At 42.4% G+C, this 72,089-nt stretch overlaps 3 protein-coding genes across 3 annotated transcripts; 2 read left to right on the plus strand and 1 right to left on the minus strand.

Annotated features, from left to right (window-relative positions):
• The first annotated feature begins 9,473 nt into the window (after window positions 1-9,473).
• Window positions 9,474-16,448, plus strand: LOC115202560 (ectonucleotide pyrophosphatase/phosphodiesterase family member 7). The gene is made up of 6 exons (XM_029766683.1): window positions 9,474-9,812; window positions 10,264-10,409; window positions 10,671-11,303; window positions 14,476-14,704; window positions 14,914-15,037; window positions 15,842-16,448. The coding sequence occupies exons 1-6, from the start codon at window positions 9,566-9,568 to the stop codon at window positions 15,894-15,896; spliced, it is 1,434 nt and encodes a 477-aa protein (XP_029622543.1). The 5' UTR covers window positions 9,474-9,565; the 3' UTR covers window positions 15,897-16,448.
• A 2,847-nt stretch (window positions 16,449-19,295) lies between these two features.
• On the plus strand, window positions 19,296-25,836 carry cbx2 (chromobox homolog 2 (Drosophila Pc class)). Its single transcript, XM_029766689.1, has 5 exons — window positions 19,296-19,584; window positions 19,672-19,715; window positions 21,015-21,080; window positions 21,855-21,924; window positions 22,022-25,836. Exons 1-5 carry the CDS (start codon window positions 19,513-19,515, stop codon window positions 23,444-23,446), a joined length of 1,677 nt encoding a protein of 558 aa, XP_029622549.1. The 5' UTR covers window positions 19,296-19,512; the 3' UTR covers window positions 23,447-25,836.
• A 24,004-nt stretch (window positions 25,837-49,840) lies between these two features.
• LOC115202581 (noggin-3-like) lies at window positions 49,841-51,538 on the minus strand. The gene has a single exon (XM_029766694.1). It carries the CDS (start codon window positions 50,905-50,907, stop codon window positions 50,239-50,241), a length of 669 nt encoding a protein of 222 aa, XP_029622554.1. The 5' UTR covers window positions 50,908-51,538; the 3' UTR covers window positions 49,841-50,238.
• Window positions 51,539-72,089: the final 20,551 nt, after the last annotated feature.

Consider the following 72,089-nt stretch of genomic DNA (forward strand, 5'->3'; position numbering starts at 1 on the left):
GCTACTGCTGGAGAGTTTATCACGTCAACCTGTTACAGGCTGGAGGGCCTGAAAGGCCCCACACGCTGGAATGGAGCTGCAAATCAGCCCTGGTTGCTGCCTCCAAATGCCTCGCCTCCCCTCTGCTGCTAGCTCATATACACCTCACTCACTCTTACATCAGGCCTGTTACTTAAGCATCCGAGGCAGAAGGTATGCATGTAGAACACATACTGATATGACACATACACTACCGGTCAAAAGTTTTAGAACAACTCGTTCAAGGGTTTTTCTTTATTTTTACTATTTTCTACATTGTAGAATAATAGTGAAGACATCACAACTATGAAATAACACATATGGAATTATTCCGGCACCGACAGAGATGGCCGCCTCGCTTCGCGTTCCTAGGAAACTATGCAGTATTTTGTTTTTTTATGTGTTATTTCTTACATTGTTACCCCAGGAAATATGAGGTTTTATTACATACAGCCGGGAGGAACTATTGGATATAAGAGCAACGTCAACTTACCAACATTACGACCAGGAATACGACTTTCCCGAAGCGGATCCTCTGTTTTGCCCACCACCCAGGACAATGGATCGGATCCCAGCCGGCGACCCAAAACAACGGCGCACAGAAGGGGCAGACGGAGCGGTCTTCTGGTCAGGCACCGTAGACGGGCACATCGCGCACCGCTCCCGAGCATACTACTCGCCAATGACCAGTCTCTTGACAACAAGGTAGACAAAATCCGAGCAAGGGTTGCCTTCCAGAGAGACATCAGAGATTGTAACGTTCTTTGTTTCACGGAAAAATGGCTCACTCGGGATACGTCATCAGAGTCGGTACAGCCACCCGGCTTCTTCACGCATCTCGCCGACAGAAACAAACATCTCTCTGGTAAGAAGAAGGGCGGGGGTGTATGCCTTATGATTAACGAGACGTGGTGTGATCATAAAAACATACAGGAACTGAAGTCCTTTTGTTCACCTGACCTAGAATTCCTTACAATCAAATGTCGACCGCATTATCTACCAAGAGAATTCTCTTTGATCTTAATCACAGTCGTGTATATCCCGCCCCAATCAGACACATCGACGGCCCTGAAATAACTTAATTTGACTCTATGTAAACTGGAAACCATATATCCTGAGGCTGCATTTATTGTAGCTCGGGATTTTAACAAGGCTAATCTGAAAACAAGGCTCCCTAAATGTTATCAGCATATCGAATACGCAATCCGGGCTGGCAAAACCCTGGATCATTGTTATTCTAACTTCCGCGACGCATATAAAGCCCTCCCCCGCCCTCCTTTCGGAAAATCTGACCACGACTCCATTTTGTTGCTCCCAGCCTATAGACAGAAACTAAAACAGGAAGGGCCCGTGCTCAGGTCTGTTCAACGCTGGTCCGAACAATCGGATTCCACGCTTCAAGATTGCTTCGATCACGTGGACTGGGATATGTTCTGCATAGCGTCGGACAATAGCATTGATGAATACGCTGATATGGTGAGCGAGTTTATTAGCAAGTGCATCGGTGATGTTGTACCCACAGCGTCTATTAAAACATTCCCCAACCAGAAAGCGTGGATTGATGGCAGCATTCGGCAAAACTGAAGGCGCGAACCACTACTTTTAATCAGGGCAAGGTGACCGGAAACATGACTGAATACAAACAATGTAGCTATTCCCTCCGCAAGGCAATCAAACAAGCTAAGCGTCAGCATAGAGACAAAGTAGAGTCGCAATTCAACGGCTCAGACACGAGAGGTATGTGGCAGTGTCTACAGTCAATCACGGACTACAAAAGGAAAACCAGTCCCGTCGCGGACCACGATGTCTTGCTCCCAGACAAACTAAACAACTTCTTTGCACGCTTTGAGGACAACACAGTGCCACTGACACGGCCCGCTACCAAAACCTGCGGGCTCTCCTTCACTGCAGCCAACGTGAGTAAAACATTTAAACGTGTTAACCCTCGCAAGGCTGCCGGCCCAGACGGCATCCCCAGCCGTGTCCTCAGAGCATGTGCAGACCAGCTGGCTGGTGTGTTTACAGACATATTTAATCAATCCATATCCCAGTCTACTGTTCCCACATGCTTCAAGAGGGACACCATTGTTCCTGTTCCCAAGAAAGCAAAGATAACTGATCTAAATGACTATCACCCTGTAGCACTCACTTCCGTCATCATGAAGTGCTTTGAGAGACTAGTCAAGGACCATATCACCTCCACCCTACCTGACACCCTAGACCCACTCCAATTTGCTTACTGCCCCAATAGGTCCACAGACGACACAATCGCACACTGCCCAAACCCATCTGGACAAGAGGAATACCTATGTAAGAATGCTGTTCATCGACCACAGCTCAGCATTTAACACCATAGTACCCTCCAAACTCGTCATTAAGCTCGAGACCCTGGGTCTCGACCCCGCCCTGTGCAACTAGGTCCTGGACTTCCTGACGGGCCGCCCCCAGGTGGTGAGGGTAGGTAACAACATCTCCGCCCCGCTGATCCTCAACACTGGGGCTCCACAAGGGTGCATTCTCAGCCCTCTCCTGTACTCCCTGTACACGCATGACTGCGTGGCCATGCACGCCTCCAACTCAATCATCAAGTTTGCAGACGACACTACAGTGGTAGGCTTGATTACCAACAACGATGAGACGGCCTACAGGGAGGAGGTGAGGGCCCTCGGAGTGTGGTGTCAGGAAAATAACCTCACACTCAATGTCAACAAAACAAAGGAGATGATCGTGGACTTCAGGAAACAGAAGAGGGAGCAGCCCTCTATCCATATCGACGGGACAGTAGTGGAGAAGGTGGACAGTTTTAAGTTCCTCGGTGTACATATCACGGACAAACTGAAATGGTCCACCCACACAGACAGCGTGGTGAAGAAGGCGCAGCAGCGCCTCTTCAACCTCAGGAGGCTGAAGAAATTTGGCTTGTCACCAAAAACACTCACAAACTTTTACAGATGCACAATCGAGAGAATCCTGTCGGGCTGTATCACCGCCTGGTACGGCAACTGCTCCGCCCACAACCGTAAGGCTCTCCAGAGGGTAGTGAGGTCTGCACAACGCATCACCGGGGTCAAACTACCTGCCCTCCAGGACACCTACACCACCCGATGTCACAGGAAGGCCAAAAAGATCATCAAGGACAACAACCACCCGAGCCACTGCCTGTTCACCCCGTTATCATCCAGAAGCCATCAAAGCGGGACCGAGAGACTGAAAAACAGCTTCTAGCTCAAGGCCATCAGACTGTTAAACAGCCATCACTAACATTGAGTGGCTGCTGCCAACATACTGACTCATCTCTAGCCACTTTAATAATGAAAAATGTATGTAATAAATGTACCACTAGCCACTTTAAACAATGCCACTTTATATAATGTTTACATACTCTACATACCCTACATTACTCATCTCATATGTATATACTGTACTCTATACCATCTACTGCATCTTGCCTATGCCGTTCGGCCATCGCTCATTCATATATTTTTATGTGCATATTCTTATTCATTCCTTTACACTTGTGTGTATAAGGTAGTTGTTGTGAAATTGTTAGGTTACATTACTTGTTAGATATTACTGCATGGTCGGAACTAGAAGCACAAGCATTTCGCTACACTCGCATTAACATCTGCTAACCATGTGTATGTGACAAATAAAATTTGATTTGATGTAGTAACCAAAAAAGTGTTAGTGTATTCTTCTCCAAAGCTAATACACTACGGACAAATAACCAGCTAATTATATGCCATATAGCAACACAAAGTACAGACAATGGCAGATATACAGTTCAAAGAATGACGTTTAGAGAATAATGAAGAAATCTAATGTGAAACACTACCAGCACAATGAGTAGAAATGCATCCACAGTACATCTTTATCCAAGAAATGGTCATCAGTCCTTAGATGATTCGTTCCATCCTAACTCAATATACTGCTGGTCTGCACAACGCTACTCAGGGCAAACAGAATGTGGCCTTCCTTAAATGTTCATCTCATTGTTATCAAATCAGTGTCATGAAGCATTGACAACAAGCAAACAGCTAATGCAATGCAATGGCATAACCATACAGTGAAGGTCATGGCCTTGTAGTTTGGGCATATATTCAGATTGATGAAGTGCTGACATGTACTTTCAACCCTTATAATGGTAACATTACAGTAAAACAGTAATAGCAGCCGAGAGCCCAGGCAGAGTGGGACGTGTAACGTGCATGAAACATTAAATCAAAGCCAAGCGACTAGTCCTCGAGTGCGAGCATCCTCCTGAATTTTAGCCTTGTGCACTGCCCTGAGCAACGTGCTGTCATTGGCAGTTAACTGGCCATGGTGAGTCTGTACTGTTACTGTAGGTGCCCGAGTGTAAGGCCTCCCAACAGCTGAGCAACAACAGCGTCCCTCTGTTATGGCCAGGGTGTTTGACAGGTGTGAAAGAGTCCTCTCTCTTTACCACCTCTGCCATTTGCTTGTTTCAGTGGGGGCTCCTCTGGAGAATTTTTTTTCCATTTCAACAAAGCCTCCCCTTGACATGACAACACCATGAGAGAGGCTGTCAGCTGCTGCGGGCCTGGTCCACTGTGGATCACACCCCATCAGATAGTGCCAAACATCGACAAGGGAGAGGGAGGAGAGGCAGGGAGGGGGTCTGCTATGCTGGCTCTGTTGCTGAGCAATACGCATGAGAACTAATTGAGCCATGTTAGTGGGCAAAAAGCCTACATTCGACATCACTACCTCCCCTGCTCCAAACCATAATAATATCCAAGATGCAAAAACATACAAGTGATGAATCTATTGTTTAGAATACAGAGACCACATTTGATGCTGTATCAGCATGAGCTATATGAATTTGACATGTAATCTCAACAGAATTAACCATAAACACAATTATAGTAGTGGCCGCCGGTCTGGCACAGTGGATACTGAGCTAAATGCTTATTTGTGTGTAACCTGATAGAGGGCTATTCATGCATCAAATGTCTGTTTACGTACAATTCAAAACACAGCGAGTGGGCTCTCTGAACATTGGCCTGTACTTGACCCCATGATTATCAGCCACCAAACAGTGCATGCTCAAACAAACAGCATGCTAGTCATTTAAACCTTATCGATGAGTTCTTGGAAATGAAACCTAGGGGAAATTGTTCAGTTAAAGACTGAACAAAGTCGGTTCATGACAAGGAATACCACATTTCATCTAATGGAATGTTTCAATCAATAACATGTAATGTGTACTGTATCTCTCATAGAAGACAGAAAATAAATTCCATACAATTTGAGAGAGTTTCACTGTATTGTTTAGTGTGATTGTATCCTTAGTTGTAATCTCCATGTGGTGCAATAGTATTATATGGGCAGCAGGGAGTGCCAAAGACAAATAATTAACTTTTCCACAAGATGCAAAAATAGAGATTCTCTTTGGAAATTATGAACAGAATTGTGAGGGTCATATAAAGTTTCCCTGCCCCTGAAGTTCAGTGTGTGTGTTTTTTGATAAAGTTCTCATGGCAGAGATCTGAGAGTCTCCCTTGGTCTCAACAGTCCTAAATGCTCCACCAAATCTTGCTGACGTTGGACTAGGGATGGAGTTAATATGAAACAGCTACTGAATATGAATGAGGTAAATGAGAGCTGATGAATGTTATCCCTTATCTCCGTGAAGATTAGATATTTCCCTTGAACTCCCGCCAAGGACAAAAGAAAGAACCCATTTGAAGTGCTAGCTTGTCAGGGAATTTGATCGACATTGATAAAGTAGCATCATAAACCAGTAAGTGATATACAGTACAGTGCCTGGAAGGGTACATGATTTGAAGTAAAGCGCTAGAAAGACAGAGGCCACAGAAAATTGTTTTGTTTTGTTGGTTGTTTGTCCATGGTCATGGTGGCAAATTCCAAATCGAAAAGGATATTTAGCACTAGCCCGAAGCTAAAAACACATTGAGGAGTGAGTTATTAAAAGGAATATGTCTATGTTAGGGGAACGTAGTGGGAGAAATACTTCAGTGCTACTCCATACGATATGATATGTGGCTCTGTTCACGTCAGGTGAACTGAGCAGGAGTTAACGACTTTGGTGAAACTCCACATGATTATTGCATTTCCATTTCCATGCGTTTCCCTTGTATTCAGTAGCATCTATGAATCACATGTCCAGCCTACGCAAACGGAAGAACCAAGAACACGGATGGTTCCTGATGTTGTGGGATTCTCTCTGGTGTTTACAGAACAATTGAGGGGTATACTACGTACATAGCTAGATGTACCCAGGCTTTTCTGAAATGAACTAGCTTCAGATCGCTTCACATTGCAGCTCAGGCTTCATCCGTACTACGACAGTGGATATTGCTCATCTGCCTGCCGCTGACTAGCAGGCTTGTAACTGCGCATGCATGTCTCGTTGCAGCCTGCAGCAGCCACACATGGCTAGTCGAACTCTTCATTGAGACAATACTGAAAAATCCGTCAGTGGCACATTTTTTTTTCTGAAATCATTATGAAATAAACGTGATCTTGCAAATTCAGCAGGTTATGTGTGAAATAGGCTGTTAGAAGTGCCGTCTTTCTTTTATTACCTATCGTTAATGCCGTCTTCTGACATATTCAATCTCTCCCTATCCCAGTCTGCTGTCCTCACTTGCTTCAAGATGTCCACCATTGCTCCTGTACCCAAAAAAGCAAAGGTATCTGAACTAAATGACTACAGCCCCGTAGCACTCACTTTTGTCATCATGAAGTGCTTACCTGACCCCTTCAATTTGCATACCACCCCAACAGATCCACAGATGATGCAATCGCCATCGCACTGCACACTGCCCTATCCCATCTGGACCTACGTAAGAATGCTGTTCATTGACTATAGCTCAGCCTTCAATACCATAGTACCCTCCAAGCTCATCATTAAGCTTGGGGCCCTGGGTCTAAACCCCACCCTGTGCAACTGGGTCCTAGACATCCTGACGGGCAGCCGCCAGGAGGTGAAGGTAGGACACAACACCTCCACTTTGCTGATCCTCAACACAGGGGCCCCACAAGGGTGTGTGCTCAGCCCTGTCCTGTACTCCCTGTTCACCCATAACTGCGTGGCCACGCACGCCTCCAACTCAATCATCAAGTTTGCAGATTACACAATAGTAGTAGGCTTGATTACCAACAATGATGAGACAGCATACAGGGAGGAGGTGAGGGCCCTGGCGGAGTGGTGCCAGGAAAATAACCTCTCCCTCAACGTGGGAGGCTGAAGAAATTTGTCTTGTCCCCTAAGACCCTCACAAACTTTTACAGATACACAACTGAGAGCATACTGTCGGGCAGTATCACCGCCTAGTACGGCAACAGCACCGCCCGCAATCGCAGGGTTCTCCAGAGGGTGGTGCGGTCTGCCTAACGCATCACCAGGGGCACACTGCCCTCCAGGACACCTTCAGCACCCGATGTCACAGGAAGGCCAAAAAGATCATCAAGGACATCAACAACCTGAGCCACGGCCTGTTTACCCCACTACCATCCAGAAGGCGAGGTCAGTACAGGTGAATCAAAGCTGGGACCGAGAGACTGAAAAACAGCTTCTATCGCAAGGCCATCAGACTGTTAAATAGCAATCACAAGTTATTCAACCCTGCACTTAAGAGGCTGCTGCACTATATACATAGACATGGAATCACTAGTCACGTTAATAATGTTTACATACTGTTTTACTCATTTCATATGTATATACTATATTCTATTATTTTGTATTTTAGTCAATGCCACTCCGACATTGCTCGTCCTAATATTTAGATATTTCTTAATTCTATTTTTTGACTTTTAGATTAGTCTGTATTGTTGTGAACTGTTAGATACTACTGCACTGTTGGAGCTAGAAACACAAGCATTTCGCTACACCCATAATAACATCTGCTAAATATGTGTATGTGACCAATAACATTTGATTTGATGTGCTTTGGTGTGCATATGAATGCACACAGCATATTTTTCCCCACTTCTATTGATAAAATAATTGTACAACGTCATACAAAAGTTTTACTGTGTGTGAACTTTCAAATGCATCCTGTCCTTAATAAATATGTAATGTCATAGGTATTTTAATATAACTATTTTTGAACACAAAAAAACATTTGATAAATAAAATATTGAATCGGTCATCATCCTCAAATGAAGGGAATGATTACGCAATGTTTGCAAGAGGGTGGCAATCTGATTTCATTGGTCCTCAACTAGCGACAGACACTTCATTCAGGATAAACTGAGTTATGCCGAGCTTTACATGGAAGACGGCAAACCAAATGTCCTAGTTTTCAATGAGAGCATGACGGTAAATACCGCTGAGCCTGGCGGTAAATGCCGTCAGCCGCCACGGTAGACGGGACTTGGCGCCAAAGTTCAGACTTTTGCAGTCTGCCGTAGCGTTGTTTTCTAACTGTCTGTTTAGTGAAATCATCATAGCAACGCATACCGTCGTGATGGCTTGCTTTTGCCGTCACCATGTTTCTTGCTTTCTTGTCCCGCTATGCTGACGGGTATGACGGTTTTTGCGTACCCCATCTAAACGCAGCATTAGCCCAGATGTATGCTGTGTTTAGACCAGGGACGGCATTTAACGTCGTGCTCTCATTGAAAACAGTGACATCTGGTTTTCTGTCTACCTCGTACCATCTAAACGCAGCATTAGCCTCCCCAGAGCAGGTTAGTTCTAAAGCATTCATTGCCATAGAAAGTTACCTGGCTAACTCCTCAAACCAGCTACTTAGTATACACCCTGGATCTGTGAGATCAGGATATCATGATTCAAGGTTGCTATTAGATTAGGATAGTTCTGTCCTTGTGCTGTTCTTGTCTATTAAGGTTATGTATTATGTCATGTTTTATGTTTTGTTTGGACCCCAGGAAGAGTAGCCACTGCTTTCTAATAAAATACTAAACTAAATAGTAAATACTATCAGGTTACGGTTTCCCTAGAGACTGGAGTTCACTGATGAAGAGGTACATCCTCTCATTTTCTTCTCAATTTTCTAGGCGTCAGATCGATCATGTACCATCCACACTCAAGGTGAAATCCATACGTGTCATTCCCCTTTGTCAATTATTCACTAGAAACTCAGAAAGACGGATGGACAAACGGACAGACAGACGGGCAGACAAAATGGATGGATGGACAGGCAGACAAAGTCCATGAACATAACAGCCAAGCGGACAGTCTTGTTTACAACATTCTGGAACTGATATCTTGCAATCACAATAAAAGAGAGTTCCTATACAAGCACAGGAACAAACATTGGATGGTAATTACACAGTACATAAAAACATAATCAAGCAACATGCATAGATGTGCTGAGCAAACATCCATCTAATCAACTAGATAATAAATGATCAGATAAGATGAAACTTTGATCACATGCTGCTGGCACAGGGAAGGGAAATGTGCTCAGGTGTAATGGGAATGGGAGGGGCTTTAAGGCTTTAACCGTGAGGTGCTGGAGTCGGTGTATAGCAACAGCCTGCATACCCAAGGATCGGAGTAAAGTAACAGACTCAGCTCTGTGTCGTACCCACTATGTTGTGGACAGTGAGTCTCTGCCTCCTGTTGGCCGCGTCCTCTTCAGGTGTACCGCTGGATAGATACAGCACCAAAGGCCAGCATAAAGTACTGCTCGTCTCCTTCGATGGCTTCAGGTGGGACTACGACCGCGATGTGGACACGCCGAATCTGGACACAATGGCCAAAGACGGGGTCAAGGCCAGATATGTGACCCCACCTTACCTCACCATCACCAGTCCGACACATTTCACCCTCCTAACAGGTACCTACTGTAGATCGATACCCAGGCACAACCCTTTTCTACAGGCTCCAAGAGAGCAGTAATTCTGTGGAGGTTCATGTCATGGTGGTCCTTTTTTTTCTACAATTATTGGATCACAAGTCATTCCCAGTTTAGTTTATAAGAAATTAACTATAATTCAATGTCCCAGGGTCCAGCAGCTTTCAGAGTTGAGTAAGATGATTATGTTGGGAAGGCTGAAGGAGGAATTTCTATTTTCCTTGACAGAAATTCTCATTTTTGACTCTTGAATCATCAGTGCCAGTTTAAAAGAAATTTAACTTCCTTGAAATTAAATTCCTTTCATCTCCAGTGTCGGTCGTAAGACCTTGTCCAAGAAGCGCCATGGCACTCACAGCCTATAAAGTTGATAGAATTTGTCATGTGAATGTGGCAGACTGAATATTGAGAGATTGACAGTGACTCTTTTCAGGGCGCTACATTGAAAACCATGGGGTGATCCACAACATGTGGTTCAACATCACCACCAGTGAGAAACTGCCTTACTATGCTACCCAGTTTAAGAATGAGTGGTGGGACAATGGCACTCTGCCCATCTGGATCACAGCCCAGAGACAGGTCAGAATGATTTCAAATGCACCTTCATCTTAAATCATTCCTGCATTTGCTTTACATTAATACAAATCAAATCAAATGTTATGTCAATGCAAATAGTCTGGGTAGCCATTTAAATGTCGGTGCATATATGCATGTACGGTGTGTGTGAGTGTTGTATGTAAGACTGTGTGTGTGTCTGTGTGTGTTTGTAAGACTGTGTGTGTGTAAGACGGTGTGTGTGTGTGCGTGACACCTCTCTTCATCCCCATTTTGTCTATTCAGGGCCTGAGGGCTGGCTCTCTTCACTTTCCTGGCACGCAATCCACCTACCAGGGAGAGACGCAGACAGTGAAGGAAGTGGAACCACGGTTTTATGACTACAAAAACGAGACAAAATGGCAAGAGAACATAGAGAAGGTGATGGGCACCTGGTTCAGTGAGATGGACCTGGACTTTGTGTCACTGTATTTTGGGGAGCCTGACGGCACAGGCCACAAATACGGGCCTGATTCCCCTGAGCGGAGGGAGATGGTCAAGCAGGTGGACAGAACAGTGGGCTACATCCGCAGCTTAGCTGAACAAAACGGACTTGCCGATAGTCTCAACATCATCATCACCGCTGACCATGGGATGAGCAATGTGTACCGCAACGGCTTGGTGAAGGAGATCACCCTTTCCAGGATCCCTGGATTCTCCTTCAGAGATATAGCCTTTCACCTGGTGGACTTTGGGCCCTCTGGGATGCTGCTTCCCAAGAAGGGCATGCTGGATAAGGTCTACAACGCCCTGAAGGGGGCGCACCCTCACCTTCATGTCTTCAAGAAGGAGGAGATGCCCAAGCGCCTTCACTTTGCTAATAACAACCGCATCCTACCCATCATTCTCTTCTCTGACCCTGGATATGTCATTAACGGGGTGGGTTCATAGCATGTCTCTATAGTATTTAGTAATAGTAGTTTGCTTCAACAAATGAAGACGTTTTTTTATGGGTTTCCGTCACACACAGAACCAATTTCATGCACACAAAAAGTGAAATGAATGCATACTTTTACTTTTGTGAGACTAAACATGCATATTGTTGTAGACTTTCCAATTCCATGCTTTAATGTGAATTACTGATTAGAGGGTTGGCCTCAGTGAACATAGTATGAGCAAAGAAGCTGGTTTAAAAATAACCATGTAGCCTATACAGTATATCTTTAGGCATCTAGGATATTTTATAACTTCTATAATATACAGTACAGTATGGCACAACCTCATGCATCCCCCTGCATGCATTATGTGATTTCTGATAACATGCCATATTTCAATGGACTACAAAAATTGAAGGAATTACCAAGTGAATTTGGTTTGTAGCGATGGAGAAAATGGAATCTTTTAGACCGGAAACAAGGAATTCAACTCTAATCTTAATACACTGCTCAAAAAAATAAAGGGAACACTTAAACAACACAATGTAACTCCAAGTCAATCACACTTCTGTGAAATCAAACTGTCCACTTAGGAAGCAACACTGATTGACAATAAATTTCACATGCTGTTGTGCAAATGGAATAGACAACAGGTGGAAATTATAGGCAATTAGCAAGACACCCCCAATAAAGGAGTGGTTCTGCAGGTGGTGACCACAGACCACTTCTCAGTTCCTATGCTTCCTGGCTGATGTTTTGGTCACTTTTGAATGCTGGCGGTGCTTTCACTCTAGTGGTAGCATGAGACGGAGTCTACAACCCACACAAGTGGCTCAGGTAGTGCAGCTCATCCAGGATGACACATCAATGCGAGCTGTGGCAAGAAGGTTTGCTGTGTCTGTCAGCGTAGTGTCCAGAGCATGGAGGCTCTACCAGGAGACAGGCCAGTACATCAGGAGACGTGGAGGAGGCCGTAGGAGGGCAACAACCCAGCAGCAGGACCGCTACCTCCGCCTTTGTGCAAGGAGGAGCAGGAGAAGCACTGCCAGAGCCCTGCAAAATGACCTCCAGCAGGCCACAAATGTGCATGTGTCTGCTCAAACGATCAGAAACAGACTCCATGAGGGTGGTATGAGGGCCCAGCGTCCACAGGTGGGGGTTGTGCTTACAGCCCAACACCGTGCAGGATGTTTGGCATTTGCCAGAGAACACCAAGATTGGCAAATTCGCCACTGGCGCCCTGTGCTCTTCACAGATGAAAGCAGGTTCACACTGAGCACATGTGACAGACGTGACAGAGTCTGGAGAAGCCGTGGAGAACGTTCTGCTGCCTGCAACATCCTCCAGAATGACCGGTTTGGCAGTGGGTCAGTCATGGTGTGGGGTGGCATTTCTTTGGGGGGCCGCACAGCCCTCCATGTGATTGCCAGAGGTAGCCTGACTGCCATTAGGTACCGAGATGAGATCCCCAGACCCCTTGTGAGACCATATGCTGGTGCGGTTGGCCCCGGGTTCCTTCTAATGCAAGACAATGCTTGACCTCATGTGGCTGGAGTGTGTCAGCAGTTCCTGCAAGAGGAAGGCATTGATGCTATGGACTGGCCCGCCCGTTCCCCAGACCTGAATCCAATTGAGCACATCTGGGACATCATGTCTCGCTCCATCCACCAACGCCACGTTCCACCACAGACTGTCCAGGAGTTGGCGGATGCTTTAGTCCAGGTCTGGGAGGGGATCCCTCAGGAGACCATTCGCCACCTCATCAGGAGCATGCCCAGGCGTTGTAGGGAGGTCATACAGGCACGTGGAGGCCACACACACTACTGAGCCTCATTTTGACTTGTTTTAAGGACATTACATCAAAGTTGGATCAGCCTGTAGTGTGGTTATCCACTTTAATTTTGAGTGTGACTCCAAATCCAGACCTCCATGGGTTGATCAATTGGATTTCCATTGATCATTTTTGTGTGATTTTGTTGTCAGCACATTCAACTATGGAAAGAAAAAGGTATTTAATAAGATTATTTAATTCATTCAGATCTAGGATGTGTTATTTCAGTGTTCCCTTTATTTTTTTGAGCAATATACATTACAATTTGAATCAAGTGCATTACCACCTTTCCAGGATAATGCAGGTTTGGCTGACGGCATGCAGAGCTCTCTAATGCTTCATGAAGATATTCATGTCACAAAATTCGACATTAGCATTTACATTTGGCTCAACCCTGCTGCCTGCAACTTTACCACTGAAAGTCACTCCATTGAGTGATACTAAATCATTAAAAAATCTGATTCTCATTTTTGCATACGAGAGATGGCCACTACACATCAACATACTGTAAAACATAAATAGCTAAATTACAAATGTATTCAAATGCTATACTGACAGTAATCCATCAGAGGTAGTGATTACACCTGAACTCATATAAACTCATTGAAGGCTGTGGTTACAGTGAGGGTATGTGGTAGTGTTCATTTGATCTTCAGTGTTATGTCTAATTATCAAAATACATAAGTTCAGGGTATTTGACCCTCTTGTGTTGTCTCCTGTTTACGGATCCTTTATTTAGACATTTCAAAAGGTGTTTCTCTCAGTTTTATCAAAGCAAATGTTATGCATGTTCAGAGAAGGGTTACATAATATCTATGGGTAATTAGCCTACCTTCTCCCTGTGTATCTAAATATATCAGTGTATTTTCTGTGAACAAAGTGAAGATAAAAAAAGTGTCCGTCTAACTGTATCGCTTGCTGTTCATACAATCCATTGTAATATCCATTTCATGATCAAAGTAGTTGTCCTGAATGACCAAAGGAACTATGTGATGTCTAGGCCTCCTTAGTTTATGAAAGGATTCCCTCTTAACCTGATTAACAGTCATTTTAACAGTATGCGTCTAATAATGGAGAACAGGGAAATTCTCCCGTTTCTGTTCTTATAAGCACGGAGCAGATGTAATGGTTGCTCAAGCAACCCTTTCCTTCAGTTAGTCAACATCTCCCTCTGCTGTCCAGTTGAGAGTACATCATAGAAAGACAAGTTGGACTTCAGGCTTCCCATTATGATGATCAATATGAATTGCAACATTCTGATCATTCACGATTTCACTTCTCCTACTCTAAGTGGACTCCTACAGACTTGATCACCCTGACTCTTCTTGGCTCTTTGTCTCTACAGTTCCTCCCAGTGCAGTTCAACGCAGGGGAGCATGGCTTTGACAACGAAGAAATGGACATGAAGCCCTTCTTCAGAGCTGTGGGGCCGGCATTCCAAAAGGACCTGGAGGTGGGCCCCTTTGAGACAGTGAACATATACCCCTTGATGTGTCACATACTGGGCATCAAGCCTGATCCCAATGATGGCCACCTGGATGCCACAAAACACATGTTGGTCTCTGTCACAGAGGGTAAGTTTATATCAGGCTAATGACCCAAAAAGTGTTACACCTGCTCCTTCATTACACAGCCAAAGTAATCTATTGTCAAACGCAATGTATATAGAATGTACAAATATGCAACACAACGGAAATTACAAAATGTATTAATAATGTCGGTCATTGACATCCATGTACACAAATCAAATGACATTACATGTGCATTACGTCTCGTATTTCAGACCTCCGTCAGGACATAAAATCAAATATCTTTGTTGGATTGGCAGCAGTGGCTGGATTTCTTGTTGTGGTCTTCATAGCGGTTGTGTCGTTTAATGCATTCAAGAAGGAGAAAAATGATAGAAGGTATGTATGTCTGCATATGTATGCAAATCAATGGGAATTGGAAAATGTGAAGAATACTTGCCTGCACAATCTGATATATAGACATGTGTGAAATGTAATAAGAGAAAAAAGTAGAAATTGACTAACCACAGATACAGGCTCAGATATGTTTCATTCTCCTAATGGTTAAAGGGAAACTGAAACCTCAAACATACAGTATTAAAATAAACAAGCAGAAGGATATTTGCCCACTGGCGAGTACATAGAGTTGCAAAGAACTTTGCTTTAAATGCATCATTTCTTTTGTTTACTGCCGATGTTGGATTCCATCAGTCTCTCAGCTTCTGTCACTGTTTCTTCCTCAGCCATAACTCAAAACAATAATGGACTGATTGGAAGCTTTCTATAGTTAAGGTGTAATTCCAAGAGACAGGTAAACAAACTGAACGAGTCGAGCGGTGGAAACAATCTGTCGGGGGTAAAAAATAAAAAGGACAAGTCAAGTGCTCTGTCTGTATGTTAATACACTTGATGGTCAGGGTAGATATGGGCTGTCTGTTCACGTCCTGTTGCTGATTGTAGTCAGCGGGATACTGACTCTGCAGAGGCCTAGTTGGATAACATGGTGCAGATAGGCTACAAAGTTATACATTCTGTAAACATGTTTGGGTATTAATGAGTTAAACATGTCATATATTAAGTCATGCCATTGGTTTAGTCCTCACACTGACTGTGACATTTATATTTTAGAAAACTACGATAACCCTGTGTCAACATAACTTCCTCCCAATTATTAAGAACGTATCACTCTTTCCTATGTTTCAGCTCTGAGAAGTCAGTGCTTCCAGGGGGAAAGGAAGCGACTCAAACTGCCCTTTAAACTGCACCCCAAGTGAAATCTGAAATGGATAAACAAAGGGACGTCACTACTTATGACATTATGGACATACTCCCTAAAAACCACCTTATCCCAGACTAGTGCATCCCCTCCATGTTGAGACTGACACCCTGCACTGATCGGAAAGGTTTTTTTCCTTGCGAATGTAAGCCACTACAGTCACCATGCCACCTGGGACAACTTATGCTTTAGACATTTTCTAAAAGGATGTATTCTCTAAACAATGATTGATGCCATGATACACTGATGAGATCAGTAGACTACAGCAAAAGAACACATTATCTGAAACTAAGTCACCGGACAAAACCAGTTCAAAAAGTGACAAATTGTTTACTCTGACATCAGTGCAGACATGCAATATATGAAAGTTGTTTAATTATAAATCCATTTCTGATTTCCAAGTTATATTTTTCAAAATCCTGTCAACTAACAAAATAATTGTTTGTGGTTTTGTTCTGGATGGCAGTGAGTGAGTGGAGTGAACCTATAGGTTTCTGTATAAATAAGTTATATAAATAAAGGAATGGAAATACATTTCAAGAGTAATATAATATTAATATTTGGTGTGACCACCCTTTCCCTTCAAAACAGCATCAATTGTTCTAGGTACACTTGCAGACAGTTTGAAGGAACTTGACAGGTAGGGTGGCCCAAACATCTTGGAGAACTAACCACAGTTCTGTGGATTTAGGCAGCCTCAGGTGCTTCTCGCTCTTCATGTAATCCCAGACAGACTCGATGTTGAGATCAGGGCTCTGTGGGGGCCATATCGTCACTTCCAGGACTCCTTCACGCTGAAGATAGTTCTTAACGACTTTTGCTGTGCGTTTGGGGGTCATTGTCATGCTGCAAATAAGTTTGGGAACAATCAGATGCCTCCATGATGGTATTGCATGATGGATAAGTATCTGCCTGTACTTCTCAGCATTGAGGAGACCATTAATTCTGACCAAATCCCCAACTCCATTTGCAGAAATGAAGCTCCAAACTTGCAAGAAATCTCCACCATGCTTCCCTGTTGCCTGCAGACACTCATTTGCGTTCCGCTCTCCAGCCCTTCGGCGAACAAACTGCCTTCTGCTACAGCCAAATATTTCACATTTTAACTCAGTCCAGAGCACCTGTTGCCATTTTTCTGCACCCCAGTTCCTGTGTTTTCGTGCATAGTTGAGTCACGGCCTTGTTTCCACGTCAGAGGAATGGCATTTTGGCTGCAAGTCTTCCATGAAGGTCACTTCTGACCAGACTTCTCCAGACAGTAGGTGTGTGCACTAGGGTCCCACTTTTCTGCCAATTCTGAGCTGATGGCACTGCTGGACCTCTTCCGATTACAAAGGGAAGTAAGCATGATGTGTCTTTCATCTGCTGCAGTAAGTTTCCTTGGCCGACCACTGTGTCTACAGTCCTCAACGTTGCCTGTTTCTTTGTGTTCTTCAATAGAGCTTGGACAGCACATCTGGAAACCCCTGTCTGCCTTGAAATGTCTGCCTGGGAGAGACCTTGCTGATGCAGTATAACTACCTTGTGGCTTGTTGCTGTGCTCAGTCTTGCCATGTTGTATGACTTTTAACAGTAAACTGTCTTCAGCAACCTCACCTGGTTAGCTGAGCTTGGCTGTTCCTCACCCAGTTTTTTTCCTCCTACACAGCTGTTTCTGTTTCAGTTAATGATTGTGTTTCAACCTACATATTGAATTGATGATCATTAGCACCTGTTTTGTATAATTGTTTAATCATACACCTGACTATATGTCTACAAAATCCCTGACTTTGTGCAAGTGTACCTAGAAGAATTGATGCTGTTTTGAAGGCAAAGGGTGGTCACACCAAATATGGATTTGATTTAGATTTTTCTTCTGTTCACTCACTTTGCATTTTGTTAATTGATAAATATTTTCTATTAACATGTCTATTTTTGAAAGCATTCTTACTTCACAGCATTTTTTTCACACCTGCCTAAAACTTTTGCACAGTACTGTATTTCTTACAGATATTCCTTACAGATATATTTGATATGTATTGTCATTTAATGATATATCAACTGGATTTAAGATGGTGATTACTAATTGTTAAAAAAAAATTGAAAATTCAACACGTGACAAGATAATTATATAAAGTTCATAGGAAATTACATAGATTATACTGTCAATTATGACAAACTATCATTACAGGTCATCGTTATGCTAGTGAACATTACCAGAAGAGTAATACAATTACAATAAAGTAACAGGCCTGACTAAAGGCCTTCCATTTTAAATAATAGATAAGGTATTGGGTATGGGGGGGAAAGATAAGTAACTGTTCTATTTTTCATACAAGGCTTTCAGTAACATATTTTCCAGGGAAAAATCCAATAGAGTACCACAGTATGAGTCATTATACCCATAAAACCTAGCGGTCAAACAGGGAAATGGGTCCAATCATTTTTCCACCATTCATTTTTCCCCCATAGGGGCTTTTAGAAACACTTAAAATAAGGGCTGTGTTTTGTGTAGGCTTACCCTGGCGTGACATTTTGATAACCATGTAAATCTCTCTTGGACAAGGTGAATTTTATCAATATATTCGCCTGTATTTACCCCCCAAAAATGAAATGATATTAGCTACAAATGCCATGATGATCTGGACGAGACTGCCGAATCGGGGCAAAGAATCTCTGGACTAACTATCTAATGTTGGCTAAATGTAGTAATGAATAAACTGGCTAAACTTCTGTTAGACAAGGTGTCAGCTACAGATGACGTGCAAGAGCTTGCAGGGCTTTGTAGTATTGCATGATGCTAATTAGCATTTTCAAATCTGAGAGTAAATAGAGCCGAATATATTTATAAAAGTCACCTTGCCCGAGAGGTTTATATGGTTATTAAAACGTCACACCAGGGTAAGCCTAGACAGAGCACAGCCCTTATTTTTTACGTTTTTCTAAAATCCACTATGGGAAAAATGAATGGTGGAAAAATGATTGGAACCATTTCCCTGTTTGACCGCTAGGTCTTATGGGTATTATGACGCTGCCACTGTGGTGCTCAATAAACCACAACAGAGAGGAAGAGGCGAAGGGAGAGAGTTTACTCCGCCAAAAATCTGCCCACGAAACAGGCCACGAAGTGAGGCATTTTTGCATGGAGGTCAATGAGAGAGTCCAATTTGGTCAACAAATAATGTAATTTCTAATTGGTTACATAAGGCTTATTTGATATGTTATACGTTTCATAATGGTTATGTTGTTAGGAATTCGCTGATATATGTGGATGCACGTGGCATTTCGGAAACAAAAAACAACAACTACTTTATATTGTTGTTCAGACACGTATCTGCCCTTTCATTGGCTAGAATGTTCTCACCTGATCTGGCCTCCTCCCTCCTGGCTTCCATCTTTGAGAACATGTAGTTCCATTGCTTGAGCGGTCACTCGATTATCTTGTCAATATAATAGAACATTTTTGACCACAATATGTGAAAACGATTTGATTGGTCACACGTCGAGGTGTGACGTTTACAGGGACGGTATCTGCCAAGGGACAGGCTTCGAGAATGCGTTTTCTTTCCGCCCTCTTTTCCATTCTTTTCATAAAATACTAGAGTAGGCAACAGCGAACATGGAGGAATTGAGCGCCGTAGGAGAACAGGTTTTCGACGCGGAATGCATCCTGAACAAACGACTAAGAAAGGTTAGATGTTGTAAAATATAATTTTCTCATATCCCAAAAGATTTTCTGCCCACAGTTTGGTAACATTTCCCTTTTTTATTTTCGCAGGGGAAGTTAGAGTTTCTTGTAAAGTGGAGGGGATGGTCATCCAAGTAAGTACAAGTGGTGCTGCAGCTGCGAGTGCAGCCTCAAACAATGAAAACAACAACAACGTGTCGCCTTTTGCTTCACTGTTGTTGTAAAGGATTCATACATTCCCTAAATTCGCTCGAAATCATGCTACACGTGAAAACGAGAAAGTATGGTTTTACGCTTGCCTCCTCCTACTAATATTATTATTGTTGGTTTTAAGGTTTGGAAATTAACCTAGTTAGTTATGCAAAACAAACAGATCGTTTAGGGTTTTGGTTTCTCGTATTCAATATCTGCTGGTTTGTCTATTTGACATCTCAGTAATTATGCCACACAAACTAGGCTATAGAAACTCATATTTGATCACTCGCTACTGAAACTCTAGCTAATGGTTTATCAATGTAGCTTTATATTATATGCTTTATTGATAAATAAATTACAAGCAGGAGTGGGTAGATGTTTGGGTTGGGAAACGTATGCCGAGTCTCTCTCACATCCCACAAACTACAGTGTCCAGTTGGTACACTTACCTAATTTTTGTGATGGTTGTTTTAATGTAATATAGTTTATTTATTGCCTAACGTGACTCGGTAGTATACATATAATTTTCGTAAATAAGTCTTTCCCCCCCTTTCTAGCGCTCCAGCTGCCAGCGCGTCCTTGTCACAGTTGCCCTTTCCCTTGTCCCTTCTGTTTCATTGTTGCTATTAATCCCATCATCAATGGGCATTCTGCCTGTCGCTCACACCCCGTTCTTAACCCAAATCCTCACATTGCTGTCGGATTCTGCCAGGGCCATCGACTTGTCAAGTTATTTACTTGTTGTGATATAAACAGGTAAGATGTGGCTGGTGGAAATTATAATGTGCTTGCCAATTTGCAATTTCTTTCTACATTAACTCAGTATTGGCCCTCTTGAGATTCTCTGATTCCTTTGAAGGCGGCAGATCCTACACACTTGACTTTAAATAAACTTCTCTCCTTATCTTCCCCCTTTGCTATGTGGTTAAGCCTCCGACTCACAGCTCTTTGCATATGCCTCCTATCTCCTATCTCTACACTAGGTTACACTAGGCCTCCTTTCTCTAATCGCTATGTTAGGTTACACTAGGCCTCTTATCTCTACACAATCACTAGGGTATAGGTTATACTAGGTCACTAGGTTAGGTTACACTAGGCCTAAATTTCGTTACTGGTACACTATGGTCCAATCAGTGCGTTGACGAACTTGTATCATCAACTTTTACCAAGAAGTACTGCAATGTGGACATTTTAAGTGATTTTAGTATTTTGATGGACATATTTTCCTTTTGCTTCAGGCACAATAGCTGGGAGCCCCAAGCGAACATCCTTGACCCAAGATTATTGGCTGCATTTAACAAGAGGTGAGTTTCTATTTGCCCAGGACCTCACTGAGTGAGCTATCCACTATATCCAAACAATGCCCTCTGAAATGCTCCAGCAGGGGTTAATAGTGCCCCATTCAAGCCAATGTGGAGCCCACAGATAGGCATACAATCTGTGTTTTCAGGCTGTAAACACATCGATATGAGTTTAGGTTTTCCCAACCCTTCAAGTTTTATTTGATGGTCGTTCTGTTCAATATACATTTGATGTAAAAATACATTATTTAGTATTGGTAAGGGATAAAATAATGCATTTGTAAAATAAAAGGAGTCATAAGTGCCAGTTAATCTTAAAACTGAAGCAGGGAAAACATTTCAAATGTATACTTTCCTTTGCAAACATACATTTGTAGAAGGATAACAAATGATTTAAAAGCATATACAGCAGGAAATGAGGGGGTGGAACAAAAACAGGAACCAAATTTCCAAAAGTGAAAGCGTATTTCATGTTTTCAGATGAGCATCTGGGGATTTTTATTGCAACCTCTGATTTGTTTTTGCCAAGCATTGCAAGATAAGACAATACTTCACGAGATGTTACTTGTAAAAATCCTGTCTCGCCATGAACACACAGTCCATATGTCTCTGTCAAGAAGAAGGCTACAAGTCAGAGTGTATATGTTTAGTGATAGAATACCCTCTCCTCAGATGGTTTCCAAAACACTCAACAGTGCTCGCTCTGTATCCTTGACTCCTGCTCTACTTCTACCATAACTACCGCTGAAGACTGTTTCCTGTATTTTGTTTTTACAGTGAACAAGAAAAGGAAATTCTGATCTGCAAGAGAGGGAAAAGGCCGAGGGGGAGACCTCGAAAAGTTGTGGTATGCTTTCCTCAAGACCTTTGACATTTTGGTAGAAAATACTTTTTAATATTTGTATAAATATAATGTACTATGACTTTTCCCGTCCTCATTTCAGGAAACTGTGCCTGAAGTGTCAAAGTCAAGCAGCTCTTCGTCATCGTCATCTTCGTCTGGCTCATCATCGTCATCTTCTTCCTCTTCCTCCTCATCGGATGATGACGACGATGATAGAAAGGCAAAGCCAGGTCCCAGAACACGGGAGCTCCACCCTGTCCCTCAGAAGAAAGCACAGATTGTTGTGGCCAAGCCGGAGCCCCTGAGGAAGAAGCGAGGCAGGAAAGCACTGCCTGCAGAAATGAAGGCCATTCAACAGAACAAGGGCCAGCGCAAGATCATAAAGACAGTTGCCAAAGACTCCCCTGCAGACCTCCGAGGTGGAATCAAGAAACCCTTTCACCCAGCCAGCTTCACCTTCATGGGGTTGAACAGCAGAGGCCCTCTGAGTGTCCAGGGCAGATGTTCCCTGGCCCAGGGTGGGACTACTAAAAACTCCATGAACACTGCAGGCTCTGGCCGGTCAAATACCTCAGCTTCTCTCTCTTTCAACCAGAGATGCAACCAGAGTCAAGCTTCTGACTTCAAACTGTCGGTCTCTGATGTGGACAGTGGAGCAGGTTTGGACTTAAAAACGACTGCAAGCAAATCTCCTGGTGTAGCAGCGTTGAATTTGCATAACTCCAAACTCTCAACCAGCAATGGCAACCCGCAAGGAGCTTTTCAGCCACAGCTGGGTTCCCACAACGGGCAGAAGAAACCAGATGCCCCTGGGCAAACACCACTGCAGCAGGTACCCAATAACAAACCTGCTGCGCCATTCTCCACTCCTAAAGGCCCTGCCAACCAAGCTGCAAGCCTTCAGGCACTAAACCTGCAGAGTGTGAACAAATCAACACCGGGCAACGGTACTCCAGGCAATGGCACCGCGCCAGTGTCCAACCTGCGAAGCACCGCCAACCCAGTACGGAAAGACACAGTCGGTCAGTATGGTCAAGAGAAAAATCCTGTACAGAGTCCTGCCACGCCTGGTGGACAACAGCCCAGAAAGAGCCATCCTGGAGTTAAGGTCAAAGCTGAGGAGACCAGTGAAGTGGGTGTCATGGCCGAGAGGCCTGAGAGGCTGACTACAACAAGGGCCCAAGGGAGGGTTGAGAAGAGCATTGTCCAGAACCCCTCCGCAGAGGCCAGAGACATCCTGGGCAAGCGGGAGAGATCTGCCTCCAAAGACAGTGGCAAGCAGGCCAAGGTCCTCCTGAGTGAGATGAGCACCGGTGAGGAGAGCACCTCAGACTCTGACCAGGATTCCCCCTACCCAAGTAACAGTCAGGACTTGTCCATCTCAGTCCAGACCGGCCAGGACTGGAAGCCCACTCACAGCCTGATCGAGCATGTGTTTGTTACTGATGTCACCGCCAACCTTGTCACTGTCACAGTCAAGGAGTCCCCAACCAGTGTGGGCTTCTTCAACATACATAATTATTGACTGAATACTGGTAATTGAGCTGCCTAGCAAAGGGGCTGCAAAGTAGACAGCAGAGGCCTTAAGTGGGGTATTGAATGAAGTAGATAAGTTAGAGCAGTGTTAATGCACATAGGTTTACTGCAGTGATGCGAAGTTTCCCCTTCTCTACAATGTATTAATCTGAAATCTGCAGACTTACTCTTTTGCTTTGCTCTGTTAGTAAGACAATGTACTTTTGATATATTGTACACACGCAACAAAACAAGCTAATCAACTGGAGGAAAGCTTTGTCTTAAGGGAACTATTCAGGGCCAGGTGTAAACTAGATTGGTAGCTTGTTTGATTACAAAGTAGTAATGCAACTCTTAGGGATGTCATTATAATGTAGCTACCTCTAGTTTAATACAGCTCTCGTTTTGTATTCAATATTCTTGCGAAGTTCTTCTGGAATGGCAAGCTTGGAAGTACTGTTTTTTTTCTCCCTCGAGTATAAGATGTCGTGACCATTACAATCAATTTGCCAATTCACATTAGTGTAAAGCACCGTAGTCTTATATGAAATGTAAAATTCCAATGAAAGGACAAATAATAGCAACATTTTCTGATTTGAAAATGTTGTAATTACTGGAAGAGCTCTGTCTCTCGAAGCTATAACATTAACAAAGAAGTTTGCAAGGCAAACCCGGTGTTGCGTTGAGGACCAAGTTCTCATCAGTTGAAAATAAGTTTCATTCCTCAGTGCAGTCAGTCTATCAGTGAAGTATTTCACCCAGGCTGGAGTAGGAGGGAAGAAGATACACTATCTCTGTTCTCCCCTAGTGCTCAGATAAGACCGGTTACTGGCCGAGGTTACTCCTCTCCCTTCAGGTCTGTGCTCCCACAACCCCACTAGGGCATTCACTGGCGGGTGTACTGTCAAAACTGGTGATTATTATGGACGAGCCCAGTGAATAATTGCCGGTATAGATATGGCAGGATGATGATGGACAGCACACCTGACGTGACTCCTCCCCTACCTCAGCCAGAGTTCCCTGTGAGGGGCCTCTTTGTGCCTTTATGAGCGCTGAGGGCAAGCACTCAGGGATTTCACTACTGTGGGAAGGGTGGAGCCCAAGGAAACCTAACTGCCTGATATTGTTTTTCCTTGACCACAAAAAAAACACCAGATCGAGTATTTAGCAGCTGGTGTTCAAAGTGTAGGCTGATAAAATGCTAGATATTTTCCTTTGTTACATGCAGTGTGCATACACACACCACAATCTCATTTTACTCGCCTGCATGGGATCAGGAGTTAGGCCCTGCTACCCACAGAAGAAAAATGTGTTTATCTGATGTAACTGAAAAGAAACCACAACGTCTACTGTCTTTCTGCTCCCTAGAGAGGAGTTTATCTACACAGCACTTCAACTGAACTCCCCACTCTAATCATACTCTGCAGACCATGCTTTAAATGTTTTACTAAAATGAATCAACAAAGGCGTTACCCCAAAGAAAGCTAACGTGTCAGGTTTGCAGAGAAGGATGGTTATTCTAGTGCATCTGTTAATTATACACAGAGTGGTAATCATTGCTCCCTACTTGTTTAAATCTTGCCACGCAGATGCACTGTGTTTGAAAGTGCAGTTGTGTCATGATGTAACCTATGTGGTAGTGTATTGTTTAAACAAATACAACAAGAGATTTTTTGTGAGAATTCTGGAGACACAACATTTGAGTGTGATTTGCCTCTCATACAGATTAAGTAGCTAGGCATTGTCCAGACATGTTTATTCTTCAACTAGATTTACAATACTTACAGATTTATGGTCAAATTGACTAGAACCAGCAACCACTTAGGTGGTTTTAAGTGCTTGTATTCAGCTGTTTATGGTGATGGTTTCTATATGCCTTAAATACTATTTGAGGCTATCTGGACCCTGGATTTGGAAAAATGTTCTCTCAAATATGTTCATATGCAAACATGATTAATGGGAAGCCTTGAAGCAGGACAAGGCATTGTGCCTTGATAGATGAGAAATGACCCTCATCCACAGGGTTTCTTAAATGTCAATGACATTTGACAATTTATGGGAGGATGGGCCACTTACAACTGGATTGCTTTGATAATTGTATCTCACATTTGACATGAGCTGGAGCCAGGCTACAGACTCCTGTAACGGTGGTTTTATGTTTTCCTCGCTCCATTTCTCAAATTGTGACGCGAGGGAGTGAAGGCATACAAGAAAAGACAATTGTTGGGCTGTGGTCTTTACACATTTGTAATCTTCTTTTGATATACTAACCATTTCAGCTGAAGGCTGTATTCTTCAAACTATTTATTTAAACGAGGTCTTCAGGATAGGACAATGTCACCAATCTTTGTATTGTGCATGTTGTCGTGATATTAACCTTTAATAAATAGTACTTAATAAGTCTGGTAATCATTTCTGTTTTCACTGATCATGTTAGGGGTGCCCCCTAACCCTCAACTCATAATGCCAACCCAAGTCATACATTTTCTGTTAATTTGCCTTACTATTAGAAATTCTGCTGAATTTAAATAGCCAATAGGAGTCTGAATTAAATTATTAGGTACGTGTACGTGCGAGTGTGTGTTACAAAAATACTTTGCAAAAATCCTCTTTGCAGGAGCCTCCTGAATATGTAGTTATTCATTCAGTCACTAGATGGTGGTGTTGCATTTAAAACAAGGCCCATTCAGAATGGGGTACTATGTTTCTCCCCCTGTAGGTGTAACAGATGGATGGGTTCACCAATGTAAAGAGGGGTGGGCAATCACACTCACGGGGTTGTGAGACTTGCTGTTCCATTTGAAAAGCACATACTCACATTTTTCACTCTGACAGATCAAATCACTATCTGGTTTAGCTCCTAATTGATCCAATTGGAAATATATAATTTCCCTTCATGGGGATGTGTGTCTGGCTGAGCTAGTTACAGTACTGTCATTCAGGGTGTTCTAATCTACAGCCCCCTCCGCCTCTATGTGCCTGCTCACCCTGGTCACATCCTCCCTGGCTTTGGTTTTAATATCTACAGTACCAGTCAAAAGTTTGGATTCACCTACACATTCCAGGGTTTTTATTTTTTACAACTTTCTACACTGTAGAATAATAGTGAAGACATCAAAACTATGAAATAACACACATGGAATGATGTAGTAACCCAAAAAGTGTTAAACAAATCAAAATATATTTTATACTTGAGATTCTTCAAGGTAGCCACCTGTTGCCTTGATGACAGCTTTGCACACTCTTGGCCTTCTCTCAACCAGCTACATGAGGTAGTTAAAAAAAAGAAAAATATTTCACCTTTATTTAACCAGGTAGGCCAGTTGAGAACAAGTTCTCATTTACAACTGCGACCTGGCCAAGATAAAGCAAAGCAGTGCGACACAAACAACAACACAGAGTTACACATGGAATAAACAAACGTACAGTCAATAACACAATAGAAAAGTCTATATACAGTATCTGCAAATGAGGTAAGATTAGGGAGGTAAGGCAATAAATAGTCCATAGTGGCGAAATAATTACAATTTAGCAATTAAACACTGGAGTGATAGATGTGCAGAAGATGAATGTGCAAGTAGAGATACTGGGGTGCAAAGGAAAAGAAAAAAAATAAACAACAATATGGGGATGAGGTAGTTGGATGGGCTATTTACAGTTGGGCTATGTACAGGTGCAATGATCTGTAAGCTGCTCTGACAGCTGATGCTTAAAGTTAGTGAGGGAGATATGAGGCTTCAGTGATTTTTGCAATTCGTTCCAGTCATTAGCAGCAGAGAACTGGAAGGAAAGGCGGCCAAAGAGGAATTGGCTTTGGGGGTGACCAGTGAAATATACCTGCTGGAGCGCGTGCTATGGGTGGGTGCTGCTATGGTGACCAGTGAGCTGAGATAAGGTGGGGCTTTACCTAGCAAAGACTTACAGATGACCTAGAGCCAGTGGATTTGGCGACGAATATGAAGCGAGGGCCAGCCAACGAGAGCATACAGGTCGCAGTGGTGGGTAGTATATGGGGCTTTGGTGACAAAACGGATGGCACTGTGATAGACTGCATCCAATTTGCTGAGTAGAGTGTGGAGGCTATTTTGTAAATGACATGGCCAAAGTCAAGGATCGGTAGGATAGTCAGTTCTACGAGGGTATGCTTGGCAGCATGAGTGAAGGATGCTTTGTTGCGAAATAGGAAGCCGATTCTAGATTTCATTTTGGATTGGAGATGCTTAATGTGAGTCTGGAAGGAGAGTTTACAGTCTAACCAGACACCTAGGTATTTGTAGTTGTCCACATATTCTAAGTCAGAACCGTCTAGAGTAGTGATGCTAGACGGGCGGGCAGGTGCGGACAGCGATCGGTTGAAGAGCATGCATTTAGTTTTACTTGCATTTAAGAGCAGTTGGAGGCCACGGAAGGAGAGTTGTATGGCATTGAAGCTCGTCTGGAGGTTTGTTAACACAGTGTCCAAAGAAGGGCCAGAAGTATACAGAAAGGTGTCGTCTGCGTAGAGGTGGATCAGAGAATCACCAGCAGCAAGAGCGACATCATTAATGTATACAGAGAAAAGAGTCGGCCTGAGAATTGAACCCTGTGGTACCCCATAGAGACTGCCAGAGGTCCGGACAACAGGCCCTCCGATTTGACACACTGAACTCTTTCTGAGAAGTAGTTGGTGAACCAGGCGAGGCAGTGATTTGAGAAACCAAGGCTGTTGAGTCTGCCGATAAGAATGTGGTGATTGACAGAGTCAAAAGCCTTGGCCAGGTCGATGAATACGGCTGCACAGTATTGTCTTATATCGATGGAGGTTATGATATTGTTTAGGACCTTGAGCATGGCTGAGGTGTACCCATGACCAGCTTGGAAGCCAGATTGCATAGCGGAGAAGGTACGGTGGGATTCGAAATGGTCGGTGATCTGTTTGTTAACTTGGCTTTCGAAGACCTTAGAAAGGCAGGGTAGGATAGATTTAGGTCTGTAACAGTTTGGGTATAGAGTGTCTCTCCCTTTGAAGAGTAGTCACCTGGAATGCATTTCAATTAACATGTGTGCCTTGTTAAAAGTTAATTTGTGGAATTTCTTTCCTTCTTAATGCGTTTGAGCCAATCAGTTGTATTGTGACAAGGTAGGGGTGGAAGACAGAAGATAGCTTTATTTGGTAAAAGACTAAGTCCATATTATGGCAAAAACAGCTCAAATAAGCAAGGATAAACAACAGCCCATCATGACTTTAAAACATGAAGGTAGGTCAATGTGGAACATTTAAAGAACTTTGAAAGTGCTATGATGAAACTGGCTCTCATGAGGACTGCCACAGGAAAGGAAGACCCAGAGTTACCTCTGCTGCAGAGGATAAGTTCATTAGAGTTACCAGCCTCAGAAATTCCAGCCCAAATAAATGCTTCACAGAGTTCAAGTAACAGACACATCTCAACATCAACTGTTCAGAGGAGACTGCATGAATCAGGCCTTCATGGTCAAATTGCTGCAAAGAAACCACTACTCAAGGATACCAATAATAAGAAGAGACTTGCTTGGTCCAAGAAACACGAGCAATGGACATTGGACAGATTTCCACCGTTTTTTTGGTCCGATGAGTCCACATTTGAGATTTTTGTTTCCGACCGCCGTGTCTTTGTGAGACGCAGAGTAGATGATCTCTGCATGTGTAGTTCCCACCGGGAAGCATGGAGGAGGAGGTGTGATGGTGTGGGGGTGCTTTGCTGGTGACACTGTGATTGATCTATGCATAGTCACTTTAATAGCTCTACCTACAAGTACATTTTACCTCAATTACCTCGACACCGGTGCCCCCGACTCTGTACCGGTACCCCCTGTATTTAACCCCGCTACTGTTATTTACTGCTGCTCTTTAATTAGTTGTTATTCTTATCTCCTATTTTTTTGTTGTTTCTTAAAACGGCATTGTTGGTTAAGGGCTTGTAAGTAAGCATTTCACTGTACGGTCTACACCTGTTGTATTCGGCGCATGTGACAAATAACATTTGATTTGATTTATTTAGAATTCAAGACACACTTAACCAGCATGGCTACCACAACATTCTGCAGCGATACGCCATCCCATCTGGTTTGCGCTTAGTGGGACTATCATTTGTTTTTCAACAGGACAATGACCCAACACACCTCCAGGCTGTGTAAGGGCTATTTGACCAAGAAGGAGAGTGATGGAGTGCTGCATCAGATGACCTGGCATCCACAATCGTCCGACCTCAACACAATTGAGATGGTTTGGGATGAGTTGGACCGCAGAGTGAAGGAAAAGCAGCAAACAAGTGCTCAGCATATGTGGGAACTCATTCAAGAAGTTTGGAAAAGCATTCCAGGTGAAGCTGGTTAAGAGAATGCCCAGAGTGTGCAAAGCTGTCATCAAGGCAAAGGGTGGCGACTTTAAAGAATCTAAAATATAAAATATATTTTGATATATTTAACACTTTTTTGATTACTACATGATTCCATATGTTTTATTTCATAGTTTTGTTGTTTTCACTATTATTCTACAATGTAGAAAATAGTAAAAATAAAGAAAACCCCTTGAATGAGTAGGTGTGTCCAAACTTTTGACTGGTACTGTATGTTGATATCACATCTCTATGTCCTCTGCCCACCCATCACAATAAAATCTGGCTGCTCAACATCAAATCATGGATGCAAGCCAACTTCTCAAAGCCAAAGAGTAAAAAGCAGTGGTATAAAGTACTTAAGAAAAAATACTTTAAAGTACTACTTAAGTAGTTTTTAGAGGTATCTACTTTACTATTTATATTTTTGACAACTTTTACTTCACTACATTCCAAAAGCAAATAATGTACTTTCTACTCCATTTATTTTCCCTGACACCCAAAAGTACTTGTTACATTTTCAATGCTTAGAAGGACAAGAAAATTGTCCAATTCAAGCACTTAAAGAGAAAATCCCTGGTTATCCCCACTGCATCTGATCTGGCGGACTCACTAAACACAAATTATTTATACTTTTACTTTTGATACTTAAGTATATTTTACCAATTACATTTACTTTTGATACTTAAGTATAGTTAAAACCAAATACTTTTAGACTTTTACTAAAGTAGTATTTTACTGTATGACTTTCAAATCTACTTGAGTCATTTTCTATTAATGTATCTTTACTTTTACTCAAGTATGACAATTGGGTAATTTTTTCACCACTGGTAAAAAGTGTGTGCTGGAAAAGCTGGGTGATTTCAACATGATTGAGGGTGTCACGGTCTCTCCCTGCCCCCAGGCCTGAAACCTTGGCGTTACCTTTGACCCCACTCTCTCATCTGAATGTCACATCAAGAACATTGAGATGGTCTCCTTTTTCCATTGCCAGAGTTTGCCCCTTACCCATCCTGATGAAGGAAAACGGATACACACCTTTGTGACAAGCTGACAGAACTAACTGTTACCACTATTCTGTGTCATTAGTTCCAGATCCCTGCACACACTTAAGTTGGTTCAGAACTCCAGCCCAGAGCTCCAGCTCAGAGCTGAGCCAAATCCCCAATCCTGGACCCATATCACACCTACAACAGCACTGGCTCCCTATCAAAGACAGGATTGATTCTAACTTAGACATTTCTGACAGTTTCCAAACACCAGACTCCACTACCTCTCCAGTTGCCAGGACTGAGACAACTCTTTATTCACAACTGAGATCACAAATAACCTGATACAGCTATTGATTGTATAAAGGATGAAGTAAACCAAGTTAGTGTTTGGCCAGAAATGTTCAAACAGCTGATTATCAAACTGTCTGAATGCATCTAAATGCTACAAGAAAAGACATCTTCAAAATCACTAGCCAATGACTGTTATTGGAAATGTCAAAACACAAAGGTATTGTTTATTCAGTTTTAACTTTACAAGCTCTTCTACAACTTGTTTGCATGCCAGAATCATTTCATGAGCACACATGTAAGCAAACAACAATAGTCCTCCCCAAAATGAAAAAGGTCATATTTTGGATGTTGTTATGTCCCATTGGCTTATCTAATTCAATCCAAACTGAAGGCCCTGGGTCACTCTCACAGGAGGAGCAGACACTTGAGGCAGTATTAGCTCCTCTACCATGAAGCCAGGAGTGTTACATTATGTTACATATCTCCAGTGGAGTGTCACCCCAGTCTCCTGGCTGTATTAGCTCCTCTACCATGAAGCCAGGAGTGTTACATTATGTTACATATCTCCAGTGGAGTGTCACCCCAGTCTCCTGGCTGTATTAGCTCCTCTACCATGAAGCCAGGAGTGTTACATTATGTTACATATCTCCAGTGGAGTGTCACCCCAGTCTCCTGGCTGTATTAGCTCCTCTACCACGAAGCCAGGAGTGTTACATTATGTTACATATCTCCAGTGGAGTGTCACCCCAGTCTCCTGGCTGTATTAGCTCCTCTACCATGAAGCCAGGAGTGTTACATTATGTTACATATCTCCAGTGGAGTGTCACCCCAGTCTCCTGGCTGTATTAGCACCTCTACCATGAAGCCAGGAGTGTTACATTATGTTACATATCTCCAGTGGAGTGTCACCCCAGTCTCCTGGCTGTATTAGCTCCTCTACCATGAAGCCAGGAGTGTTACATTATGTTACATATCTCCAGTGGAGTGTCACCCCAGTCTCCTGGCTGTATTAGCTCCTCTACCATGAAGCCAGGAGTGTTACATTATGTTACATATCTCCAGTGGAGTGTCACCCCAGTCTCCTGGCTGCCTAGGTCTATAAACCCTGAGTGGACAGTGTCACACTTGACCTGTGGGTGGCATGTGACCTGTAGCCGTGACTGATAAGCAGAGTGTTCTGTGTTCTCTGTTCCACTACAGATATGGATGGGGAGGTCAGACGGAGGTGTCTCCCTGGAGAGTCACCTTTCACACAACACAGTGACATAAGTCAGTATTTCAGGAGTCACATCGGCTTCATGGCTCATACATCATGGTGACTGCATAAAGATGACTTGGGTTTAAGTCTTACCAAGGTCAACGCTGGTCAGTTCCCTTTGACTATTGGGCTCAGGTTGTAACATACAGTGCTCATTGCTATGCCTGCATACAAGTGTATGACTGGCTAATGCAGGGATTGTTACTTTGGCCCTCGCTAGCCAAGAAGATTACACCCTATACTTCATAGTTTTGTTTGGCAGCACTTTTAAAACTAGTGTCTAAATCTAAATATCCCCAACCCATTGTGCTTAAATCTATTATGAGTGCGTTACGGACAGTCAAAAGGTCCATGTTAAAGGTCCAATGCAATATTATAGAATTTCTGGGTAACAATTAAGTAATTTATTGTGATTGTTTTCAATAAAAATAAATGTAAAAAAATAAAAATAGCTTCCTAGCAAAGAGCAATTTCTCAAGCAAGAATTTTGCTAGGACTGTCTGGGAGATGTCTGAGTGGGGAGGGGAAAACTGAAAACTAGCTGTAATTTGGCAGAGAGGTTTGGAACTCTCTTTCTTATTAATAAATTTACCACCTGGTGATGACACCAGGCAGTCCAAACTTCCATCCCACCAAAACAGGCTGACATTTCAGGTGGGTTTTTCCAACAGCTCTTACACTGAAAGGGCATTATCATCATTTTCACAATACTATCACTATATATACAAAAGTATGTGGACACCCATTCAAATTTGTGGATTTGGCTATTTCAGCCACACCAGTTGCTGGCAGGTGTATAAAATCTCCATGGACAAACATTGCCAGTAGACTGGCATTACTGAAGAGCTCAGTGACTTTCAACGTGGCACCGTCATAGGATGCCACCTTGCCAACAAGTCAGTTTATCATTTCTGCCTTGCTAGAGCTGCCCCGGTTAACTGTAAGTGCTGTTATTGTGAAGTGGAAACGTCTAGGAGAAACAATGGCTCAGCCGCGAAGTGGTAGGCCACACAAGCTCACAGAAAGTGACCACTGAGTGCTGAAGTGCGTAGCACATAAAAATCATCTGTCCTCGGTTGCAACACTCACTACCGAGTTTCAAACTGCCTCAGGAAGCAACGTCAGCACAAGAACTGTTCGTCTGGAACTTCATGAAATGGGATTCCATGGCCGAACAACCGCACACAAGCCTAAGATCACCATGCGCAATGCCAAGAGTCAGCTGGAGTGGTGTAAAGCTTGCCGCCAATGGACTCCGGAGCAGTGGAAACGTGTTCTCTGGAGTGATGACACTTCACCAACTGGCAGTCCGACGGACAAATCTGGGTTTGGCGGATGCCAGGAGAACACTACCTGCCCGAATGCATAGTGCAAACAGTAAAGTTTGGAGGAGGAGGAATAATGGTCCTGGGCTGTTTTCATGGTTCGGGCTAGGCCCCTTAGTTCCAGTGAAGGGAGATCTTAACGCTGTTCTTCCAACTTTATGGCAACAGTTTGGGGAAGGCCCTTTCCTGTTTCAGCATGACAATGCCCCCGTGTACAAAGTGAGGTCCATGCAGAAACGGTTTGTCGAGATCGGTGTGGAAGAACGTGACTGACCTGCACAGAGCCCTGACCTCAACCCCATCGAACACCTTCAGGATGAATTGGAACGCCGACTGCGAGCCAGGCCTAATCGCCCAACATCAGTGCCCGACCTCGCTAATGCTCTTGTGGCTGAATGGAATAAAGTCCCCGCATCAATGTTCAAACATCTAGTGGAAAGACTTCCAAGAAGAGTGGAGGAAATATATTTAAACCACAGGAAAATCACATCTTTGACTGCACTGGGCCTTTAAGCATTGTTTGTTTGTAATAAAAGGAGACTGCTCATTGGGCGATCTCACATGCCCCCAGCCCTCGGCTAGTCCCCCAATCCCTACCACCTTTCAACACACAGACACCCCTTTCTCTCACCACCCATATATTTAGAAACTCTTAAAACACTGTCACAAAGAATGACTAACTGACAGAAGATATCATTACAAAGCGCTAGATTCCTTAATTTATAGAGATCCCCATCCCGATACTGTGGAATTTTCCCAAAATAAATTCATGTAAACACTTTAGCGACAGAGGCACTCACAGTGGCCTGGTATGCATAAACAGTATGAACAGTGTGACACAGTGTAATCCCTCCCCCCCACCCCTGACTTCAGGCCGGTCTGGAAATGTGGAGTCTACCCCCCCACCCCCCCGACTCCCAGCAAAATAAGCCAGACTCCAATCCATCTTACATGGCAATAACACCCTGCCCAAATTGGTGTTGTTTTGGAGACTCCACGGCAGGTTTGTCTCAGAGGACTTTTTTCCACTACAGGTTATTGTTCCAGTGACACTAGTTGAAGAAAGCTGTGATCAGCTATCTCTACTAGATCACAGTGTCTATTTTATACATTTACACACAGTATTCTAATAATGTAATGAAATAGTCTGCAATAATGTTTGTATTTTTGTTTTGTTTCCCCTAAACTTTCGGATTACAACCAGGGGCTGGTTGTGTTTAAACTGCTCTCCAACTTTTACGATGGTTGGTACTCGATTTCAAAGGACTGTTTAGAAATCTGATACAACCCTCCAGCAAAGCCTACCTTTTTCACCCACATCTCCTATGGTCTGTTTCTAAATCACTCTGCTGAAGCAGTGTAAACAAATGTCAGTTTGCCCTCTGATATTGAGAGGCAAGACAAGCGGCAGTCCTCCACTATGACAACACGGCCTCAGACAGACGATGTCATCCGTCTTACCTCACTCGCCATCCATCACTGCGCCGGAGTCGACATGTCTGACAGTCCCACTCTCGCTGTTCTAACTGGCACAGGCCTCCACATCTGTCACATTTTCCTCCAGGCTTACTTTATTACACCAGATGACCCCCCCACCCCCCACCCCTGCATTCATGGACACCTGAAGGGCAAGCAAGCAGAGAGAAAACATATTGATTAGTCTCAGTATCTGATGTCATCTTGGTTCCATAACCACTTCTTCAACTGCTGTGTCAGCTACCTGTACACTCTTAGAAAAAAGGTGCTATCTAGTAGGTTATTTGGCTGTCCCCATAGGGGAGCCCTTTGAAGAACCCTTTTTGGTTCCAGGTAGAACCCTATTGGGTTCCATGTAAAACCCTTTCCCCAGAGGGTTCTACATGGAACCAAAATAGTTCTACCTGGAACCAAAAAAGGTTTTAATTGGAACCAAAAAAGGTTTTAATTGGAACCAAAAAAGGTTCTAATTGGAACCAAAAAGGGTTCTCCTATGGGGACAGCTGAAGAACCCTATTGGAACACTTTTTTCTAAGAGTGTATAGAGTAGGAATTATCCTGAAACTGGGATTCTACAGCCACAAAATGCAACAAGCTAGCAGCTATGACAACTCCCCAGCTATCTGATATCATGTATTGATACATGAATAGAGAGTCATTAAGGTGGATGTACACATCGACTCGTTGATCGACAAGATAAACAGAAAAGATAGATAGATTCATGAATATGCAGACAATCAGACAAACAGGTTGGTTCCACAATCAGATACAAATTGGGGAGGGAAATCGGTCCATACAATCCACTGTGTTATGACAGGGAAGACCTTGTCGGTCATGAGCTGCTACCACCCACAGGCAGGGATCTCCCTCTACTGTCACACTGAGTTAGGGTTAGTCCAGCTGTATCTAATTAAATACAGAAAGCAGACAGAAGGTGCCAGGGCAGTGTTCGTCTTTCAGATCTGCCCATCATTTGTATAAGTATAACTCTTCTAAAACTCTGACTCTTAGGTCCCAGTCTAATTTGGTTAAGAGGGAGAGCCACCGTTGATAGACTCTCAGGGCATTAAAGTCTACATACTGCATCAAACAGGTACTTATATGATATTAGCTGAGAACACAGCATATTGCACTGCAACCTTATAACACTGCATGTTTTCACCATGTTTCATACCGCTTTAAAAAAAAGACCAGGAAGACCCAGACCGGTCTTGTTGTAGCATTGTCAATAACGGGGGCTGAAGAGATTTTTGACTGGGCATTTCACTCTGTCTTGATACTTGTTAAGAACTCACATCCTGGGCAGCAAGTGATTTTGCTAAACCTTTCTTGCATGGGCAGCCTGTGTACAAAATGTGTTCATGAAAAAAAATATTAAAAAGAGGATCCCTTGGCCAATACACATAAAAACTCACAAAACTACTGGCACCGGGAGAGGCCCGCTCCGATAAATCAGTGGCGCGCCAAGAACAAGGGCCGGTGCCGGCAGACCTGTGTGCAACAGGACATCTCTATCGGTGAATTTCACAGGTCATTACTCTGGCTCCAGCCATCGCAGCCTCCAGTGGCTCTAGAGACGGCCAGCTTGTTCTCAGAGACAACAGCTTACTGGGCTTTGTGCTGGCTAAACAAGCGTGTCTGTCTCACAGCGGTAGATTCATGTGTAGATAGAGGGCTCGCTCCTTAGGGAGACCTGTAGAGGAGCCATCCATCAACCTTTGGAGGCCATTACAAAATAACAAAATCAAAAGGAGGGCCCACTGATCTCTGTTTTCCAGTGCAGGAGGGAGAACAGAGGAAGGGGGAGTATCTCCCAGAGTTATCCACATAATGTTCCAGTCACAATTCAATAGACAGAGGCGGAAGAGTTACTGTTATGGGGGAAGTAACAGTGGCCGCTTTGACCAAAGAGAGGGAAATTATTCCACCAAAGCCCTAATGAGCACATGAACACTGTTTAGCATGCTCTGATGGAGTCGAAGCCTGAGCTGATGGTGGAGGTGTAAAATTCATCAGTAACAGACCACCCTTTCTTACACAGCTGAAATAAAATGGCTCTGCATTTATATTTTTTGGGGGGGCCTATGACATTAGTCCAGCTAGGCTACAGTCTCAGGGCAATCTTGATGACTTGTGTGTAGCAATCATGGTGTGGCTTACTTTAGAGGAGGAAAGGTAATACAAACAACTTCTGACATTTGCTTCAAGCTGGTCGATCAAACACGAACCCCACTGGGAGAAAATCTTGTTTCCATTGCTTGTGCAAAGTTGTTTAGGAAAGGAGATCAGGACGTGACGACTCAGCGGACCTGAGAACACAGAGCTTCACAGAGGCGCCAGGTTGTAATTAACACTTTGCAGATTGCGTTTACAGGACTGACATGAGCTGTCCCACTTTTATTACCCCCTGGGCTTTACTCCTGCCTTCCAGGGGGAAAACATTCTCTGCTTGATGGTGTCCTGTGTGAAAACTCTGGACAGCTTGGATGGTGTTGCTGGCGCAAGTCAACTGATTCTCATTACCACTCATTTCTCTTAGGCAAGGATCATGAGAATATCACTGGCACGCTCTCTACCAGATCCACAGTTCTAATTGGATATCAACTCACACTGAGAGGAGACACTGGAGTTTGACAACCTTTATCTATTTTTATCTCCTTATCTGTGGTCCTCATTAGTTTATTTGGCCTCATGCTGTCATTCTAACAGACTTGTTAGAGCAATCCATGTCTTGGCAGTGGGCAGGCAGGTGGGCAGCTAGGAGGCTGGAGGAAGCGCTGATATTGCAGTGTAATAATTTTCATGCAGCTCATAATTTTCCCTCTGGAATTCACACACACACACACACACACACACACACACACACATAGACACACACACAGACAGACAGACAGACAGACAGACAGACAGACAGACAGACAGACAGACAGACAGACAGACAGACAGACAGACAGACAGACAGACAGACAGACAGACAGACAGACAGACAGACAGGCGCACGCGCCTGTCTCTCACACACACACAAACACACACTGGGCTTCAAGTTAACATTCCAGCTTAATAAAGCGGCCGGTGTAAATCTACAAATACGCTCGGCACACTGACCTGATAGTGTGAGATTCACCTCATTCAGCTCTCCTCAAACAAGCCACTCAGTCTGGAGTTCCTAAACCTGGGAGCAAACACAACACTAAAGACAGACTAATGAAAGTCTCCGACGCCATGCAGGGGATCTATGACTGCCACACACACACACATCCTGTCCTGTTGGTTGGGCCAGTAAGCAGACATTGTTGTGGAGTGTGAGGTGTGCTTCTTGGAAACACTAAATGAATGTGCCCCACTGAGCCCTCACTAGGGAGGATGATGGAGCAACAGGGTTTTGCACTGTCTACCATCAGAGAGAAACAGATCATTCACTAAAATGAGGGCACATTATACTCAGTACTAGTTTTTGCTACATGACATGACCTCCTCAATACACTATAGTCTTGGTCATGTGGCCCATAGTTGTGATTGCCTACTAAAGCATTTTAACATGTCTCTTAAAAAATGGGCCTTACTGTAGCGCCAAATCCTAACTTTTGATACACCTATAAAAGTGGAACTGTTGCACAATTATCTACTGTTGCCAATGGGTAAAAGGTGTAGTTATTTAAAACTTCTGTAATGTGTATAAAAGAATGATACGTGTGAGTATGAAAGTTAAAAGTTATCATTCGGGCGAAGTAAGTTAAAAGAGAAACGATTGGAGAGGAACGTTTCAAGGATGCACATTGAAATGAATGTCAGGTTTAAATGAGGAGCATTCTGACATGAGGAGCTGTGGGAATACCATCTGCTTTGATATATGCCACTAGATGTAGGCCACTAGATGTTGGCCACTAGATGTAGGCCACTAGATGTAGGCCACTAGATGGCATATATGCATTATAATAATGAGCACTTCAGAGAAGAAAGAGCAGTGAGTAAGATTGCCTCATTAATGATGCAGAAATCCTGATAAATCCTGAAATCCTAACTTCTTTCTGATGATCTGACCAGGACAGCACCCTTACTGACTAAAGATGCTTCCGGATAGAAGTAGACAATAAAACAATCCTTCTATCATATCGTACAACTGATTAGAAGACATCTTACATACCATTTTCCAGTGAAATACCATTGGGTCTAGTACTGACTTTCAACTATAGCAAAAACTACTGGGCTGAATCTGAGAAGCTATAGATCAGAACACTGGGACTGTTCAGTCTTAATGGGGAAAAGCCTGCCTGGATTTCACATCCACCTCACAAAGCCACGCTGCTGTCTTAAACACTTCACACTGAATTAGATTGAAGTGAAAACCCACTGTTCGGAGAGAGGGGTGTTTCTTTCCACTCCAGGCCTGGGTGATAAATCTAAAGCCCTCCCTCGTCTGCGCCCTGCTTCTCTTGCTCCTCTCTTTTTAAAAGCCTTCTACTTCTCCCCCTGTTCAAGCATTTACTGCAACGATAACTGTGATGATGAACACCTTTTTTCAAAGTATCCTCACTTTTCTCTCTTTCAGAAGGTCTACTGCCCTGAATGAGCTCTCGATACTGTTAACAGCATTCTTATTATGCTAAAGCAAACCAGACAAATTGTTTGTGCCAATGATCTAATCATACACCGAAACCCTCATGAATCTATAACTTGCCATGAGATGTAAATGAGTGGCATGACTGACAAACTCCCTCCATTGTCAATGAACTCTAAAAGAGTTCGGTCCAGGACAGCAGTGGCATTTATAATGATGTCAGCTAAGTCAATGCATGCTGATTTATTATCTTGCAGTTCTATACACATGAATAAGCCCCGAGTGTCACAATGACTTACAAATTGGAAATAGGTAACAAACAGGACCCTGATTGACATGACAACCGTGGAAGCCATGCAGATTTTCTATTGGATTAGTGCAAACCTTGAACACTGTCTATTGGTCAAGCAGGAAGCCCACAGGCTTCTCTTTCACTGAGCCAGAAACCCATTTGGTCTTAAATCTGACTTGGTACGAAAGTAATGTTACATAAACATTTCATGAGTTCGCCAAACCAATTGAACAGATCAATGGGAGCATGCTTATGAAAGCTTTAGATAAAATGATGAACTTCTTTTCAGAACAATCTGTCATCATTCATGAGAATCAAGCCTTTTCTGAGGTAATGTGACCTACTTCAAGGACTGGTTGAGCTTAACCACATGAGAACAGTGTTCACAAAGTTTCGTCCTGAAAGTCAAAGACCGACCTGACTGACTCTCACTGAAAATCCAGTCCAACTTTCGTATCTGATCAAAGTCAGCAAGGCCTCTCTCAATGCACAATTCAACAGTGTGGCAAATCGATAAACGAACCTAAGAGTGATGGTTGGCTTCGTAACGCACGGTGGCAGAATGATAGCTTTCTGCAGAGACTTGGCATGCACACAGGAGTGAGTAAACTTCAATGTGGTGGGGTTCGGGACGTGCCACGGAGGGGATGGTTAGGGGGAACAGGGAGACACAGGAGAGGAATGATGGATGGCTCACACGCCAGCCATTGTGAGAAAATTATAGCGAGGTGCCGCCAACTGAGGCAGCATGGCGGCTGGCCAAAGGCCCGGGAGAACAAAGGCCCAGGATCCCTGTGTGTGAGTGAGCGCCGGCCTGCCCACAGAGCCTCAAACGTTCATATTTACATGCGACGCTGAAGAGTTAATTGCAGTGAATTCCTGCGCTGGGTGCAAAGTGGGGGCTGTTGTGTTTTATTTTACATAACAAACACGTTGTTTCTAAGCACCCTTTTTTGCTTCCAAGGCTGTCTGAAAGAAAAAAAATGCAAAAGAGTATTTGAGCACTTGGTATTCAAGAGGTTGATTGTAACTTCGATATAATGCACCCAAAGGCAAAAAACGACCTTATAATTAATCACTCAAATTGTGAAAAATGTGTTGTGATTCAGTGGAGAATATAAAAAGTGCGCTAAAAACCATGCTTATAATACAGCAGACCAAGATTTGGAGAATGGAATTCTTAGAATCTTGGGGGGGAGAGAATAGGGAAACAAACAACTAATTGAAGTTTACATTTCATGAATGTGTTTGGCATGTGTTGAGGTAACTTTGGTGCTCCGCAAAAGTGAACGTTTAAGGTTTGATACTAATCAGCAGTGGCTCCTTAGGGAAAACGTTCATTCTCGATACATTCCTCAGATTATACTGTGATAATGGAAAATCATTTCTATTTGATTCATAAGTTCACAGAAATGCTGTACATGTTTTCAATAGCTGGAGGGCTAGGGGCCCCTTTAACAAACCTCATCTTCACAGTGGTTGATGGACAAAGGCCAAAATGTGTCAGGGTTGCTACGGTTCCTGATCCTTCGTAAACGAGCAGTGCCCTCTCGCCTCAGACTTGGCTATGCTATTCCTAGCACATCAAAGTAGAGTTGACCTTGCATACCAGATGAGGTTTGGATTAATGGGCTTGGGATATCAAACCACCACATCACCCCCACGAACCATCAAAACCAAGTCAAAGACATTCACAGAGGAAAAATTGCTAAAAAATCTACATCAACCTGTCCATGTGTCTCATCCGAACACCGTGACCAAGACAGGGCTAAGCAACAAGAGAGGATATTTCAAAAGCCTCCAATCATCTGATGTGTGGGAGCGTACAATGAACTAGGCCATAGGCCAAAAGGCATCCTTTACCGAACAAATAAAACGTTTGACAGGACAGGTCAGCCTTTCAAAGCATTCCACTGAAAAATGTAGCTCATCATAAGTCATAAGTCAATTAAAGACCATTTTAAGTTAACGTATGTTAATGTTTTAATCGCCAATTGCATGTACAAGTAAAAAACAGGGAACCAGATTCAAATTGATGAACTTTCCCTGCTGTACGGTAAGCAGGCATCCTACTTTTCTCATCCCCCGGTGAACACCTGTCTTTATACAGAGTAGGTTTGATTTCCAGAGGCCTTTAATACTAGCTCAGCTGGGCATCTGGGCTGCCATTGAGCAAGGCCTTAATATTTCACCATATTGACAGATGTGTGCAAAAGCATCTGTCAGGTCATTAAATGGAGGGTTGTCCTACACTGACAGACTGGAGATGAGCTGCATCTGAGACAGGATAGGTCAAATAAGATGTACACTACTGTTCAAAAGTTTGGGGTCACTTAGAAATGTCCTTGTTTTTGATAGAAAAGCACATTTTTGGTCCATTAAAATCACATCAAATTGATCAGAAATACATTGTAGACATTGTTAATGTTGTAAATGATCATTGTAGCTGGAAAAGGCTGATTTTTCATGGAATATCTACATAAGAGAACAGAGGCCCATTATAAGCAACCATCACTCACTCCTGTGTGCCAATGGCACGTTGTGTTAGCTAATCCAAGTTTATCGTTTTAAAAGGCTAATTGATCATTAGAAAACCCTTTTGCAATTATGCTAGCACAGCTGAAAACTGTTGTCCTGATTAAAGAAGCAATAAAACTGTCCTTCTTTAGACTAGTTGAGTATCTGGAGCATCAGCATTTCTGGGTTCGATTACAGGCTCAAAATGGCCAGAAACAAAGTACTTTCTTCTGAAACTCGTCAGTCTATTCTTGTTCTGTGAAATGAAGGCTATTCCATGCGAGAAATTGCCAAGAAACTGAAGATCTCGTACAACGCTGTGTACTACTCCTTTCACAGAACAGTGCAAACTGGCTCTAACCAGAATAGAAAGAGGAGTGGGAGGCCCCGGTGCACAACTGAGCAAGAGGACAAGTACATTAGAGTGTCTAGTTTGAGAAACAGACACCTCACAAGTCCTCAACTGGCAGCTTCATTAAATAGTACACGCAAAACACCAGTCTTAAAGTCAACAGTGAAGAGACGACTCCGGGATGCTGGCCTTCTAGGCAGAGTTGCAAAGAAAAAGCCATACCTCAGATTGGCCAATAAAAATGTAATATTAAGCTGGGCAAAAGAACAGACACTGGACAGAGGAAGATTGGAAAAAAGTGTTATGGACAGACGAATCTAAGTTTGAGATGTTCGGATCACAAAGAAGAACATTCGTGAGACACAGAAAATATGAAAATATGCTGGAGGAGTGCTTGACGCCATCTGTCAAAGCATTGTGGAGGCAATGTGATGGTCTGGGGGTGCCTTGGTGTTGGTAAAGTGAGAGATTTGTACAGGGTAAAAGGTATCTTGAAGAAGGAAGGCTATCACTCCATTTTGCAACGCCATGCCATACCCTGTGGACGGCGCTTAATTGGAGCCAATTTCCTCCTTCAACAGGACAATGACCCAAAGCACAACTCCAAACTATGCAAGAACTATTTAGGGAAGAAGCAGTCAGCTGGTATTCTGTCTATAATGGAGTGGCCAGCACAGTCACCGGATCTCAACCCTATTGAGCTGTTGTGGGAGCAGCTTGACCGTATGGTACGTAAGAAGTGCCCATCAAGCCAATCCAATTTGTGGGAGGTGCTTCAGGATGCATGAGGTGAAATCTCTTCAGATTACCTCAACAATTTGACAACTACAATGCCAAAGGTCTGCAAGGCTGTAATTGCTGCAAATGGAGGATTCTTTGACGAAAGCAAAGTTTGAAGGACACAATTATTATTTAAATTAAAAATCATTATTTATAACCTTGTCAACGTCTTGACTATATTTGTTATTCATTTTGCAACTCATTTCATGTATGTTTTCATGGAAAACAAGGACATTTCTAAGTGACCCCAAACATTTGAACGGTAATGTATTTAATACAAACTTATCATCCTGTGCGGTTTAACCAGTATATGACTACAATATAGACTACAGTATACGCTGAGCTGAGAGTGATATGACTACAATGTATTATTAAATGATGTCAGGGACGTAGACCAAGCCCTAGGCTGACTATAATACATTTACAACTATGACAAGTTCTTAATTATTCATTTTGTACATGAATTCCATAGTTATGACATATTATATAAGGCCAAATTAATGATAAAAGAAAGTAGTTGCCACCATATCACCTTGCGACCACAGGTTTAAATAAATGTACATGGATGCCTTTCATTCTTATAAGCTGAAACATATGTTTCAGGTATCCTATTTCAAAAAGCTCTCTCTGCTACTTTGAAGGTGATGGATGGTTGAATAAACAGGTGTAATTTTTAATCAAGGCCAAAGCATTTCAGAGATGTGTAAACCCTTTGATGATCTCTGATGCCAGCTCCAACACCTTCTTCCAAAGAGTTCTGAAAGATGTCAAGGAACACAGGCTTTGCCAACATTTGAGTCTTTACAACTGATCTCTAACTTCCATCATTCATCTGATAGTAGTAATAGTATTGTATGTAAAGTGAATCTTGGCTTGGAATTTTTCATTACAGGAGAATGATATGCTGCCCATGCACATAAATCAAAGCAATACAACTCAAAAAAGGTAAAAGTGTAGATCAACAAAGCTTTGAACTTTGTGGCAATTATTAAATATATTTGTTGTGAGTTAGTGATCATTTCAATTTGAACCAAGAATGTATGTCATCCCATGTTGGAAAAGGAAATTATTTGACTGAAAGCATAGTCCTCCTATGGGAAAAGTAATAAAACAAAAGCATAATTCACCTTATTGCTCTTATACACCTATCAAAAAGATAAGAAATGTTGATGTCAAAATGATAATAATTTATGGACCAGCCAACCTTCATTTTAATGATACAGCTAGAAGTTAGCGTAATCTTTTCTCAATTAGTGAGCCACTCAATAAATTATCAATCCAGTTTTCCTATACATCAGGCATAAACGAGTTTAGTCTGTTAATCATAATTGTATTATGGTTGGCATACTTATCTAGCAGACGCTGCTTTGATTAGGCAACTATCTGAAACCTTTAGGGGAATTTAATCAGCCACAAGTTTTGGCTCAAATGTGTCTGCATGAGCCTTGCAACAACAACAAAGAAGTTGATTAAGAAAAGAAAAAGAAAGAAAAGCAATAAAAAGAACCCATAGCTAAAAATATCATTAAGTTTATGGATTGCTGGTGGCTAAAAGCATTACATTGTTGTATATCTCAGACTTCAGAGATCTCTGGCCATGGAGCCTGGGTCTTTTGAGGCACAGCATGCTGTGTTAAGGGAGGAAGCACTAAAAGCCAGCTCACAGTGACAGGGGGCTTTAGCTGCCCTGCATCCTCCAGTCTGCAGTTGGTATTAGCAGGCACCAAGCACTCTGTCAACACTTATTACTCCACACACAAATCTTCTGACCAGCATCAGCACTTTCCTACAGCTCTAAGACACAACCAGAGGAAAGAAAAAGATATGCAGTTGAATATAAAAATCTTACCCTAAAGTGATGACATGTGGTTGGTCAAGTGAATCAAAGTGAAATTACATTTTAAAAGGAAATGGTCTATATTACACAATGAGGAAATATTTTGGGAGAAAAATATGTCTAAAAAAATATATATATATTTTACACTTTTCATTACAGATGTAGGATCTTCATTTTATCAGTCTTTTGTCAATGAGAATTTTCCTGCAAGGCAGGAAATACAAACTTGTAGACTATTTTAGTTTTAAAAAGGCTTCTAAAGTTTGTAATTTCCACCTAGAAATTTCAGACTTGATTTACTATAACAAAAAATGTATCAACCCCTAGAAAAAATATTATTTAATTATAATGCTCATAATAATTCACATTTCCTGTTGCTGCAGGATTATTTTCCTACTGTAGGAGACTGGCTCACATTAAGATCCTACGTCTGTAAATGTGTAGCAAAATAGAAAGACTGCAAAGGCTATCTAGACTTGATTCGTTTGCTTTGTTCTGTCGCTGTGTACCTTGCTCGATAATGTCTTACACTGACCCTATCAATATTAAATCCATATTAATTATAAAGTGTTGGAATATAATAGAACAAATAAGTATATTTGATACCTACTTTATGAGTAAAAGTAAAATTAGTTTATTCATATTTAACAACTTTTCCAGGCCAGCTGTTACTGAGTAGACACTGTAATCCTCTACTTAAATACCCCACAATGACACACAAAACCTGAAATAGGTGGTCACTTTACATAGCTTGTAAACTGAGGCTTGACAGTCATAGGCATTATAACCACATGAGATTAAGTTCCATGGAAAAGTCATTTGGGTCAGTGTCAGTCAAATTGTTCATTGATGATATACTGTGTATGTTCCTGCATCTGGAGCTCTATCTCCATGTTGATTCAGCCCAGATTGTGTAGATATGAGAACCCTTGACTAAAAATCAAAGCCACTGCATATCCACATTATGGATTCTATTCACTCATAAGTAAACCTCAGTGACCAGCAGAAATTGGGTAAAAATTATGGTAGCGTTCCCCTGCTCAGACATTGCACACATCAACCAATGGTTGCAAGCCACATCATCGACTGTGCCATTGGGCACCAGATTGCTATAACATATGCACTGGTGTAGAGGAAACACCCGCTGCCCCCACGAGCTATGGGGACCCACACATTTTAAAACATTTTTTTATAAATCATTTTGACAGTAACCCTCTTTTTTAATTTCCGAATGTAGCAAGTGAAGTGTTTGTGTTGTCCAATCTACATGGTAGTAGGTGAGGCAGACAGACAATATAGTTGTTGTGCATCTAATTAGGCTATTTCTTAGCGGCGCCGGCGGCATCCCGCCTTCCTCCTCACCTAATTGACAATCAAGTTAAAAAATGTAGGTGAATCAGGTCGGACTCGGATGGAGAGTGAGTGCGTTGTTCAAGATGGATAAAAATAAGGCAAGACCAAGTGGTGCACAAAAAAAAGATGCAAAAAATCTTTATCTGATCAAGCTCGTGCCAAATTACCCATGATAACCACATCAGCAAAGCAACCACCTTATCCTCCACTGATGAAACACCATGGCAGCAGCTAGCACAAGCAGCCTTCCAGTCCCGACAGAGACCTCACTGCCCGGCCCAGCAATGAAAGAGGCCTGGCTCCTCCTCTTCTTCCTCCCCTCGAGAATAGTGACAGTTCCTCTAGTGAGAGTGCCGGCCCTCCTCCTCTCTAGAAAACCAAGCTGATGACTGCCAGAGACCAAGCGGCCTCATGATAGCGACCCCCCTTCTGTGAACACTGGTAAGCCTATGAGTGATGAGATGGATAGCCCCGACAGTGTGGAGTCTGAGTTCCAATGTGTAATATAAATAGGCTACCAGCTAAATACTGTATATTGCTATGAATAGGCTAGTAGGCTAGACTGCATTGTCTGCATAATGAAACAATCCCTAATAAGCTATTGTTTTGATGGTGGATTGATTGGATTATTATTATTTCCATTAATAGACTGGTTTTATGCAGCACAAACTTTCTATCCAAGCTGTGAGAGTACGCAAGGACGGCTAAGGTAGGCTATTGCCTACAGGACATTTGTATATATGCTGTTGCATCGGAAATGTATTTTACAATCTGCAGTGTTTGAATTTCCCACTTTAATTACTGAACAAGTAAATACATTATTGCCGCCAGCCAGCATTCTAAATAGCAGCATTGCGACACTGTAGGCCTATAGATTCGTGGAACAAACGTTAGGCTTATCATGATAAAATTACCAAATAAAACATGTATTCATTAAAGCAAAGCTATAGGCTACTACAAGCACTAACATTACATAATCTGATAGCCTATCGATAAGCAGCCGCACAGAGTTAGCAATTTCAGAACCTCGGACTGTGATCGCTGATACCTAAAATACCTACCCAGGCATTGTAAGATCTGGCAGGCATGCGTCCAATAGTGTGCAATTCGGGTCGTTCCTGTCGCCCCCCAGCTTGCTTGTTAGAAACACTGTCTGCTAGTTAGTGACACTGTGTGCTAGTTAGTTAGCACACGGTGTTGCCCCTGCATCCCACCTGCTGTGTACTGGAGAAAACTGTGCCCGACAGGTGGGGGAAAAGGTCACTGTCTACCGGTATTGTATCCGCCTACCGCTAGCTACTCCGGTACACAGCAGGTGAGGGCGACACCGTGTGCTTGCGACACAGTATGCTTAGCTAGCCCGCCTTCCGCTTGCTGTTTACATTTTACATTCTACATTTTAGTCATTTAGCAGACGCTCTTATCCAGAGCGACTTACAGTAGTGAATGCATACATTTCATAATTCCCCCCCCCCCCCCCCCCCCCCCCGTGTACCGGAGTACTCCTTAGGACTAGCTGGCTAAGATGGCACACAGTGTCCTTCGCTACCGCCTGCCGAACACCTGCCCTCGCCATTGTCCCCTTTGGCCTCTTCTTCTTCTCTGGGGTTTATCGGCGGTTGCATTACCGTCATCTACTGTACTGGAACGTCCTTGCCTCACGCATATGTACTGGAATCATAGATTATAAATGTACCAGTAGAAGTATAGTATAAATAGGGGTTCCTGCGGGCTGCAGTTGAGCAGTTGCACCCTTCTCCATATGTCGGCAAAGCCTGGGCAGAGGAACGCGCCCCTTGAATCTGAGGAGGACATTTAGAAACATCATAACCTGGTCATCAGGTGACATCATTATAATGCGATGCGCCACAAATGAATTACAAATGAAATGCAAATAAGCTACAGTCGTCACACTATCTGACTTGAGACAATGGGTCAACCTGATGTGTGTTTGTATGCAATTTCTGGTTTAACAAGCATAGAGGGTGGACTACTGTGTTTATCCTGAACTGACGCAAAAATGGTGGGCTGATTTTGTCTCCTAGAAGCTGAAACTTTTTTCACCTGAGTTAGTAAACTTGATAAGGAACAAAATGAAAGCAGCCAAATATTATTAATCCTTGCACCCTGTTTAAATTCTACAAAAACATAGACATAGAAATAACTTCTATTTGTTCAACTTCAGGTGGAATATTGGCCTCTGCTCACTCTGGAATTCCAGCTCCATTCTAAAGCTCACTCCTGCTGTGTTCCTAATGAGGAGGTGGGTGTTGGAGATGACTCTCTGAGAACTGTCAATAGCTGCTGAAACTATGGATCAATAAATCACTGTTACTTTATCAGCACCTACATTTGTAATGGGTTCGTAAGCTGATAACTGTTTGATGGAGGACAGATGGTTTTACTATGATAGGGTAATTATAGGACTGGTCACTGGTTGATAAAACAAATGTGGGAAAATATCAACTCAATTTGAGACTTTGATATATTGTCCAAGGTCACCAAGCATCTTGTTCTCATCAATATTTTAGTTTCAGTTGCTATGAAGCAAAAAAGTAAGATTGTAGAAAAAGCACAAAACTCCCTCCATTTATCCAATAGTGTGCGTGAATGGTGCGCATTTACACATGAATACAAACGCTTAACAATTATGACTCGGGCAATCCTCAACCCGTATCCACTCCTGGGAACCCCAAGTTTTAACAAATATAATTCCGAAGTAAGTCTTGGCCCCAGCTCTATGAAAGTGTATAACTGTGTAAGTAAGTAATCTACTGAGAGCCGCCCATAGGTTACCCATGTATGACCGGTGCACGCTGCTTTACTGAGAGTCTCTTGAACCAGACTGCTTCCTTGCGCAAACTACGCGAGACTCCTGAGAGCTTGGTTCAGAGTGAGTGAGTGCGCACACTGTAAACCCTAATTGTGACAGGTGTCATTACTCCATCAAAGGGTTCACGGTGTGTTGAGTTGACAGGTACAGGGGAGATATATATTTTTAAGACAAAATAGAGATTTCATTATTTCAGTTACATTTTATTGTATGAATATAAAGAATAAATAGCAGTTCTCTTAATTTACATGATAAATCGTTGAAATAGGCTACCGATATTCAGCTGTATATCAGCTGCAAGATAACATAATCCACATGAAATCTGAGGTCGATAGATTCGTTTCCATAATGAAAAACAACATGTTTATAAAACGGCACCTATGCGCCATTGATCTTCAATATAAATACAACAAATATAACCAATACTTTCCACAAATACGGTAGACTCTGGTTACACGTAATACTGACTTTTTACAATAACCTATATAATTGAATGGCAACTCATATACATAAAATACATTCCTACACTCGGTAGTGCATACAAAATTACAAAGTCATCATAATTTATACTTGAAAACAGTCATTTCAGTTCGAGCAGGCGCATTTGCATTCGGTTATCATGGGGTATTGAACTGGTATCCAAGTACATTTGAGGCCCCCTTTCTTCTGTATACATCGCCATCTCAATATCGTAAAATGGGTCGAGTTTGCTGGTTTACAGACCATCCCCTCTGGAACCGAACATGATCTTTTGCTTTGACAGTTTCCCACTCTCACATAACGTGGCCAAAATCTGTTGCCGAGGTCGTTCCATGTGTAAATGACGGGACAGAACGAGAATGACCACAGCCACTGCTGCAGCCTCCGTTTCAGTTTTTTACTGGGTTTGTGCTTCTTGCCAAACTGTACGTCAAAATCCATTGCTTTGATTTCATTCGGCATCACTCCGCTGGGCTTCTGTTGAATGTCCAAATCGTCAAGCTCATCGTTGCCAGTGTATTTATCCTGTGGTGGTGTAATAGACATCAAGCGACTATCAAAGTCCCCCAATACACTTTTCAGTTCGGTTTCATTGAGGTCTCTCTCTTTTGGGTCAAAGACAGGATCTGGGTCCTCTTTTAATTCCACAAGTGGCAAACTGTCACTCGGGATAGGACGGAGGAGGTAATAATGCTGGCATAGCCCTTCTTCTATTATAAGTCCGAGGGACAACATCAGCAAGTACATTGCTACAAAATGCTGTGATTGATCCATGTCCGTTACTCACAATAAGACAGTATTATAGGATACAGCTAAACAGGTAGGCCTAGGCTACTCTGCTGCGTACAGTTGTGCCCGGTTCTTGCGGAGTGCGCACCGGCTTGAGTAACATCCAGCCAAACTTCACTTCTTGAGTGTTGGTGTCCTTAAAATTCACACTGCTTACTCCATAGCAAACGATAATTGATAGACGATGGTAAAGATGAATAGTCTCTTCAGTAAAACAAATCTAGATATAGGCAGTGTTTCCCTTTTACGCACGAATTCAATATATTGTATGAAATGGCTCTGTGACAGCATCAATGGCATCAGCGGTTCTCATTCTTGTGCGCTTTGACGCGTGATTCCAGTTTCAAGTCCTCCCCTCTGAGGATCGGCATGGTGTTTCGTTTTCTTTTGCAGGACGCTGAGAGAGTAACCTGCTCCCTCTGATATATCCTCCACGGGTTGTGATGTAATTAATATATCCATCTGAATGTGGGTTTGTTGTAGGAGATCCCCGACACCTCCCTCAATCAAGAGGCGGGGATGGGTTAGGGAGAGGAGGGGTCCGTCACTTTGGATTCTGATCGCCCTCTGTCGGGAATATCTGACTACTTCTGCTAATTTTCCATTGATATCAGAGGGGGGGTATTAGCTAGAAGGCTGAACAACAATTAGAACTGAATGTGAGAGGCCATAGCCACTACTATTTCTATTCATTTGAGAGGTTAGCCTACTGGCTACCCTGTACAAATACTGCTGATGATTAAAAAAAGGCTTACTAGGTTATAAAACAACAGGATATAGAGATATTATTTGTCATGAGGAAAAACATGTTAAATACTCTATATAATAGCATCCTTAAATGACACTCATGACACATACACTCTACTCAATAATACCAACACAAAATGCTTCAAATATTTGGAATTGTTGTGAGCAAGTAGAAGGTAGGGAGAGATCTTATAAAGAACATGACTGAACAAACAACTGTTTATTTTACTAATGAAGAGTGTTCTCTTTGTTGGCAGGGACAATATTTCAGTGTGCAACCATGTCACAGGGAACCTCTCCTTAAATCTTGGGCAAAATAACTCCCAAATAAACAACTCTCACTAAGCAGCAGCCATGGAAAGTATCACCATTTGCAAACCTGTCTACCCTCAAATGCTTGGAGAATCATTCCTTGAAAATAATTTCATGGAAGAACTGACTGGCTGCTACATCAGCCATAAAGCATTTACTTAGATAAATGCATCTCCGTTTCATTTTCAATGAGCTAATTCACACAAGCACTTCTGCGCACGACTCATTTAGTTTATGGTCAAATTATGGTGAAAAGTCTGGAAAAGGTCACGTTTATTTTTATTTTTTGAAACAACAATTGATCTGACTATTCAGGCATTCTTGGGCATTGACAATAAGGCATTGACAAGGTTTAACTTGTTGTGACAAACCCCCATGTATCTGAATACCGGTTATTATTACTTTCAATGGTCTAGATACGTGGTAGCATCTATGGAATACTTTAATCTATGCGATGAAATTCATTGGAGAATACAGCTACATTAGAGCCAACAAAGTGACATTTCAATATGGTTCTCATTACATTATGGACTTATTGCCTGCCCTCATTTCATGGTGATAGTTATATATTCACCTTGAAAAGACAGAATACTTTAGACAGACGCCTGCTTAATTGAAGAGTTTTTATTCAGGTAGGCTAAACCAAAGTCAATTTCCTCAGCTAGTAAAACAGCCAACATAATTATCATTTTCAGGGTCTGGTCCTTGAAAGGTACAAAGGCATAACAACTTCTGTTTAAGGATATGCATTCAAAATGAATACCTTTAGGTTCTGCATAGGCCGTTGTACCCTTTCCTGCTGCTTTCTCATTTAGTGAGGCAAACCAGACCACTCTTTTGGCAGGCACCTTATTTTTATTTTATTTTTATTTAACCTTTATTTAACTAGGCAAGTCAGTAAAGAACAAATTCTTATTTACAATGACGGCCTACCCTGGCCAAACCCTAACAACGCTGGGCCAATTGTGCGCCACCCTATAGGACTCCCAATGACAGCCAGTTGTGATATAGCTTGGAATTTAACCCGGGTCTGTAGTGACACCTCTAACACTGAGATGCAGTGCCTTAGACCAATGCGCCACTCAAGAGCCCTTAAACATAGGCACCAAGAAAAGGCAAGCTTAGTTAAACCATTAAAAACACACTAAGAGTGATTAAGAATGGACCTAGACTTTCCAGTGTCATTTCAACTTTGCTTTTATTGTGGTTGTATTAAATTATTACTTTCTCCTACAGTTGAAGTCGGAAGTTTACATACACCTTAGCCAAATACATTTAAACTCAGTTTTTCACACTTCCTGACATTTAATCCTAGTAAAAATTCACTGTCTTAGGTCAGTTAGAATCACCACTTTATTTTAAGAATGTGAAATGTCAGAATAATAGTAGAGAGAATGATTTATTTCAGCTTTTGATTCTTTCATCACATTCCCAGTGGGTCAGAAGTTTACATACACTCAATTAGCATTTGGTAGCATTGCCTTTAAATTGTTTAACTTGGGTCAAACGTTTCGGGTAGCCTTCCACAAGCTTCCCACAATAAGTTGGGTGAATTTTGGCCCATTCCTCTTGACAGAGCTGGTGTAACTGAGTCAGGTTTGCAGGCCTCCTTGCTCGCACACACTTTTTCATTTCTGCCCACAAACGTTCTATAGGATTGAGGTCAGGGCTTTGTGATGGCCACTCCAATACCTTGACTTTGTTGTCCTTAAGCCATTTTGCCACAACTTTGGAAGTATGATTGGGGTCATTGTCCATTTGGAAGACCCATTTGCGACCAAGCTTTAAGTTCCTGACTGATGTCTTGAGATGTTCCTTTAATATATCCACATAATTTTCAATCCTCATGATGCCATCTATTTTGTGAAGTGCACCAGTCCTTCCTGCAGCAAAGCACCCCCACAACATGATGCTGCCACCCCCGTGCTTCACGGTTGGGATGGTGTTCTTCGGCTTGCAAGCATCCCCCTTTTTCCTCCAAACATAATGATGGTCATCATGGCCAAACAGTTCTATTTTTGTTTCATCAGACCAGAGGACATTTCTCCAAATGGTAAGATCTTTGTCTCCATGTGCATTTGCAAACCGTAGTCTGGCTTTTTTATGGTGGTTTTGGAGCAGTGGCTTCTTCCTTGCTGAGCGGCCTTTCAGGTTATGTCGATATAGGACTCGTTTTACTGTGGATATAGATACTTTTGTACCTGTTTCCTCCAGCATCTTCATAAGGTCTTTTGCTGTTGTTCTGGGATTGATTTGCACTTTTCGCACCAAAGTATGTTCATCTCTAGGAGACAGAACGCGTCTCCTTCCTGAGCGGTATGACGGCTGCGTGGTCCCGTGGTGTTTATACTTGCGTACTATTGTTTGTACAGATGAACGTGGTACCTTTAGGCGTTTGGAAATTGCTCCCAAGGATGAACCAGACTTGTGGAGGTCTACACATTTTTTTCTGAGGTCTTGGCTGATTTCTTTTGATTTTCCCATGATGTCAAGCGAAGAGGCACTGAGTTTGAAGGTAGGCCTTGAAATACTTCCACAGGTACACCTCCAATTGACTCAAATTATGTCAATTAGCCTATCAGAAGCTTCTAAAGCCATGACATAATTTTCTGGAATTTTCCAGGCTGTTTAAAGGCACAGTCAACTTAGTGTATGTAAACTTCTGACCCACTGTAATTGTGATACAGTGAATTATAAGTGAAATAATCTGTCTGTAAACAATTGTTGGAAAAATTACTTGTGTCATGCACAAAGTAGATGTCCTAACCGACTTGCCAAAACTATAGTTTGTTAACAAGAAATGTGTGGAGTGGTTGAAAACACGTTTTAATGACTCCAACCTAAGTGTATGTAAACTTCCGACTTCAACTGTATCAAGTTATTGAGATTTGTTATGAATATAATGGACATAGGTTTTCCAGTTACTGCATTCGTTACACTTTTACCTCAGTTGACTGTTGATAACAAAGATTAACTGAAAGCACAAGACAAGAAAAAACAATGTTATTCTCTGTACAATGAGAAAGTTTAAGCATTTTCTTGTTGTTTCAGAGTAAACTGTATTATTCATGTAGGACATGAATCAAAATGTGCATTCTGATAGTACTAGATCAGTCTTTTTTTTTTTTTTACTGATGACTGTTTACTGTGTTTGCTTGAATAGGACCCACAGCAAGAATGATCAGTATGCTCAACACAGAAGTGGTCTAAGTCAGAGCACCTCACAACCGATAGACAATACAATCTCTTGACACTCCCACTCAACCGGTGGGGGGGGGAAATTGTGTAGTCTACACTGGAGGCGATGGTGGGGGGCACAGATAGTTGTCATAACTGATGGAAACAGTGTGTGGTTTCAATAAAATGAAATTGTCTCAGCAAACAGTCCATTTCACGTGGCGCGCTTCTGACACAGCACCTTTCACACGGTTTATTTCGCGCAATCCCATTTTCACACTCCAGGCTAATTGAGGCCACATTGCCGCTGAGTAAACACAGACATGAAATGGGTGCTATTTTGTTTACTCTGGCACTCTGGTGGTGTGCAATTTGGTAGTTTGTTTAGCACTTTTTCCATGTTCCTCCTGCGATCCAAGAGCCCACAATCACAATAATCACACTTACTATGTGCTTTATCTCAACAAATTGCTCGGTTTCACTAGAGCAAGGTGAGATCTTTCCTCACAATGTTAAGCCTTATCGTAGATGGTGTTCTTTCACGTCAAAAAAGGCCACTACTGCTCGAGCAAAGCCGTAAGAGTTTACAACACCAATCATTTGTCTAGATCAGATCTTCACAACTACAGGTTTTATGTAGTATACAGATGTCAATCCTATTTCCGTTAATCTATTATCATAAATATCCAGTTATGTAGTCGTTATACATTACCATGCATGGAAAATACTGTTCTTTAAAGGCACAGAGCCGTTAAAAAATATATATAATTTGTTTAATTACAGAGAAAATTGGTAGACACATTTTGCCCGAGTCATCACTTGCCATTGACTGCATGAAAATGTGTCTAAAGCACGTTAGAAAACGCTCTAAAACACTCCACACCAAGTCCTATTACATCACAATCCCATTCTGAATCATGTCTCTACACCCAATTCTTGCTATTTTTTTCCACTGTCCCATAAATCCATATTTGCATATTTTTCTGTTGTTGTTATAAACAGCATCATTCAAACATCGATTTATGGCACAGTGGAATGTTTTTAGTGCAGAGACATCATTCCCGAATGGGATTCTGATGTAATATGAGTTGGTTTGGAGTGTTTTAGAGTGTTTTCTAATATGCTTTAGACATATTTGCATATTGCATCATAATCAATGCCAAGTGATGACTCAGAAAAATGTGACAACCAATTTTCACTGTAAAGAAACAAAATATCAACTACAAGCACAGAAAGAGTGAAAATAAGGCCAGATGGGTGAACTTCCCCTTTAACAGGCTCTTTAATTAGCAGCTAGCCTTGTTTTCCCACAGGTTGTGGAGTCGAGGCATCACACTGTTGTGTGTGTTCATTTCTTTTCATCCCATAAAGTTTTCATAGACAATAGCATTTTATCCAAACAGAGTAATTAACCAGAATATAAACACTGGGCTATTTCAATCTCCGAACTGCCCTCGCTAGCTATTCAGACAAATTACTTAACATAATGTCTATTTGGGATTCAAAACAAATAGAGTACTTTTACACAGTCAGTTTGGGCCTGTAAAATGAAATAGTTAAGAAATTATGAAAGGCAGTTGTGTCATTATTTCCAGAAATGATCAATAAAATAAACAAACTGATGCACAGATTTGGCAACTTTGACCAAGATATGGGCCTGGAAAAATGATAATACAGTATTGTAGGCCTACTTATAATCTAAAGCAAGCTCAGTACCTCATATGTCAACTAACATATTACATCAGAGCGTCATGGATGGTGGAGGGCTTAAGGTTCCATTGAGCTCAGGAGGTGAGCATGAACTCATATGTCATCCAGTGTAACAGTGTCCTCAGCTGAGACGGAGGAGGACCGATGGTTCTAACAAGCCAGTTACACAGCAAGTGCACTGGGCTGTGATGCAGCCCGAAGGCAGTGGTCAGCTCTCAGATAGCAGCGCCTTTAGCATATGAAAAATAAATACTTTGGCTTTTGATTGATGATTCAGCAGTTCATCAATCCACCATGTCACAGTAATGGAGCGTGAACAACAGCACAGAGAGACGGTGGGCATCCACTGTGGCTGCCAAGATATTTAGCACACGTCAAAGACGGCTTTTCAGCACCGCCAAAGCCAGCGTGGTGATCCCATGTAGTAATCAAGGTGGATTTACACGGTTCATCAGGACAAAGCTGCAGATGCGCGGCCAGAGCCTCCTCTATGAACTAACAGGCTGGGGGAGTTGGAGACAGGATGGGGAGCCAGCCGAGGGGGATCCCGGTGTCTCAACCTATAATACAGGGTGCTGTGTTTGCCACCCACCCCCTTGGTCTCTCAGACTCTCAGCTCCAAATTCACACATCATAAATCAAGATGACCTGTTCTTACATTAATGAATCCCTCTCTTTGCTTTATAGTGGTGCTTTTGCAGCAGTGCTAGGATTCATTTCATGGATGTATTCACTCCCTGATAACTTGCTGGGGTGGCAGGTAGCCTAGTGGTTAGTGTTGGGCCAGTAACTGAAAGGTTGCTAGATCAAACCCCCGAGCTGGTAAAAATCTGTCGTTCTGCCCCTGAACACGGCAGTTAACCCACTGTTCCTAGGCCGTCATTGTAAATAAGAATTTGTTCTTAACGGACTTGCCTAGTTAAATAGATACAAGTCTGCTATAGCAGATAATCTGTTGATCATCAAAGCTGAAACATGTCTGAGTAGAAATGAAAAGATCCATACCAGGCTTCATATTTCCATTTGGTAATATTTTGAATATATCATGAGAGGCGCTATGTACTAAGAAAATATGAGCCGTAAATGTCCAATGTCTATTTCTGTACTAAATAAGTATTTGAAGTGTTTTGTTTGTGAAATAAGGCTGTTCCCTCTCTGTGGGAGGTACTTTTCAGTCCACAACATGGAAAAAATAATCAGCTCTTGATTTTCTTTGTGTAAATAAATAAGGTCGTTTAAACGAAAATCTGTAATACAGTATAGTTTGTGTGAGGCTTGCACAGCTCCCTGTGACATCATCAGTGTTGGTTGACCCATGAGCAGATGAGTGATGCACACAGTTTTTTCTCTCCTCTTCTCAAAGTCATGTTTAGTACAGCAACTCTCTTTCTCTACCTCTCCCTCTTTCACTGGGGGGCGTTTGGTAATGAAGCAAGTGTTTCTATGCATTGCGAAGGGCTGTCAGCTCGGCACACAGCAGACCTCTTTCACCTGCCGCAGCCAGGAGGGTTGGACAGCGGGCGTTGAGCCAGCCTGGCCCACCAGCAGCAGGCCCCTGCCTCCACCTATGGATGGCCTGCTCAGTGACTTACACAGCCTCTTCCCAGGGGTGGCATGTCCAGTTGTGTACAGAGGGTTGGTGCTAATTGAAAGTTGGCAGTGGAATTAAAGCCAGTTCAATGTCTGTACTTTATATTTCTAAACACCTGGTCTTGGTCTTGGTACCATATGAAGCGTTAACATTAGTACTGAAATACAACTATTATAATGATCTCTCTTAAGCTAAGAATAAGGACTTTACCACTGTTTTGTTAGGACTGTAAAATGTATCAATGGAATGACGTTTGTTTTGATAGCAAGAGTCTTCTAAGGCGGTCCTTGGCTGGTTTTCCAGTAGTGAGATTGAGATAGGAGACCCTGCTCTTGACGAGGCCAGACTCAAGAACAGAGAAGTGAAAAAGGAGAGGAAGGCAGTGAGAGGGAGACAGACAGCAGAGGAGGGGGAGTGTGCTGGGGGCTTGGGCAGCAGCGGCAGCAGCTACAGAAGGAGTTAAAGTGAGACAGTAAAGTGAATCCAGATGGGCTGTTATTATTAATATCTCTGGCTGATGAATGGGAAGGTAAAATTACAGGCGCCAGCCAGGGAGGCCCCACGCGCTGCCCTGCCACCCAGGCGCGTCCCAGCTCACCTCACCTCCGCGGCTCCAGCGCTAGCCTAGTGTCATGCTCCCTGTGATCTGCAACGGCAGGCAGACGCTCCGAAGGCCTCCACGTGGCTTCAACACGTCACACAGGCAAAGAGAGCAACAGCCTTAACCCCAAATCAATCTTTCATTTCAAAACATTGAACACCGTGATTTATATTAAAATGGAATCATCTGAGAGGTAGATGATCCTAAGGCATGAGGAGGACCAGACACAAATCTGTAGTAACAGACACCGGCGGGTAGCAAGTTACTGCAGAAAGGGGCTAAAAAACTGAGGCTGAGATTTAAACAAGCACTCTTTAACGATAAAAGCTAAGACTTCCACTTCATTGCCTTTGAAATCCAACTGAGAAAGCCTTACACCTCTGGTTTGTACGGTAGGAAATCTATAATCTCTACTAAATGGCTTTATTGGTACTATTGGCTCTTCGCACCTCTCTTTCTCACACCGTTTGCCTTTGAATTGGTGTTGATCTATAGTGGCCATGTAAAGTGGTAACAAACAGACACAGAGAGGGCAGATTTCATAGGGTGAGTTCTATGGAGGCAGGACCTCTCTCACTCAGCCCATCATCATAAAAAATGACACCAGACAGGGCAATTTATGACAAGTCCCTACTGCGGTTTAATCAAAACCTAGAATGCCAGAGTCATTCCTGAGGGCTGGCTGGCTGCTGGAGTGTGGATCTGTCAGCTCAGCTCACCGCTCTGTCACAGTAGTTGTTTACGGGAGCAGCAGGAGAGCCCAGAGAGGAGGGGGAGGTTGCTCCTGAAAGACTGACACAAGGGGAACTGGCGGGGGAAGCAGAAGGGGAGAAGAGGGAGGGACAGGGGGGGTTGAGAAACGAGTGTAAATCCAGCAGGGGAGATGGAGCCTGGTTGGCTGCAGGGGCTGTTGTTTTAACCATCAGGGGAGTCCCTCTCGGGTTGCTGTCCCCCAGCTGTCCTGGGAGAGATCACAGCGAGCCTCCCTGTCACTGTTTGCTCCCTGCACCCCGCATGGGGCCCCCATCTCTCTACATCACAGCTTAGAAAAATGCCTCATGCGGTCTTACTTTCCCCCTTTGTGCATTTTCAGCGCAGGGATGCCAGACAAATTATGCTCAATGACTAGCAGTGGTCGCCAGAGGAATGGCTGTTTTGTTGCTACTGCCAAGAGTGCTATACAGTATGCAAACGTCAGGGCACACCCCTATCCCCGCCCCCCTCTTATAACCTGCCCCGTGGTGTTGAATACACTAAGTAGTAGAGAGCTGAGAGACAGACTGGACATGGTTTGAGCGTTTATCATGGAGGGCGGTGTCGCTGTGCACACCAGGGAGAGCAGATTGTATGGGCTATTCTCCACGGTATAGAGGAAGAAGCCCTCAAAAGCACTCCACTCTCCCCTGCTGAACCACAGGCACAGAGACAGCACCTCTGTCTCCAGACAGAACTGAACCAATAGCTACATGAATAATGGCCACTGAAACATGTCGTATTATTGTACAATCATAAAATCATTTTAAAGTCCGTAATATGAATTGAATCTAATTTCAATTTTTTATCACCTTCTTCTGTTTCACGGTGAAGTCTATTTTCAATGACAATAATAAACTTAAACCAGTGTATGGATGACCATAACTTTAATGGGTAAAATGTAATGTATCATGACCAGGATTGAATCCTCTACAATGGCGGTGAATTAGTGAGAACAATTCCAACAGGAAAATGTTAATTGATTTCAGATTAATGTACTGTAACTGAGACTTGTGGGTCAGACTCTAAAGCAATTTTAAGGTTGGATTGCTAGTCTGAAAAACGAGCAGACCTTTTGAAATGGCTGGAGTCAGTCTGATTAGACTACTCCCCAAGGAGAAATCTCCACCCTTCCTCCACTAATATCATGTTTGTATTTAATGTAATATGCTCTCTGTAAGAGATGATGTTTCAGAACTATATACATTACCAAATTATATAAACATTTAACATTTACCAGCTCATATTTTAATGCAATGCAGAAAGACTAGTTCACAAAACTAGCACAAAGTGTTATTTTGGTAAAGGCAAATCTAGACTGATAGATGAACTGCTGTTTTGCGACAAGGTGATTCAAGATGTAAGGACAGATTGTCATCAAGGTCCAGTGATCAAAAGAGACACAGAGATCAGCAGGACAGTTCACCAGACTGTTCACCATACATGTTTTACAGGACCGCCACATATGATCTTTCACCTCATCCCCTCATGGTGTTTGGAGGACAGTCTAATTAACACATTTACACGTGACTTAAAATGTGTTAGTTTACGTTAAGTATACATCTTTCACCAGGTGGAGTAAATCCAGAAGCTCGGTCAGATAGTAAGCTTTGGGGATCAAAGAAATTCTCTGTCAGCATGGCTGTTTGACTGTGAAGCCTCACTTGTACCCCTGAATAGAGGGAATCCTCTATGAGATACAGACAGAGAGGGGATCAGTGGTCGGCTCAGGGAGGGGAAGAGGGGGTTGAAAGCAAACAGCCCACTGCCAGTGTGATATATGTTTAAGACCATTGGGTGTAGAGCAGAGACACCCAGCTTAAGATCTTTAACTTGTCTCAGGAACCAGGATGGTCGATCCCTGCCGACTCCGTGATTCAAGCTGTTGCGTTATTAAAGAAAAACAAAACCATGGTAAAACGCCCATATGAAGGCTAAGGAGAAAGAGCTTTCTGTCTGCTTGCAAATCTTATAGTCATATAAATAAATATTTTTTTCTTCCTATTGCAGGAAAATATATGATTGCATGATATGTTGTTTAAAGGAGACGTAACATTTTAACTCAATTTGAGACCCTCTCTAAAACAACAAAATGATCTTTAACAGTCTATAAATGTTTGTATAACTGTCTGTCTGAATCTCATATCTTGCATAATCCTGTACATCCTTAGCTAGCTATATTTTAAAGGGCTGAATTATGTAACCTCTGTCAGTGGTTCTATTGCACAAACCTGGCAGTAGGTCTATCAAAGTATGTTCTGTCTGGAAGTATTGAATGTCAATGATGTCAATACATTTATTCTGCCATCAGCTTAATCATTTTTGCCAATGTCTTTTCAAGTCATACTCTGGGGTGTGATCAAGACAACCTATAAAATCAGCTCGGTTTGGGGGCAATATTGGTTTGAGTATAGGAAGTAAGAAAATAGAGGCTGAGAGAGATACCCTGGGCTCTGACAGACCATGTTTAAACACCAGTCCGACACCAGCCCAGCTCCGCAGTGTGACTGAAACTCTGACTCGTCACGCTGTAACATTTAATTAGGAGTCACTCGGATTACCTGTGCAGCCAGTCCAGAGACTCAGCTGAGAGGCTCCCTCACCAGAAGAGGACTGAAAGACCACCCAATCCCTCAAGAGCACGTCTTGTGTTGTTTCTGTAAATTATTTTAATAGCAGGGGACTGGCCTTTGTAGAGGGGGTCAGGTCTGGGTGGGTTGACTGAGTCTGACGAGGTACGCCACCCGTTGACAGACAGTGGCTGGGTATTTCATACACCTACCTCATTCGTTCATATCAATGTTTTATCAAACTGAAATAGAAAATCTATATAGAATTTCTGCATCAACAAACAGATTTGGCTGGTGAGGACAGATGAGCGAGTGTGATGGGTGAATGGAGCTGGGTGGAGGGCCCTGTGGTAGGGTTGTTAATATTGTCTTTATTAATCTGATCAGGCAGAAACCCATTACCACATTGACTTACATAACTTATGTTATATTTTCTTTAACAGAGCTGGATATTTACACCTTCGTTTCTTGAGTCCTGTTAGGACTTGGGATCCTCTCCACCCAAAGAGCTGACAGTTGGGTTCCAGTCTGGCGTTGGCACTGAGAGGGAGCCTGGGGTGATGGGGGCTCCAAGGAGATGACAATGAGTGATGTGCGGCTGGTCACTCAGACACACGGCTTGGCGTCTCCCAAGACCTTGGAAAGAGAACAAACAGAGAGGTCAGACAAAACAAAGTGCTGTCCATCCTTGTCTCTCAGAACCCTACAAAGACCAAAGCATCACAGGCAAAGCTGGTCCCCAGGTCATTTTAAATCCAGCTCAGAGAGGGGACAAGTAGAGACTAAACGGCTGTGTAGGCTGAGATAACGAGATTGCCATTAGATTTAGATTTTAATTATAGACATTACAACATATTGATATTTAGGTGCAACACTATTGAGACACATACCATGTTTATGAGAGGCTGTCCTCTGGTTGGTCGGGTCTCTAGGTTTTCTGTTCCCTAATGGTGACATTAGATATCTCAATGTGTATCACTGTTGATGTAAGTGTGGTTGCACCAAGTCCTGCAGTAATCAGCTGCACTGCACCACATTCCACAGGGGCAGCATCACACTGTGTTTTCCTATGGAAATGGGTTCATCATAAGTCATCATACTAACTGCCACATCATACAAAACAGCCCTTTGCCAATTTGTCCAGCTGCCAAACTTTTCAACATTAATTAACCGACATGTTGAAAAAAACTGTCCAGCATAACATCAATCTCAACGGAACTTCATGTCAAAGGTTTATGTAACGAATCCTCCGTAAAGAGATTCTCTCCAAAGCAGTGAGTTAACATCTTTCTGACAGATACATTCTTATGAATCCTTTTCTTTCACTATTGTTTTAAATGGGTAAATCTTCTGATGTAGTAGTACATTATCACAGCCCTTCTGCTCAGATTATTGGTTGACTGAACAGCGCTACGAGTGGCAGCCAGCCAGCAGGTGGCAGTCTTATCAGGAAAGCCAAGTGAGACTTGACTTGATACAGGACAGTCAACTTTCTGATGGTTTAGAGTCTCGCCATGGCACTCTGATTACACCCGAATAAGCAACCTCCTTTACAGAATACACTCTACTGCACACAGTCAAACAGAACAATAAAGGAACTGTCCTGGAACATAGCGCAGGGGAACAGCCAAGGTCATTTTCCGTGTTGAATTACTGTATTTAAAAACAATTGTGAAACCACATGTTCAAATATACATAATTTGAACTAAATATTTTTGGAATTTCTAAATAGAGGGCTTTATGTTGCATAGATCTGTCATGGACATTATATAACTAGCTCAAACCATATGTACCAAGCATTTGCTCAATGTGAAGGACTGAGAATGTTTAATATCATCTGATTCTGGCTCGTTTTCTTTCCAGCACCCACAGTGAGACGTCTGTCTGACTAGCTTTGTTCATTCTGATAGACAGATACATTAAAAGGCTTTTGTAATTGTGACAGTAAAAGGTCAATTTTCCGATTCCTCTGAATGTCGACTACATTGAATAATATGCTGTAATCTGTGTTGCAGAGGTCTCATTAAACTATCCACAAGAGCCAGACAAAGGTCAGTAACTCACAAGACTGATATACTTGACATAATATGCCCCCAAAAATGTAATGGACTGCTTTCAAAATCTAGTAGTAGGCATATATAGTATAACAACTTACCTCAGGTTACCTCTGAGAAGCACTGTCTATATGTGCAGGACACAAAATGATACATTTTTTCTCCCTTCAACAAATGAGACTTCTAGATAAATTGGTTCAGTCTCACATTCAGAGAGGTATTTGAAGGGACTAGCATATTGCTCTCAAAATATTTGTACAGTTAAATCTGTGAGTGAGTATATATCCTCATTTTGACACTGGTGCATAGCAATGTGAAGCTAAAACACACTGCAACATGTGGAATCATCCCACGTAAGAACCATGGCACCAGACCTATTCAGACAGCTTTAATGGCAAGCTCTGTGAGAATCCACTCTGGGCTTAGATTCCTTCCAGTATTTGTGAGAGTGCTTAATAACTGTAGAATTAAACTAATTACAAACACAATGTTATGGCGACAGAGCAGATAGATGCCAGGCTTGAAACCCTGAGAATCTGCACCTATCTCTGATTGGAAAAACAAGCTTACAAACTATGGTCTTAGTGGGATGATTAAGTTGGATGCAAAGAAAGAAAGAAAGAAAGAAAGAAAGAAAGAAAGAAAGCATGATATTCAGGAGGTTTGATATGTCTATAGCAGAAACTAACCATGAAACACAAACAAAATGCTCATGTGCAGTATGGTAAAGTGAACGTTATTTTTCCAGGAAAAGTGAAAGAGACAGAATTTCCGTTGCTATGGCTGCAGCCCTTAAACACTTCCAGTTCCCTAGTATGTGTGAATTCAAGGGCAAAGCCGTAATGAACAGTGGCTTTAATGACACTGCAAGATGTGCGCTTGCCACAGTGTGTATTACTACAGTTAACTGGGGCTGTAATGAGATAGTCTTTCAGGCATGAGTCTGAGAGGAGACAGACAAAGAGCAGGGTTCAATCATATCTAAGTGCATTAATCAGGGAGAGAGAGAGGAGAGAGTCACTACTGGTTATTACTGCTGCTGCTGTAGCCACACCAGGTCAGCCCAGGTGGGGGAGAGGCTCTTTACTGCATTCATCATTTCAGACAATGAAATCAAAACAATACATCAAATCTATATATTGGGAGCCACGGGTTTAACATTCATAGATTTGGTCATTTTAGAGGAAAGACAAGTACGGTTTTAACAATATGAATGAAGTCTGTAGTTACTTACTCAGGTGAATTCTATATTTGACTAAGGACAGTGTAGTCTGTAGTTACTTACTCAGCTGAATTCTATATTTGACTAAGGACAGTGTAGTCTGTAGTTACTTACTCAGGTGAATTCTATATTTGACTAAGGACAGTGTAGTCTGTAGTTACTTACTCAGGTGAATTCTATATTTGACTAAGGACAGTGTAGTCTGTAGTTACTTACTCAGGTGAATTCTATATTTGACTAAGGACAGTGTAGTCTGTAGTTACTTACTCAGGTGAATTCTATATTTGACTAAGGACAGTGTAGTCTGTAGTTACTTACTCAGGTGAATTCTATATTTGACTAAGGACAGTGTAGTCTGTAGTTACTTACTCAGGTGAATTCTATATTTGACTAAGGACAGTTAGTTGTAAGTATGCTGTAAAAGACAGAACAGGACAGTAATACTGTCTGAATGGTTGTCTGTCCACTACCACCACTGTTGTTTGTGGAACCAGAGGGTACGAGGCCTGCTGGTCTTTGATTCTGGGAATGCGTAAATCAGCCTATAGACTGAGACATTTCATTTGTGGTATTTATTTTGTTTATTGGTCCCTAAATGGCCCCATCCATCTCTGACCAACACAGGGTTGGTTTTGATTGGGAATTTGCTGTTAAGAAGTTTATAGAATAACACTTAAGTTCACAGATGGGTTTACTGATGGTTACTCAAAGGTGTTATTACCTATGCATAGCACTCCATCATGTCAGCCACTACAGTCAAGTACAATCCTCAGAAACCAATGGGGTCCATTTAAGCAAACCACTATTCACGACTCATACCAACATGCCAAAATCATTAAGTCCATTTAAAACTCCATCTACTGAAAGTGTATGCCACAGAGAAAAAACACTGTACATTATGTTGTCGTATGAAGAACTTGTGAAGTAAAGAATTTATGTTGTTTCGACATGCTGCAGAATTTCTCCATCAGAGACCAATTCTAACCACAATATTTATTCGATGTGGTAAATCTGCATTCTATTGATTACAGTGATAAATCATTATCTTGCAGGTTTAACTCATATTTCTTTACTAACTTACTTCTAAAAATAGTTATCTTTTTCTAAATGGAAATCAAGCAAAGAAATGTAGGAATTCATTTTTAAAACACTCACATTAGTGTTTATCAGGTCTCGTCTTTTCCCCCCACAAAAGGTATTTACTATTGTTTAAACCAAACAATCCCCTATGCCAAAACTGCACTCCAAGCAAAGCACTTGACTTGTACAAATCATTCCATTTATCATTCCTAAGTAAACAGGTCTTTGCATTACATGCATTTTTTAGCAGAAATCCTTATTTTCTGGATGGTTTTCACATTCTGTCACTTATTCATGCCATCTACTTCCTCAGTGCTCTAGTACTATTCTGCTCTATGTGGTCTGCAGGCAGCTGTAATTAAGCAAAAACAGTCATCTCTTCTTCTGCCAGAGGGGTAATGACATAATAGGAGGTATCAGGTCCCAGAGGAGTTTCATTAAATGGAATTTATAAGAAGAGCCAGAGTGATAAAACAGAAGAGGGGATAATCAGTAATCACTCGAAATGTTTGCAATCAGACATTTGCCAAATTTATATTTTGTGGGTTCAATTTTTTTGAAAAGAGCAATGGAGAAAATAACTGGACATTTGAACGATAGTAGTGGTGGTAGTCCTCAACAACTCCTTAATGAAGAGAGCAGCCAATAGAGCCTCTGTAGTTAGGCTACCAGAGCTGAGGAGAGCTTGCATGCCCCCTTTTGGCTCTTTGGGGAAGAATGGTCATCATCTAGATTCAGAGGAGGGTCACCAATCTGAGAGAGAATGCAGATGCTGCTTCTCCATATCCAAATGAAATGCTTCACCTACTTTATTCTGCTTTGTTTCAAGCTGCTTGGCTGACTGCAGGTCTGGACTCCTGATTACAGTGATCGACATGCAGGAATCTGGAGTTGGCTGCCAGAAACCACAGAAGGAAAGGAGAGGACCCTGAGTCTGCGGTCAGACGGTCGGGAGAGGTAAACAGGAGTAGCCCCTCCTTGGAATGCAAGGCTTGTGTTGGCCCAGAGACTAGGTTACGTGTGGAGGAGGTGCCAGTCCCAGTCCACGGCAGCTCAACAGAAAACACAATTATTTTTCATGAATGCAAAGAAACACCAAAGAAAACAAATACCTGACATTAAGCTAGCGCCAAAGCCTTAGCAATTTTGTGTAATGCAGCTTACACTGTGCATTACTCTTATGTGATTGAATCTGTACTTGCGCAGACAAGCAGCAGAGCTTAGTCATTTAAACTTAGAAGAGCATTCATTGTAACCATACCATAAGACCAGCAATGGGTGTTAATTATGGTCTGTGTGTACCTCTCTCTTTTTGGCAGCGGCCTGCAGAACAACAGCAAATTTTGAAGTTATTGTTACTCCTCTGAAAAAGAAAATAGCCTGTATCATAGTCTGTTTTCTCAACATCATCATAGACACAAGCCTGCATTCTAATGACCAGAGAATTTAGGGACCATAACAGCAGGTAGAAAGTGAATGGAAAGAAGTCAACATCCAGTCACAGGCATTAGCCACGTGTCTGACCCAGTTCACAAAAATACATTTTATTTTTAACTCTCTTTTGTGTATTTTTGTAGCCTGTAAATGTATGCTCAAGTCAGGAAAAGGCTTCTCTTTTTTGTATTAATTTGTTTAAAAGGACCCGTATTTCACACAGATATTTTTTTCTGCTCGTTGAATGAGGAGCTGTTTGCAGAAAGATTGATGGATGAAAATCAAACATTATCTTACACAGCTGTAACGATCCAAAATCCATAAATACCCCTGAGTGCCCAGCAGCAGCAGCCTGCCATCCTGGTGATTTCCGAGTTCCGTAGCAGGAGAGCCCTGAGACAATATTGTGTCTCTCCATGTTTGTGAAGAGACCATTCATTACCTCAGTAGCAGGCTAAACGTTGGCCCTGAGGAACAAACTAGTCTCTCCCAGAACCGGAATGGCTCCCGCCAAATGAGCTATCATACAGAGAGATACAGTATTTGCCATCCTAGACAAGCATGTTTTTAAAACAGAAAGAGTCAAACATCAAGTGTTTTGACTGCAAGCTTTCTCAACTCAACTAAACCATCCTCTGTGGTAATAAGAACATTAACACAGCCATTATAAAAGTATTGTCAAACAGTTGGATTCCTGCCTGGTATCCTGATATACGACTTACTACGGTCCGATATTTCTCCAAAATAAAAGGGGGCACAAACTGAGCACACATAACAACACAGACAGAGGAATAAGCTATAACTCTACCGGCTTGCATGCCAGTTGTTGAGAGATTCAAATACAATACTGCTATACATCTTTTTTAACCATACAACTAATGGAGTTAAACAATCCCTCCTAAATATTCTCATTTTGCAGCGCTGACTTATTTCCAACATCATAAATACATGCGTATGTAGCCTATTGCTGGACATTTGTTATACTATTGGTTATTCAAAAAGCTCTTACTTCTGGAAATCATTAAGTTTGGACTGAATTAATAAGTCAAATATGTGATTGGCACAAGTACCCAGCAGTTCTCAAAGATGCTGTTGAACTGAACCAGTGCGACTGGGTTGATTGATATTCATAATGTAAAGGAAATGTTTTTATTTTATGTAACTAGGCAAGTCAGTTATAAACAAATTCTTATTTACAATGACAGTCTAGGTTAACTACCTTGTTCAGGGGTAGAACGACAGATCTTTAACTTGTCAGCTCGGCAATTCGATCTAGCAATCTTTCGGTTACTGGCCCAACGCTCTAACCACTAGGCTACCTGTGCTTAAGAAAATAATTGTATAACCTTAAGATTGGGCCTTTTTGAATAGAGGTAAAGCAAGGCAACTGTGCTCAGCTAGAACCACATGTGAGTCTGCATGTATAATTGAGTTGAACTACAGTTGATTTGCACAACACTGTATAAAATCATATAAAAGCCTATTCAGGATCAAGGATTCTGATTCCCAGAGCACACTGATATCTATAATTGTAATCTATTAAAAATCACCAAAAAGGAGGTTGAAAAAATACATTTCCAAGCACAGCCATTATTGTGTTACCTCTGGCAGACAGCAAGGCACCTGGGAAATCTGAGCTGACATTTAGGAGAAGCAGGAGTCCAGGAGAAAAAGTATATCACTTTCTAAAGCTAATTAGCCCTGTATATTACCAATCAAAAGAACCCCCCTCTAAAATACAATGGCTAGCCAAGAAATATATTTGTCTTCCATTTGTGAAAGACTGGCAATGGAAAGAACCCTTTTGAGAACTGAATATTATTCACTCAACAAATTCCAGTGGATAAAATGGTGCATAAAAATAGAAATGTAAGGCTCTGATTTTTATCATTACTCCCATAATTCAGTTCCACCAAAATAGAACGGATGCATAGAAAATCTTACAAAAACTCTTCCAAGATTCAAAGTCCTTAATCTAATTCCAAAGTCATCGACCTACTACTATCTCGTAAATGGATTCAGCTCTTCCTGCTATGACAATTCTTGACCCGTCACTTACATTGCCAGAACTGAAGTGTGCCTCTATTAAAATAACTAATGCACGCCTATGCTTTGTGGCCCATAGATGGAATTTGAATTCAGTAATGTAATTAAGACTGTAAAGTATTCATGAATGAAATTGAGATATTAATTGGATACACAAATGTGTTCCTTGTACTTCCTGATAGTCTCAGGGCTGAAAGAAGTCATGAGACAAAATTGAGACCGGACCTTCACTGCAGATTATGTTCGTTCAACGTTCTACTATTCACTCCACAGACCACTAGGTGGAAGAGAAGAACAAAGTAAGTGGTCAATCTCCAGCACAGTGAAATCAATGAGCCCTAGGCCCTACTTCACTTTCCATTGATGATTAAACAATACCCATTGGACATAGACATCAATTCATCTATTCCATGTTGGTTCAATCTAATTTCATTGAAATGACGTGGAAACAACATTGATTCAACCAGTGTGTGCCCAGTGGGTAGTGATTCCATGATTGCACTTTTCTCTAACTCCTTAATAGCAAATAGCCTAATAATCAATATCAAAGGCTATAGATGGCATGTTGTGTACACTGTAGCCTACTGTACATGCGTGTGGCTGAACGCCTGACAAAGGGACCACAAAACATTCCGATTTTAATAACTGGCTATATGCCGATGACTAGAAAGTTACCTGGACAGTGCTTGGAAATGTAATGTAATGGCAAAGACAAAGCTATTCTCTTTGGGGTTTATGGGAGGGCTTTCACACAAGATATCCTAGGCCTAGAGCAATGACACTAGTGAGGTGGTGATCTCATAGGAAGCCAGCACCATTTTCACTCAGGAAACATTTAGAACAATGCCCAGTTCGCTGACAGATCAGCAGAAGTGAAACGTCAGAGAGAGGGTCACAGTGAGGATGGGAGGGGAACAGTCTCTGGTCTCACTCTCCACCAGTGGACTGGCAATAAACAGGAGTATAGTGACCAGTAGCGGTGTGTGGGTAAAATCCCTGGGGAAGCCAGAAAAAAAGCCCTATTAAAACCTACAGTATGTGATAATTGCGTTGTTTATTCTATAACCTGTTAGTTCATATGCCTTGCAAACGTGATACACTACATGACCAGAAGTATGTGGACACCTGCTCGTCAAACATCTCATTTCAAAATCATGGGCATTAATAAGGAGTTGGTCCCCCCTTTTCTGCTATAACAGCCTCCACTCTTCTGGGAAGGCTTTCCAAGATGTTGGAATATTGCTGCGGGGACTTGCTTTCATTCAGCCCCAAGAGCATTATTGAGGTCGGGCACTGATGTTGGGCGATTAGGCCTGGCTCGCAGTCGGTATTTCAATTCATCCCAAAGGTGGGGTTAAGGTCAGGGCTCTGTGCAGGCCAGTCAAGTTCTTCTACATCGATCTCGACAAACCATTTCTGTATGGACCTCGATTTGTGCACGGGGCCATTGTCATGCTGAAACAGGAAAGCACCTTCTCCAAACTGTTGCCACAAAGTTGGATGCACAGAATCGTCTAGAATGTCATTGTATGCTGTAGAGTTAATATTTCCCTTCACTGGAATTAAGGGGCCTAGCCCGAACCATGAAAAACAGCCCCAGACCATTATTCCTCCTCCGCCAAACTTTACAGTTGGTACTATGCATTCGGGCAGGTAGCGTTCTCCTGGCATCCGCCAAACCCAGATTCGTCCATCAGATTGCCAGATGGTGAAGTGTGATTCATCACTCCAGAGAACGTGTTTCCACTGATCCAGAGTCCAATGGCGGTAAGCTTTACACCACTCTAGCCGACACTTGGCATTGCGCATGGTAATCTTAGGCTTGTGTGCGGCTGCTCAGCCATGGAAACCCATTTCATGAAGCTCCTGC

Source organism: Salmo trutta, chromosome 1, assembly GCF_901001165.1.
Source record: "Salmo trutta chromosome 1, fSalTru1.1, whole genome shotgun sequence".
NCBI classification, from domain to species: Eukaryota; Metazoa; Chordata; class Actinopteri; order Salmoniformes; family Salmonidae; genus Salmo; species Salmo trutta.

Coding starts and splice junctions, on each gene's coding strand:
- LOC115202560 (XM_029766683.1), top strand. CDS start 9,566: ATGTTGTGGACAGTGAGTCTCTGCCTCCTGTTGGCCGCGTCCTCTTCA. Junction 11,304..14,475: donor CTGGATATGTCATTAACGGG/GTGGGTTCATAG, acceptor TTGTCTCTACAG/TTCCTCCCAGTGCAGTTCAA. Junction 14,705..14,913: donor GTTGGTCTCTGTCACAGAGG/GTAAGTTTATAT, acceptor CTCGTATTTCAG/ACCTCCGTCAGGACATAAAA.
- cbx2 (XM_029766689.1), top strand. CDS start 19,513: ATGGAGGAATTGAGCGCCGTAGGAGAACAGGTTTTCGACGCGGAATGC. Junction 19,716..21,014: donor TGGAGGGGATGGTCATCCAA/GTAAGTACAAGT, acceptor CTTTTGCTTCAG/GCACAATAGCTGGGAGCCCC. Junction 21,925..22,021: donor GGAGACCTCGAAAAGTTGTG/GTATGCTTTCCT, acceptor TCCTCATTTCAG/GAAACTGTGCCTGAAGTGTC.
- LOC115202581 (XM_029766694.1), bottom strand. CDS start 50,907: ATGGATCAATCACAGCATTTTGTAGCAATGTACTTGCTGATGTTGTCC.